The sequence below is a fragment of the Anastrepha obliqua genome, chromosome 3 (genome assembly GCF_027943255.1).
Source record: "Anastrepha obliqua isolate idAnaObli1 chromosome 3, idAnaObli1_1.0, whole genome shotgun sequence".
NCBI classification, from domain to species: domain Eukaryota; kingdom Metazoa; phylum Arthropoda; class Insecta; order Diptera; family Tephritidae; genus Anastrepha; species Anastrepha obliqua.
This window is the reverse complement of record NC_072894.1, coordinates 6,367,826-6,436,763: the sequence shown is the minus strand read 5'-3', so window position 1 is coordinate 6,436,763 and position 68,938 is coordinate 6,367,826. Positions and strand designations below refer to the sequence as shown.

At 38.8% G+C, this 68,938-nt stretch overlaps 3 protein-coding genes across 3 annotated transcripts; 1 reads left to right on the top strand and 2 right to left on the bottom strand.

Moving 5' to 3' along the window:
• Positions 1 to 10,408: 10,408 nt before the first annotated feature.
• On the bottom strand, positions 10,409 to 11,590 carry LOC129240524 (tigger transposable element-derived protein 2-like). Its single transcript, XM_054876384.1, has one exon. It carries the CDS (start codon positions 11,588 to 11,590, stop codon positions 10,409 to 10,411), a length of 1,182 nt encoding a protein of 393 aa, XP_054732359.1.
• Positions 11,591 to 12,836: 1,246 nt separating this feature from the next.
• LOC129240721 (divergent protein kinase domain 1C) lies at positions 12,837 to 22,278 on the top strand. The gene is made up of 6 exons (XM_054876691.1): positions 12,837 to 13,771; positions 13,841 to 13,987; positions 14,065 to 14,202; positions 18,567 to 18,775; positions 20,826 to 20,960; positions 21,754 to 22,278. The coding sequence occupies exons 1-6, from the start codon at positions 13,622 to 13,624 to the stop codon at positions 22,055 to 22,057; spliced, it is 1,083 nt and encodes a 360-aa protein (XP_054732666.1). The 5' UTR covers positions 12,837 to 13,621; the 3' UTR covers positions 22,058 to 22,278.
• A 262-nt stretch (positions 22,279 to 22,540) lies between these two features.
• LOC129240720 (diphosphoinositol polyphosphate phosphohydrolase 1) lies at positions 22,541 to 27,534 on the bottom strand. The gene is made up of 5 exons (XM_054876690.1): positions 26,870 to 27,534; positions 26,488 to 26,708; positions 24,581 to 24,679; positions 24,348 to 24,503; positions 22,541 to 24,273 (listed from the first exon to the last, which is right to left on the bottom strand). Exons 3-5 carry the CDS (start codon positions 24,677 to 24,679, stop codon positions 24,037 to 24,039), a joined length of 492 nt encoding a protein of 163 aa, XP_054732665.1. The 5' UTR covers positions 26,488 to 26,708; positions 26,870 to 27,534; the 3' UTR covers positions 22,541 to 24,036.
• Between the last annotated feature and the right edge of the window lie 41,404 nt (positions 27,535 to 68,938).

The window sequence follows — 68,938 nt, the reverse complement described above, 5'->3', positions numbered from 1 at the left end:
AGCTGGAGCAGCTCATAGTGGATGATTCTTTTCCAATCCCACCAAACACACAGCATAACCTTTCGAGGCGTCAATCCTGGCTTTGCGACCATTTGTTGAGCTTCACCACCCTTGCACCATGATCTTTTCCGCACATTATTGTCGTATTTGATCCACTTTTCGTCTGCTGTTACCATTCGCTTCAGAATAGGTTCGATTTTATTTCGTTTCAGCAAAGAATCGCAGGTGTTAGTTCGGTCCATTAAATTTTTCACAGACAATTCATGTGGGACCCTAACATCGAGCTTCTTTTTGTGACCAGCCTTTTTTAAATGGTTCAAAACCGTTTGATGATGAATGTTTAGTGCCTTGGCGATGTCATGGCAGCTTATGTGACGGTCCTGATCAATCTTTTCCATAATTTCATCGACTTTTTCAACGATAGGTCGACCGGAGCGAGGTGCATCTTTCACATCGAAATTTCCAGAACGGAAGCGAGCGAACCATTGTTGTGCTACACGAACTGATACAGCATCGTCTCCGTAAACTTCACAAATTTCATTTGTGGCTTGCGTGGCATTCTTCCCTTTTTTATACAAAAGTTGCAAAATTTAGCGAATTTCTTCATTATTTTCACTCATCTTTGAACAGCTATAACTTTTTTCAAATTCTCCGAATTTAATTTTTTTTTTGGTTAAATGAAGCTTAAAATGTCACCTTTCTAACACCATATGATATGACACAATGTGATTGGTAGCACTGGAGATAGATGACTCCAACGACATCCATTGACAAAATACGAAACGACTTTTTCGTCTATCAATATTAATAATTAGTCTTGCCATAAATTCGACATTGCCTGTCAAAGACCTCACAGAAATTTGGAGAGTCTCAAACAATCTTTGGTTCGAGCCGTCAACGGCGCACGAAGTTAAACTTCTTAGGCTTCGATGAACGAGCGAGAATGGAGAGTAAAATTTCAAGGCCATGCAACGTTTTGGGCATTTTCGTTCCGCGAGAGAGAAAAAAGATATAACGTAGAGGAAAAGTATAGAGAGAAAGAGCTATACCTTATATATATCATAGAAACACTTTAGACTATTTTTCCTGAGTTTTTCCTTGTGGTTGCTAATTTCTAGTTAGAAATAACACTGCCTACTTTTTGGCGCTTGTTTGTTGGTGCAAACTTGTAGGAAATATATTTTTGGTGCCTACTTTTTGGCGTTATATTTCCTTGGTGCCTACTGTTGGGACGTTTTTGGTCCCAATTTTTTTGGCGTCTTTTTGGTTTTTTTGGTGCCTACTTTTCGGTGTTTATTCTGTTTCCTGGCTAGTGCTTGTGCGTACTATAAAGTACAATCCATTCCGGCGTCGGATTTATTGGTATTGCCTTGCGGTAATTTGTGCCGTTACTGCGGTCCTGGAATCGCTGCGTTTGTGCGGGAGTAGTGCGCGTTGTTGCCATGATTTGTGCCGGGCGTTTACCTACACCGGTCGACCCTTGACCGTTTTTTGTAAATTTTGACTATTTGTATTCTCTGCAAATGTTGTAAATTTATTTGGATATATAATCTTTCTCCCCCCCTATCTCTCTCTCATTCTCTCTCGGGTCTCTCCCTCTTTCTTTGTCTGCCTTGAAAATTCGCTTCTTATGGCAGGACTAAGTACATAATTATACAGAAATATGCAAAAAATAATTACATTAGAAGAATTCGTGCACCATTTGGCCCTCGTAAAGTTTATAAATTATCAAATAATAAGCGCCTTCGATTTGCCACTTCGCTGCTCGCTACGCTTGGGCTCTGCTCGCTTGACGAACAATTTGCATTTAAAAGCAAAAACAAAGTTATCGAGTAGTACCGCTAGCGAGTATGATTATAGACCTCTTCTATTCGCCATTTCCTCGCTCGCTATCATTATGCTCGATTAACTTCAGGAAAAATTTGCATGCGAATGCAACAACATAATTATCGAGCAACATTCGCCGCTAGCGAATATGGCTATAGCTCATTAACACTGCTTTACCAAGGAAGTGGCGAATAGATGAAACAACTGGTACAAATGAACTTATGTCGGCAACGCGGGAAGAGAGCTGCCTAAAATTACATGTGTTGGTAAGGCAGTGCGGCCTACCACTGTAATGAGCTATAGCCATATTCGCTAGCAGCGAATCTTACTCGATAACTTTGTTGTTGCTTTAGCAGGCAAATTTTTCATGAAGTTAATCGAGCATAGAGGTAGTTAGTGGGGAAATGGCGAATAGGAGAGGCCTTATATTTTTACTATTTTTTAGTTTGTCAAAACAAAATAATGCAGTGTTGGCAAATTATATGCATCATTGGATTCAAGAAAAATCTTTTGTTTTATTCACTACTTAATAGGTGGGTGGTTCATGAATCGAAAGCAGTAATTGTTTCAAGCTTCATTTTGAAAAGAGAATGTGAACTGTTTTTGTGGAATAATCTTCTTTGTTAAGTGGAATAATCCTGCAAAAATATCTTTTTCTCACTTAGAAGCTATCTTCTGTTGAAATTAACGTTTTTTCTTAGGTAGATACTATAAATTAAAAAAAAATATTTTGCATGGTAAAATTCTGCTGTTATAATTTGTGTTTTTTTTTTTTTGCTAACTAAATTAAAGAAAACTTACCTGCATCGGCAATATCGCATTTCTCACTCACCGTTTTACTCCAATATAATACTAGCGTTTGAGCTGCCTAAAATCTAATCTCAGAAGAACAAAGTGCTATATTGCAGTTAAAGAAATAATGCTTTTAAATATAAATGTTGTTGTATGTATGTATGCCTCTTAGTTTTGTAACTGAGTCAAAATTAAATACAAAAAATGTATTCATATCGAACAAAAGGTCAGCTAATTTATTTTCTCCTTAAAATAAATACAATGCATGTATTAAATAAGTAAAGAATCCTTATATAAAACTGCTCTGATTCTCATTTTCTTTATTCTCTATTGTTTTTATTTCTGTCTCTCACAATATTATTTTCAAGCAACAATGCTTAGTGTCATGCAGGTTTTTACCTTTGTTGGTGCTCTGTGTGCAATTCCATTGGATTGTTCGTTGAGAGCAAACTATTACAGTTCTCTGTATTGTAGTACTATGTTAAATAAGCAAATCACTTAAAACCAGACCTGCAAGAGAATATTAATAAAAAATAGTTTAAAAAAACTAAAAAACACCCTTTTATTGCCAATCGAACTAAAAAGTATAAAATAAATTTGAATGACAAAGAGACCTATAATGAAGTAATAGCAAATCGAACGATTAGTCATAGTCAACTACCTCAGAACAGAATTATAACAAAAATTAAGATACAAATAGAATAATTCAAATTAGAGTTAAAAGCGTGGGATGCTTGATATAGTAAATATTACAATCATTCTATTGGCAACTACCTATGTACAGAAGGTTATGAAAGTGAAGCAAAATGCATCCCACGCTTTTAACTCTAATTTGAATTACTCTATTTGTATCTTAATTTTTGTTATAATTCTGTTCTGAGGTAGTTGACTATGACTGATCGTTCGATTTGCTATTACTTCATTATACATAGGTCCCTTTGTCATTAAAATTTATTTTCTACTTTTTAGTTCGATTGGCAATAAAAGGGTGTTTTTTAGTTTTTTTAAACTATTTTTTATTTTCTACTTTTTAGTTCGATTAGCAAAAAAGCGTGTTTTTTAGTTTTTTTTTTGTTTAAACTATTTTTTATTATGAATGAAAATTATTGTTATCATTGCAGTCAGTGAATTAATGATTCGATATATTCGTGTTATATTTAATTCCTTTCTTATCGACTATGAGTCTAAAGCTATGCAGTTATCGGCCGTGATAAAGAAGTAATCGGGATGAAGAACTTATTTTGTGGAGGGAGCCTGAGAAACGGCTACCCCACTCCATTGGCCAGTTTTTTTCGATTTTCGTGGTGTGGTGCACTATGAATTCCTTCCACCTGGCCAAACTGTTAATAAGAAATATTATTTAAACGTTATGCGTCGTTTACGTGAAGCAATTCATCTAAAAAAACCAGAATTATGGGCCAACAACTCTTGGTTTTTGCATCACGATAATGCACCGTCTCACACTGCACTCGTTGTTCGTGACCATTTCGCCAAAAATTCCACGCATATCGTTCCGCAACCACCGTATTCGCCTGATTTGGCTCCGTGTGACTTCTGGCCATTCCCAAAACTCAAGAGACCACTCCGGGGAACGCGTTTCGAGTCGATTGAGGAGATAAAAGCTGAATCGAAGAAAGTGCTGATGGCTATACCGGAAATGGACTATTTGGCATGTTTCGGGGATTGGAAAAATCGTTATCATAGGTGTATTTCATCGCGAGGGGATTATTTTGAAGGCGATGAAATTGATTTACAAGAATAAATAAAGATTTTTCATTTTACAACCAAATTCACCTTACTTTTTGCCCACAAGTAAAAAAAGAAAATATTAATCCTGGCAATCCCAATAAGGATAGTGGAAAACTTTTATCAAATTATTGCATTGTCATCGGTCCTTGATAGGTGTGCAAAACTCCAAGCCGATCAGATTTTTAGAAGCCAGTGAAAATTAAGCTCAAAGATTCCGTTACATACATACATACATACATACATACGTACATACATACAACCCGACCTAATAAAAGTGTGTTAAAAATGTAAAGAATGGCGTGGAAACCAACAACTTAAAATAACCAACTTGAGTTGATATAACCGCTGTGAATTAAGGAGTTAGGGGTAGTCAGAATTTGAAAAAACAATTTTTTTTGCATTTTCTTAAAGTATAATATCTTAAAAATATTGTGTGAAAATTTGAAGTGAATCCGACAAATACTTTTCGAGTTAGTCAAGAATTAACGGAGGGCGCTATGGAGCATTCGCAAAGCTTGAAATGGGTTTTTCTCAAAACTATGTTTTTTGAACTGGTGATCACTTATCATCAAGCAAATTTATACTGGATTTAAAAAACATGCCTGATCGGAGAATTTTTTTTTTTCAAAAATTTCGATTTTTTCAAACAATTAGCTGTCAGTTTTTTCTCGAAAATCTGAAATATATATTATTTGGTGAGGCCGCCATATTGTTAATTTTGAAAAAAGCTTCGATTAGCACAAAATTATCTATTAATAAAACTAATTTCTCTTGTCCGATTGATTTCAGATGAATCTCCAAAGTCTTGTGATGATCACCGCAAGGGACTTATGGCGAAATGGGTTCCACATAAACAACGATAACTTTTACAATTATTATTTTTTTTTGTTGAAAATTTGCTAAAGTCAAGTCGAAACATGATGTATTAATGTTATGTTTTTATTTTTTGTAAAATAAAGCAATTCACTAGCAAAAAAAATTATTGAAAATCATCATTTTTTCTAGGCCTCCGACTACCCCTAACCCCTTAAAAGCGCATAGCTGTATGTGATCAGATTAATTATTCTGTAAAGTAAAAAAAGAGATACTGGACTGCTGGAACGTACCTCTAAAATTTCAACCAAACATCAAACTGCTGATACCCAAATGAAACCAAGGCGCATCCATGCAAGCTGATAGCAGCAGGATTGCTGTTTTGTGTTTCTTCTTGTGATTTATCAAAATAATCTTCTTAGTGGTGGATCGCTTGTTTATTTACACTCTGATTGAAATTTCGACTCTGAAACCGACCAGCTAGCAAAAACAAAGTACGTGCAAAAATAAAATGACATGTAAATTTTGTTATTGTACCACTGCCATCACCTTGTATGGATTCGCTTTGAACAATTATGCCCAGAGCATATACGCTCGTTTCGTTTTTGTAAAACTCATAGGACTCACTCACTCACCAATGCTCACTGCTAATGCTAAGAAATGATCTTACAAAGGCAGGAATAGGCGCGTGTAGGAAAATAAAATTTTATACTCACCAGAAATTTCTATTGAATTACAAAAAATATTTCTGGCACTCCTAACTATTCGCATAGCTGCTGCCGTACCTGCTTTTATTGTGGTGCCTTTGTGTTACCAATTGACCGCAGTTGTTGTTTAGATGGAGCAGGTAGTCAACCTCAGTACATTCTACTGTTTGTTTTGTACATTCAAATATAACAACAAAAGAAAGTAGCGGAGTTGTAAAGTAGTTTTCCACATTTACCTATTTTTATCCTGGCGTCCTAATGTACAAGGCGAAAAAGGGAAACAAATAAGCTGGTCTAATGGCACTACTTTGAATAGATTTGACTCGCTCTTAATCGGTTAGCTTGCTTTCAAATAACAATATACATGAAAACACTCAAGTATACACATGAATATCCAAATTTGTTCTCTGGAAGAGATTGGCCGCCAAAAAGACAATTTTGGGCATCACTGGCCTTGAACAAAACTGAACGTCCGACTTCTGGATGCACAAATAAAATGAATCAAAATGGAGCGAATACAAGTAAATGGAAAATACGAGGGCGATTCAATAAGTACCCGTGTTTGATGACAGAGGGCGTTCCTGAGGGAAGTTGGTGCTGGCATCGTGGGGTGCCATCTATCAAACGACGGCAAAACAAATTTCAGACTGATTAAGAAGTTAGTTTGGATTTGGCAGCTTTTCGAGTAAGACGCGTTTCGTGATTTTCGCTAAGATGGAATAAGAGCAGTATCGTAGGTAATTCGTTTTTTGGGAAAAAATGAGAGGAGATAAAAGCAAAGTTGGATGCTGTCTGTGAGGACGCTTCGCCATCTATGACTACTCTCAGATATTGGCTCAATGAATTTAAACGAGAGCGAACATCCGTTTTTGATGAGGAGCAATCGGGACGCCCGGCAGATGTGATTACCGATAAAATAATTGAATAAGGCCACGTCATGAATTCTCGCTGATCGACTATCGAAAGTGCGCGAGGTCACAAAGCCCACAGTGCGTCAGAAGTGAATTTGTCAATTTCGGAAAGGACATGGCGACGATTATTTGGGATGCGAACTAGGTCATCCTCATGGACTTTTTAGAAAAAGAAAGAACGATCACTGGACTATACTACAATGAGTTATGGGACCGCTTCACAAAAAATTGAAGGAGACACGGCCGCATTTGGTGAAAAAGGAGGTGGTGTTTCACTACGATGATTCACTAGCACATTCACCCGGAGTTGTCGCCGCCAAACTGCATGAATTGCGTTATGGAAAAAAATTTGGTTCGTATTCACCCGATATGAATCCTGCGACTTTTTCTTGTTCCCTAACATGAAGAAATGGCCAGCGGGGAAAAATGTAGTTCAAACGAGGAAGTCATCGCCGATATAGAGGAGTATTTTGGAGAGTTCGTCAAATCCTATTCTTTGGAGGGGTTAAAAAACTGACCAGAGCGTTGGGAGAAGTGTATCTTTCTAAAAAGAAATAAAAAAATTTTGAAAAAATGGTGTCTTCATTTCTAACACGCGTACTTATTGAACCCCCCTCGTAGAACCGAATTCCGGTATAAACAGTTTTCAGTTCCATATCTTTCATGTTACCCAACATTCTCGGATGGTCCTTCGTAATGACATATCGATGATTTCTATGAATATAGAGGTTTGCAGTTGTATGCCCGTCTGCCTTCCTCAGTTGGAATGTAATTACGAAACCTGGATGTCGCGTATATTTCTATGGATGGATATAAATGCTGCCCTTGAAACTTAACCACCTTTTATAATATTTACTTCGGTTCAAATTCAGAAGCGAAGAAAAGAAGAGAAAGTGAAGGGCCTTTTCGGTTAGTTTTTCCAAACAGAAAATCAAATCAATGAAATAGAATTGGGGATTCCATGGGCATTCGCCTACGTCCATATCATATCAAGTCAAAAAGATTTTGTTATCATGTCCCGATACCATTAACCGCAACAGCATTACCGACATCCTTTGCAAATAAGTACGGCTCGATGACCTCGCCAGCCCAAAAGTAGGTTTTCGGTACACCAAACGGCGGCCGTCGAAGCCAAGCAGGACTGCTTGACTATCATTCGGAAGGGCGCGAGCTCGAAGCCCTGGGCTTGAGACACCAAATAATGAGAAACGTTTTTTTTCTAATAAAGGTCAATGGCAGACCTCCAAGTAAATTTCTGCGTTGAAAAATCTCCTCATAAAAAAACCATCTGGCCTTCGGAGCCGCCTTAAATCTGTAATTTACTGGAATTTATGACTGTTTAGCCCATATTGGCTTTCAGATACGCCCCCTTTTGTACGTTAATACAATTTGTGCCAAAAAAAACCTGGAAGCAAAGATTAGCTTTAAAATACGAAACAGTTTGTAGAAATCGAAGATTTTTTTAGACACAACGACCTTCGCTATGTTTGAATAACCCACAGTCAAGGATGAAAGATTTCAAGGTTTGGCCATCCGATGCCAAATCGTGAGAGTAAATTTAGCCACCTCGTCAGCGGGGACTCAACAGCAGAATTCTACCTGTACATTTCACACCTATTCACACACTCGTCCGCTGTTCAGACGACACCGAAGTAACATTCAGCTGCCGAATCCCTCATGACGTGGCAGCCGAAGTTACTCGGCTACTTTCACCGTAGCGGATGGCCAAAGCTAGCAATCTGTCATCTTTTCATTGTACCCCCAATAGTGAAGATCTCTTGTAAAATTTAGTTACGCCCATCAACTTTAGGAAATTAAGTTTGATAGACAAGCGTGTATCTAATGGCATTAATCAGCTCAAACTATCCACTATCAACGGTTTAGATGGCCTCTCTGTTATTTGATTTAAAAGCTGTTTCTCGCTGATTGTGCATTTGAAGCACATTTTTAACATGCCACTATCTGTCGGAGTTTTAGTGCATGACTTGAGAATTATAGGCCGATTTCCAAACTAGCCACCGTCTCAAACTTTGAGTGCATAGTTAAGAGTAAAATATACTTTCCCGTTGAGCTTTTGTTGTGTCCTAATCAACGTGGCTTCGTCGCTGTTAGATCTTCGCTAACTAATTTGGCAGCCTTAAGAAAGGGCTCCAAATTGATAAAATTTACACCTGTTTTTCTAAAGCTTTTGACATACCCTGGTTTTCGAAACTTGAAGATAATATACCCTGCGTCGTCCGACTTGATAATGTATCGTCTAATCCTTTTATTGCTCCTTCTCGTGTTCCTCATATTTGTGACTATTCGTAGTGATTCACCCTCTTTATTAATGATATTTACTCGTGTTTTTCTGAACGTAATTTCCTTTAATATGCGGATGAGTTGAAGATTTATTGTGACATTAAATGTCCAATAGATTCAATCATTCTATGGGGTGAGCTTTATAATTTTTGATAATTGGTGTGCGCCTCAACACCTCTAAATGCCATTATACCACTTATGCAAAAGTAATGAGTTCCTACCCTAGCGAGTATCTCTAGTCTCCCCCTAAAAACAATTAGTGAATGAAACGAGTTGGGTGTTTATTTTGCCTGCAAGCGCAACTTCTTCACTCACACAAATTGAATTGTTTCTGACCTTGATCGCTTTAATTGTTCTTCATTTCCCAAACTGTTGTACTCATCTTCAGTACGGTTCATATACCTCGTATATCTAGAGGAATATTTATATCCTATCTTAGTCTTATTGTCCTCGTTGCTTATTGATAAATGTCATGCCCTTGGAGCAACGCAGCGTGCTTTGTTGCCGACGTGCTTTGTCTTTGAAATCATTGCAGGATTTATTGATTGCCGTTACTTCCTAAATAAAACTCGTTTTAATGCTCTCGCTCGTATTTTTTTCCTTTCATATCCCTTCAAGGGTGGAGTGGGCGGTGTGCAACAATTGGCGACATGGCATGGCAAACATGCTTACGGACCGCTCGAAGTTAGATGGCTCCAAGTTGGGCGGCAGTGTTGGTGACGGGGTATTCTAGCTCGAATTTTGGCCTTTGGCCCAATGTAGTGTTTTCCAAGAGAAGACAGCCGCATTAAGGAAGCAGTGAACTGGTTACTTACTTCTATAATTACTGTAAAGGACGTAAATATCTACTCCTACAGCTAAGCGGAAATTAAGACCTTGGGCTCGTTGTTTATGCGCTCGTAATTAGTCGGGGAATGCCTGATTTCTCTGTCGATTGCGTCGGAGTACAGTACAATTCCTCTTAACCGGTCACCTCGGGACTGCATACCTGGCCGGTTGCCGTTTTGACCGGTTTATCCGAAGTGTACTTGTATAATAAATTGTATACATACATATAAAAAAATGAAGAAGTATTTTTTACATATTTATGTATTTCATATTTACATACGTTAATGTGTTACATCAATAAAATATAAGTGTAATAATTATTTTTTGAAAAAGTCTGTGATTTTCTTCTGTTTTTTAACCTTCAGTGAATTTCTGAATGCGACATCCCTCCATTTTCTAATCACCAAAACGTCTAATGCTGTTAACTCATGTTGCTGCTCAATGTATTTCAATGCAATTTGCATCACATTTTTGGCTTCTTCATGAGATTAGATTCTCAACATCTGGCCAAAGTTTTTTCCAAGCCTTAACAAACGTTGAAGAGGGCATTTCTTGAAATACTGTAGCTAACATATAGATAACGTCCTTGATATTGATCTTTTTGATGACTTCTAAGAGACCTTTGTCTTCACTCTCCGAATGTTGCAGAATTTCAGAAACAAGTTTACGCCTGTATCGTCTTTTTAAGCTTTCGATCACTCCTTGGTCCATTGGTTGCACTAAGCTTGTCACATTAGGAGGAAGATCAACTAATTTTATGTCATCTACAGCGCAGTCATGAGGATGGGTTGGAGCATTATCTAACACAAGAATTGCTTTAATAGGCAAGTTTACACTTTTTAAATGTTTTTTAACTTTTGGAACAAACTCCAAATTAAACCACTCTTTAAACAAGTCTGAATTCATCCACGCTGATTTTTGCGACTTATAATAAACCGGAAGGGAAGATGGATTCAAGTTTTTGAATGCCCGTGGTTTAGCAGACTTGCCAATAACGAAAAGAGGAATTTTATGAGTCCCTGCTGCATTCGAACAAACGGCAACTGTAATACGTTCTTTGTTCTTTTTGAAGCCAGAGGCAGACTGTTCATGACTGCCTAGAAAAGTTGTTTCTGGTAACATTTTAATGTTTAGCCCGGTCTCGTCCATATTATAGACTTGTTGTGGAGATAATTCCTCTGTTTTAACCATTTCACCAAACTTAGCCTTGAATTCTGCCGCACCAGAAGTATCAGCAGACATTTTTGCTCCACTTACATGTGCGAAATGAATTCCGTGTCGCTTCTTCCATCGATTAAGCCAACCATCACTTGCCACAAAGTCACCTCCAATATTAATCTTCTGGTGGATAGCCAAAGCTTTTTCTTTCAAAATCGGTGTACCTCTTCGACGTTCTTGAAGAAACCAGATCCACAAAGCTTCATCGATGACCTCGCAAATCGGTTTTTTTCTCGTACAACGGCTACCCAGATTTCTATCAGATTCCATTTTCGAGCAAAACTCCTCAATGGAACGCCTATCTCTTCGCCAGTCATTTACAGTGCTTTTTCCAACATTAAATTCTGCACATATTTTCGCTACGGATTCACCATTATCAATCCGCCTTAGCACTTTTAAACGTGTACCCATCGAAACCACAATTCGTTTGCGCTTTGCACTCATTGTTAAGGAAAGAACTATGTTATGTCCGTACCCATAGCAAAAACAAACCAAATTGATCAAAACGACAAACGACAAAATCCTATCTAACATCGTTTATATAATAGTTTACTTCGCCGCGATCTCCCCGTAATATCGGGGTAATCCCAGCCGCATCGTCGGTGAATTTCTTGGAAAATATTGCATTGCGCTCGGCTGTTGTAAACAGGCCGGTTAATCCGTCGACCGGTTAATACGAAGCCGGTTAAGAGGAATTATACTGTACTTCGATATTAGGCTCATTTGGGTTCCCGGTCATAGCGACATAGAGGGAAACTGCTGGGTGGATGAGCTGACTAGATAGGGGACCCTGGAGACGGTTTCATCACAAAACGAGAGGATTAGAGATTCCGACAGTTAGTTCTACGTTACCGGAACGACCCGGATTTGCTATATATCCGGCCAAGGACTATTGTCACTCCAGCAGCACTCCCCGTACATGTATGGAGAATGTTTTTGCTACTACAACAACAACATTGGGGTTTGCTTGAAAACTTTTGGTCTACTCCTGGAAAAATGCGAAACGCGTCAACTCAGCGAGCGCTTGGCTAGTGCGCAAACGTATGAAGTGGCGAGATCCTTCTGGCCACGGGTACATCGGGGGCGCTCGAGGCAATTTCTAAGGCTAACAAAGCCGTATCTCTCGAATTTGGTAGGTATCCTTATCGGGCACTTTCCGTTAGGTGTCCTTGCGGTGAGACTTGAGATTGGTTCACATCCTTTCTGCAGAAGCTGTCTGAAGGATGACTTGGAATCATCTTAGCTGCCCTGCTCTCGTCGAGATAAGATTCAGACATGTGAGCTTTCACTTTTTTGATACACCTGCGGATCTTGCTGGTCTAAATATCCCACCAGATAAATTTCATCAGCAACTTCAACCGGTTAAAATCATACAAACATAGCCAGCCACTGTTGGTCGTCACCTTCGTTATCATCTAATCCCTTTCTTTTATTTTCCACCTGTTTGGTTCTTTTCCTTCAGTTTTCCTTTTTCTTCTGTTTTCCTTTTCCTTCTGGTTTCCTTTTCCTTCTGTTTCCCCGAATCGACTGCCAAATTTGTTTACGCGTATACTTAACGTAAATAAATGTGTAAAAGTTTATGTCGAATAGTGTCGTCAAAGAAAGTGTTTATAACCGTTTTCCTTGCCATTAGCGTGGTCTTACCCCTTAAAGTACCGCTACTTCACAATTTTTGTTATTCTCGCCGTCATTTGTGAATATGAGCCGTGCAAGAAAGTTGTGATACTAAAAATGAAGTTAGGCATTGTGAAGATTTTAAGTTAATAATTTAAATTATTAAGAAAAGTTTTTGTGTTTTAAACAAAATTTATCTTTTGCGTGAGCTTTTATAAAGTGCGCCGATTGTGCTAAACCTTGAAAACTATCAAAGTCATTGGGCTCACGAGACCAAATATTGCCGCCGACAAGTGAAGTTTTCACTTTTAGAAAGTCGAATACCCCCTCTACTCCCCCTTATAACCCTTTTTTTAAAACTCATGGGGCAGGTCATGGGTATTTTCCCCAAATATTTGCGCAAGTGTTTTAGTCATGAACCTGGGACCTGTTTTTGGTGTAAAAAAAAGATTTTAAATATTTAATACCTGCGAAAAAAAAACTTCATTTTTTTAACTAAGTATTTTTCTGCTCGTTAATGTGATTTAAACTTTTAAAAGAGGAGCACATAGCGGCCTTTGGAGCTTCTGCGCATGTCCCACATATGTCAAAACATACTTACGCGTTCACCGCCAGACCCGCTGCAGCATATGCTAGCACTCTCCAGCTTTTAGTGGCGTAGTGTGTGTTGACGTTGCCAAAATATATACAAACAAAGTGGGAAAATATTTGCTTCCGTATTTCTTGCGTCAAAAACGGCGGTAAACGAAAATTGCATAAAACATTTCATAGATATGAAAGGGTAAACAAACCAGTGATTTCTGCACAAATAATATTCTTCGAAAGTGATTGCCTGAGTGTACAACAGAAAACATCTTCAGAATGCTCTTCACATCCATCAGACGTAGATTGCGGCGCATGCAATTTCCCTGCTATATGGTGCTCATAGTGTTGCTTGTGCTGGCTGGCGTCGTGTTCACTTCTCATTATTTTTGCTCTAGCGCTTTAAGGGAAAAAAGAACTAAGAAAATTGTAAGTGAAAATGCCTCGCACGCAGTTTTTGATTCAAAAATGCTACGTAGTACATTCTCTCTTCCGTAGTGTATGATGTACAAAAACGGGATGTATAACGGTTCACTGTGTGAGGAACTTTGCAAGAAATCGTCGCCTTTTGTGAACATCAAATGCAGCGCAATCTCTCCATTTCGATTCACTGCCCAGAAGAATGGAAATATCATCGAGTTCAGGGTGAGACATAACTTTAACGCAAACTTTAGAAGAAAATTTGTGACATTGAAATGCTGCATTCATCACTTTTAATTTAGCGTGCCAAAGAAATGGATAACGACCTGGCATGGAGAAGCAAATCAGGCAAGCTGAATTACCCGAAACTTGAGGACTTTCATCATATTATCAAAATGCACCTTTTGGTCAACTACAATGTAACGCTGGAAGAGAACACGGCAAGTATTTAGTAAATAATAAATGAAGCCTTTTAAATGATCTTTATTTATTTGTGCAACCGTCAAGTGGTTTCGTAAACCGTTGCACTATCCGAGGTGTTAGTTATTCCCACACAGGGATTGGTAGTGCAGCCCATTTGATTGGTAATAGCGCCAAAGAAATATTTAGCCCAGCATCCAATTAGCGCATGAAGTGATGTTTGAAACCCTTCCTCTTTGTTATATCCGTTTTGTTCATATAAAAATTATTCAGTAATTCAACTTCTTAGAGTTCGCTCTCGAAAAGAAAAATATCAAAAAAGTATACGAACGCAAAAACAGTAAACATTTGCATTAAATTGTTGGCGAGAAAAATCACAAAAATTGAAAATTTGTTCAGTTGAGGGGGGAGCCTGCTTTAGAGGCTTGAAAAAATCGATTTTTTCGTGGATTTTTTTTGGGAAGGAAAGAAATATTCGATTGAAACGATACTTTCAGGTTTTATTGTTATATATTTCAACAGTCTTCTCCAATTTTTTCATTCAAATATATGTCATATTATGCCTGATACAAGCATTTTGCCGAGGCGCCTCGAGTGTGCATGTGTCGTGCGGCGGGAAAGATGCAGGTCGCAATTTTTATCTGAAACCAAAAACCCAAAACAATTTTTATTTTAGTATAGTATAGCTTCTAGTTAAACCACGAAAATTAAGCAAAAAGTGAGAAATTCAACAATTTTTCGCTAATTAAAAAAAATTTAATTTTTTTTGGAAAAACATATTCACTTTAGATTATTTAAAAAGTGGGTTAATCATAACTTTCTTAAGGTTTTTTAGGTTCAATTAGAAGAGAATTTAATTCCGAATACAATCAATGTTATCTCGTTTCGATAGGACGTTTAACTTTTTCCCTATCTTTCCCGCCAGTTAGGAAAACTCGCAAAAATAAAAAACCGAGAAATCGCACTTCGAGCGATCCGGCCGCTCGTATACCTGCTCGACGCTTGCTCACAATTTCTTCTGTAACTCCGAAAATATTTTGAATTTGCTTCTGAAATTTGGAGAACACATTCTTGGATAGTTTGGGAAGGCATTTAAGTAAAAAAAAAATCGATTATTTGAAGCCTCTAAAGCAGGCTCCCCCCTTGAGGTACCACCTTTTGAAATAAAAAATTATAAATACTGGGTCCGGCACTAGAAGTGTAACCAATTAAAAAGGCCGTCAATTTAGTTTCGAAAATTACTTTTATTCAATTCAAAACAAAAAATGTGGGAAATTAATACAAAATTAAGAATCAACTTACTTTTGCTCGATATGACCACCTTTTGACTTGACTATGGCCTTGAGACGGTCCAGAAACGATGTGAAAGCTGCCCGAAAGTGACTGGCAGGTACTTTGGCCCACTCGCGGTCAATGGCTTTTTTCAACGCCTCGGCAAGGGTGAATCTTTTAGTTCGGATCTTGCTCTCTCAAATGGCCAAAAAAGAATAATCCATTGGATTCGCGTCTGGTGAGTTTCAGAGTCATTGCGTGGACGCTATGAAGTTCGGAACGTTGTTTTTTAGCTATTCGTGGATCCCTCGAGCTTTGTGAGACTGTGCCGAATCCTATTGAAACGTTCTTTATATTACTACGTTTTGCTTTCCACTCCTTAAATTTTTCTGAACCTATTCCATCTTAAAACTCTTGTCAATTCATTGGCTTATTATCATTAAATATCAGAAGATCCCTTTTGACGTCTCCTTTACCTCTCGACATCCTCTCGGGGATTAATTGATTTCATGTTTCATTTAGAAAAACCTTCGCAGTTTCGATACTTTTCGCTTAGGCTTATATGAAACGCTTTACAATGCTAATTCTCCAATTAATCGATCTTTGTGCGAGTCCATTTGAGAACTGTTTTGGTCCGAGTATATTTTGGCCATTGTATGAAAACGTTCACGGTACCCTTTTGCCTAAACTAGTAAACCGGATGATTTTGGTATGAAGGTCATCTAATGCTATATTGATAGACTCACAAGTGCAAGACGTTTTCGTTGACTTTAACCAAGAGTGAATGTGAAGCAGACTATTCAACTTTTACCCGCCCAAGGGTCTGGGCGATGACATCATCGTTTGAACTAATGTTTTCCCCCGCGAACCATTTCTTCATGTTAGGGAACAAGGAAAAGTCGCAGGGAGCCAGATCGGCTAGATAGGGGGTGCGGCAGCAATCCATAAGGCAATTCATGCAGCTTAGCGGCGACACTTCTGGATGAATGTACTGTTGCGTCATCGTGGTGAAGGTAAGTAGGTTGAAGTGCCAGTCTGGCATTTTGCTACCACTATGAGACCTCCAACAGGCAGATATCTACAGCCAGCTAAGGTTGTCGATATAATGGAGAAGATTGATTGAATTTAGATTGGCGCACTATCTCCGGCCGTGCTCCCCAGAATGTGCTCAACAGTCTCCTTCTTTGAAAGGTCCCCACAGCTCCTGCAATGGGGGTTAAATGGTAACCCTAGCTTTTTCACGTATGTGACGATCGTCCAGTGACCGAGTGACCGAGTGACCGAAAACATAGCATAGTTTGGAAATTGAATGACGACGATTCCAAAGGACTTTTTGAGAAATAATTTGTGCAGTTCCCCTGTAACAACTGTCGGAGGTATCTGAGGCCAATTCAGTTCCCTTTCTGGGAAGCTCATCAGCAATTTCGTTTCCCTCTACGATCCTATGTCCCCAGATCAGAGAAATGTTACCTGCACATCCAAGAGATTTGATCTCCTCCTTACAGGAGTTTTCTAGCTTCATTCTGCACCATGGCGCCGTCAGAGCATTAATCGTGGCTTGATTATCGTAGAAAATGTTAATATCTCCCTCGCTCCCGCGTTCCTTAAGCATTTTGCATGCCTGCAGGATCGCAAAGACTTCTGCTTGAAAAACATTAGGAGTATTCGGCAGTTTAAGGGAGTTAGGGAAAACCCCTGTTCCGACTCCCGATTCCATCTTGAACCGTCAGTGAAGGCAGAGGTTCTACGCTACCGGAACGACCCGGATTTATATCCGGCCAAGGGCTGTCACTTCAGCAGCATTCTCCATATATGTATGGGGAAAGTTTGTGCTGCTACAACAACAATAACAACAACAACAACAGAGGTGCAAACACGACCTTCTTTTTCACCAAATGCGTCCGTGTCTCCTTCAATTTTTTGTGAAAGCGGTCCAATAACTCATTGTAATAGTAGTCCAGTGATAGTTCTTTCTTTTTCTAAAAATTCCATGAGGATGACGCCGTTCGCATCCCAAAAAATCGTCGTCATGACCTTTCCGGCCGATGGGACTGTCTTCGCCTTCTTTGGAGCAGATTCATCGTTAGAAATCCACTGTTTTGACCGTTGCTTAGTTTCTGGTCTGTAGTGATGAATCCAGGTTTCATCAACGGTGCCAACTCGACGAAAAAATGCACTATGACAAATTCACACACTGTAGCCTTTGTTACTTCGCGCACTTTCGTTCGTCGATCAGCGAGAATCATGTCGTGAACTTTTTGAATGATTTCTCCGGTAACCACGTCTGCCGGGTGTCCTCTTCGCTCCTTATCAAAAACGGATGTTCGTCCACATTTAAATTCGTTGAGCCAATATCTAAGAATGGTCATAGATGGCGAAACATCCACATAGACAGCATCAAACTTTACTTATATCTCCCCGCATTTTTCCCATCCAAAAACAAAAAGCGAATTACCGAACGATACTTCTTTCATAGCTGCCAAATCCAAACTAACCTCATTCAGTCTGAAATTCGTTTTGTCGTCGTTGGATAGATCACAGCGCACGATGCCAACACCAACTTCCCTCAGGAACGGCCTCTGTCATCAAACACGGGCACTTATTGATCCACCCTCGTATATAACTAATTAACGAACAATTTGTATAGGGTGTTGCTCCTTGCGAAGTATTTGGCTGCTGCGTGGAGTGATGCGTCTTTTTACGCTTCAATCTTTCTTTCCACTCATTCCGATCGATCAGAGCTGAAGTCTCGCTATTAATATGTTGAGAGAGCTTGAGCAACCTCAGAGTTGTATTCCATAGGTCCAAATTGGTTTGAGCATCTGGTTATATAGCAGTACTTATATATTATTTGTGCTCCGTTTATGCATAGAGGGAGCCATCGGATTTTGTTGTAGGTAAAGTCGATATCTACCGATTTTTTTTCCTTTAGTTTTATGCGCCATCTTAATATGTTTTTGACTTCAAATTTTATCAGATGGTGCACCGAATAAGCCAAAAACATATATAGTCGACGTTTCTATAGATATAAGAAAAAATATCTCTACTATCTGCAGTTTGAAAACAACTTTACACGTTAATTAATCATTTTTCTTACAATTTTTCATGACAGCTAAGTTTTTTAATTAAGGAAGAAATCGATAGAAATAATAAGGATCAAATGCTGAATTTCTATCAGCTTTTTAAGGACCACAACTACTTGATGAGCAAATTGTTCGAAGATGAAGAACTATTTCCCACAATACTGGGCACATGCGGTCCTTATTATGCTGTGGAGGATTTGAAGACAACAGAAATGCGCAACTTTTTCACACGATATTTGTAAGTATCACTCGAATAGGTACATATCTACATACACATATAGATTTTTTACCACTTTTCCATCGAAATAAGCGGTTTTGTAAGTACAACCATAGGTGACGTAATAAGGTGGATTTTTTCTCCACCAATTTTTGAGTGAACATTTATGCTCTTAGGGATGCCTCTATAAAAGATCAACGTGATCTTTGCAGCGTTAACGTTGACAAAGTAGGCAGAGGACTTTCACAAGAATCGTTAATTAGGCACTGGCTGAAACTTGTCAATGAATGGACGTGAACTAGCAACACTTAGTCTGATTTAAAAACGGAAGTTTAGGAGTGACAGCGGTGTACAAACGGCGGTAAGTCGGTGTATTCCCCAACGAAGAAATGTCTGCTGTCAGCCCCTTGTGAAGTGGAGTTAGTCGGCTCAGGTTCAGTTAATAGGCTCAGGCTAATGGTAATGGTAATGGTTGTACGGATTAGGCTAAGACCTTTACGCACTGCGACCAAATTGATTTATTGTGCGCCCGTAATTACTTAATTAATTAGCATACCGAGGAATTGAACCAGCTCCTTAGGAAGGAGCGATTTAGGTCCTTCTCCTCTAGTAGGTACGAACCCAGGATTCTGTGTCTCCTGTGGCCTAATGCCAGATAGTTGGTTGGTAATTAAGTGTTCCATAGACTCCTCTTCATCACAGCAGAACCTGCATGATCTTGTACTAGATAATCCTATAGTGGTAAACAGTTTATTACAGGTAAAGTGACCTGTAAGTGCTCCACAGAGTAATGTGAGGCCCTTTTTATCTAGGGTTGGAGCAGTTTTTGCTCTGTTGGCATTGAAGTTCAAAAACTTTTGGAGTGATTAAGGCCGCTTGTGCCGTTCCAGTGTGCGATGATTTTTATTTGGATCCATTTTTGATTTCCTGTTTTATATTATTTTTGTTAAATCCGAAAAATGGGATTGGGCCAATAAAAAGCCCTTCTGCTCCTTTTTTGGCATAAAGCAAAAGAATTAGCACTGCCGCAATTATCACAGCTCGACTGCATCCAATAACTCTCTATCTCCATGAGTTAGTTTGATGCCAGAAATTAACAGTCACCCCTAATTAAATTTTGCTGAAATGTGCCGGGTATATAAAACTCGGAACGGACCGAATTTAACACTTCCTTACTTTTTCTATTATATTTTGTTTAAGGGGTTATATACAGTTAGAAGGCCGACAAAAGCGAATTTTCCGGAATTTTTTCTGAGAAAACTTTTAAATTTATTGACCTAAAAATTTATACATATTATGTCATATTTTAACTGTATTTTAAGACTTAATATTAGTAAAAATATTTATGTGGAAAGGAGGCACAGTTGATCTCCGAGATTTCCTCTCAAAAAAGACGTTTTGCGGTGTCCACTATATCTCTGAACTGGATCCTCTGAAATTAAAAAACTAAACATATTTCGTTAAAGTAATGTTAAATCTAGTAATTAATCGAAGTAATAAGCAAAATAAATTTTTTTGACAAAATGGTGGTTTCTCAACAAAAAAAAATAACTTTTGACCAAAATTAATTACTAAAAATTATATATAATATATATATAAAATATATTTAGAAGCTCGTGTTAAAATTTGAGACTAATCGGTTTAGCCGTTTTCGAGTAATGTTGGTTACCGACATTGAAAACACTCGTTTAAAGTTTGAAAATCACTTTCAAGCACTCTGAAACGCCTTTTCAAATTCGCGTGTAACTCCGAAAATATTCACCGGAACGATATTAAATTTTCTGTGTGTATTCTTACCTAAATATATGTACATTAAGATATAAAAAATAAAAAAATAGATAATATAGATAGAAGAAATAAAATTAAAAAAAATCGTTTTTTTGAAAATTCTAACTGTATATAACCCCTTAAATTTTCGAGAGTTAGAAACAGTAAAATAACTATGAACTTTAAACCCCCAAAAACCTTGACAGCCACCCATTGGGTGACATTCATGGATGTGAACTTATTTTTGTGAAATTTAAAAACTGTATTATAGCTTATTATCAGGCACTACTTATTTTCATTGCAGCTTGGGCGATGCGCCGCAACAAATGCTCTTCAAGAGACTCTTAGATTATATTGCGCGTTTGGATATGGTTCGGCCGGATCCTTTAAAAATCTGTAAAGTTAATTTACACCAATTTGGTTTAACTTCAAATTTAAGGTGAAGTGTTTAAGGGGTTAGGGGCAGTCAGAGGCTTTTTTTTGAAAATTAACAATATGGCGGCCTCAGGAAATATTTTTCAGATTTTCGAGAAAAAAGCGACAGTTAATTGTTTAAAAAAAAATTGGAATTAAAAAAAAAACCTTCGATCAGGCACGACTTTTTTTAGGTTTTTCGAAAGCAGTATAAATCTTATTGAAATCTACCAAGCGGTTTTTAAGTTACAGTGATCACCAGTTCGAAAAACATAGGAAAAACGCATTTAAAGTTTTGCTATCCGCTACGGAGCGCCTGAGCGCCTTTTGTTAATTGTTGAATAACTCGAAAAGTATTTGCCGGCTTCACTTCACACTTTCACACAATATTTTTAAGATATTATATCGTCCCCTTAGTATTAAAATAGCCTATAAATTTTTTGATGTTTTGAGAAAATGAATTTCAAACTTTTTGTCGAAAGTAGCTCTCACTCAAATCTCGTTATGTCTGTAAATATTTATTATTTTTTGACTGACGTTTTGACCCACTTTGTGGAACTAGAATTTGAGAAAATTTTGACCACATATAAAATCGACAATGGAGAATCCAAAAATTCAATAAAAAAAATAATAGCCTATGAGCACATAGGCTATTGTTATACTAAGGGGACGATATGTACTTTAAGAAAATGCAAACAAACCTTTTTTTTGTTTGGAAAATTCTGACTACCCCTAACCCTTAAAATATTTTTTTTGTAAATTTGTAAATTTTTTTGTAAAATTTTGTAAATTTAAAAAACCTCTTTTTTTTTAAATAGATTTAAAGCCTTAAATGCGGATTATATACAACTGGAGAGCCAAGTGAATAGACGCCTGGCGAGCGGTAAAAGTTGCTGGCGCGATAGCGATTGTGACTGGCACCAATGCCGCGGCAGTTGCGACAAACAGAAGCAAATTTGCAACGGCGCACAAACGAATGATAATTTGGAGGTTTTGTGTGATTTTGTTAGGGCCAATCTGCAACATTTCACAGAACTGAAAATGCGGCCAACGACGCATGTTTTGCGACTCTATGAAGATAGGTGTTTGCATCCAATGTCAAAGGATCGCAATAAATGGTAAAATTGGATGCGGTGATCCAAAGTGGCATAGACTTTACATTTTTATAAAAACCAATCGGTGGCATACACATATACATACGTACAAATTATATATTGCAAAAGTTTTATAAAGCTCCAAAATCGCCAATGTTACTTTATTTACATAAAAATAAAAAATTTACATGGAAATTAAATGATTGTAGAAAAACTAAAGCGTGCGTAATATTTGTATCATTTTTATTATTTCTGGCTTTACATTCACAATAAATCTTTTTGTTTTTCGTTTGCTTGTTTTTTTATTTTTATTTTTATTTTGTGTTTTTTGTTTGTTTTGAAATAACAGTAATTTTTGTCTTATAATTTATTTTTATTATTATTATAGGTATTGTTATTGTTGTTACTAATATTATTATCATTTAAGTTAATGCTATTATTATTCTTATTAATTTTATTATATTTTTATTTTGCAATATTTAAAAGATTTTTGCTTTTATTATTATTATATTTTATTATTTATAATTTACTCTTTACATTTAAATTAGAAATTACTTTTCCTTCCTTAACAATGTCAGTGACTGCGATTAGTTGATTAAATCGTGTTTTAAATACTTTAAAAAGTAAATTTCCCACGAATTTTCTATGATCTACAGTAGCAAAATAATGAAATGCAGCCGGTATGAAGTTATGTCCAACAACCAATGCCCGAATAGTATTATATTTCTTTTGTTGTAAGAATGAGACTAAAGTGTTTACGGGAAAAAGCACAAGTGGGTTGTTGTCTAATGAACGGGCGGGTATACGGCGGATACTAACATACAGGCAATCTATTCAATACGGAAGGCAACTGGTGCAGTAAATGTCAAAATGTAAACGAAAAAAAAAGAAAAAAATCTTCGGAAAATCAAATATCTACAAACAGCTCACAAATTGTATACGGAATTTCACATGTTTGAATCAACCGTTTTAGTTACGGTTACTTTCATTGTTTTCAACATTAGATACTTTTTTCTTATTTTTGTTTGTTTTTAGAATTTTGATTACATAATTTCATCAATGTCATTGCTTCCACAAAAAGCAGTTTGGCGCAACTTCAATGTACGTTACAATAGTAAGTAGTTACATATAAGCATCTTATTTCTTTTCGTTTCATTTAAATTATAAAATAGTAGAAAATCTAAGTAGAAATTTACAAAAATGTGCAATTTTTTCAAAGTTTGTAGTTAAACTTTTTTTTGAGTTGCAGAAATTTCTTCGTCAATGTAACCATTCCCTTATTTATTTTCGATTTAAATTTTATATTATATGAAAATATAATATTTCTATATAATTATGTGTTCTGCGCGAAATTTCGAGTTCCCTCTGCACCGGATATGCGTTCCAGTTAAAGTCAACAATAGAGTTTGCATTCATATGTAGTTTCGATTTCTGCACTATTTATCAGAAAATGTTCAATTAATTCTTTTCATTTCACATTTTGTTTAACTTAATCGTTACAGACTTTATTACAGCATTACAAAAGATCTTAATGTTATTAATGAACGTGGCTTATTGATGTGGAGCATAATTTTAAAAAAAGTCTATAGACGTCTGCCTATTTCGAACAAAATTTAACTTAAAATGATATTGCATATTATAATTTCACTTTACTTCATAATTAATGATGATGCCATCATGTGTGTGTGTGTATAGGTGTGCTTGAATACGTTTCCATTTGTAAAAGTAAATCTATAGTATATTGTCGTGAATGGGGTGCGAATGCGCAAAGAATTGGTACTCAAAGTGTATTATGGTGAAACAATATTTGCAGTTTGTCTAACAGCGCAATAGGTGATGCGTGCAAGCACCTTGTTATGAATGTATTTTATATCTATATATGTGTATGGGTGTGTCTGTGTGTGTGTTTGTCGCTTAAGTCTACGATCCACGTGTCGCGGCCAACGTAATCGTATGTAGTTGCACTGCATCTACGCTTGTGTGAGTGTGACAGTATCTCATTTATCCTTATGTTTCTGTGGGAGAGACTGGCGGTGTGCTCGAAGTGGTCGTATTGTACTTCGAATGCCGTAATTGCATTAAATAGTGTCGTTGTGTCGGTTTATGTAGTGCCAATTGAGTGAGCGCATCGTCAATTGAAAACCACTGACGTTTACGTCCAATGCTACGCGAATCCTCCCACTCTTCCAGCTCATTGGTGACAGTCATTACAAACACTTCGGTGCGATGCATATGCTCACGATTCTTCAAGAAAAAAATATACACACACATTTTTAAAACTGTTTCATAGTACTAATCTCAATTTGCCATATACTCACCTCAAACACACCCAAGCAGCGGCCAAGCTTACCAATAACGCCGGCCTCTTCAAGCACCTCACGCACAGCCGTTACCGAAGGTTCTTCTTCGGGTTCAACACCGCCGCCTGGCACGATCCACAATTCCGGGCGACGCGAAGAGGTTACCAGCAGCACCTACATATAGATCAAAATAAGTAAGCCATTAATATAAATGCGCTACATGCGAGCTGTTTGTAATTTGATTGTATCACCTCTGCTTCTGCATCAGAACGCACACAAATGCAAGCGGCACGACGGCGAAAGCCATCCTTATCGTAAATTCGTGTAGAATTAGGCTTCTCCTTGACCATCTGAAATTTAGAATTTTCGTAGTAATTAACAAAAATTTATGTGCAGCTCTTAGTTCAAAAAGAACTTTACTTTATTTATGTGTCACTTGTCACGGATTTTAATGATAACTTTTGAAATTACATAATTCGCTTATCACACACTGGCATTGTTGTTGTACGCAAAACATATTTATATTGCATTCGGCAGCTCAAAATTTATGGCACTAGTACATTTTAAAGACTTGGGGAATTTTTTGATAACACTGAGCAAAAATATGGTCAATCAGTATTTAATTCATTCTATATTTCATGCAAACATAGCTACATACACACATACATTTGCATGTAGATATATTTCATGCGCAAACACTTCTTGCCAAATATAAACAAGAAAATATTTACCTGCCGTAAAATGTACAAATAGCCTTTCGAGCCTGTGCCTTACAGCGCTCACATTAATTTGTACGAAAATCTGCTAATTTAACAATTTGTAAACAACCAAACAACCGGCTTCCGAAGATCAGCAAGTCATGCCCTCGAGTGCCTTCGCGTGTAAATATATAAATTTTGCTTCCACGGCGATAAGAGCTGACCTCTGCTTTTGTGTGTTTAATTAATTAATTTTGTATTGGCGCTGCAATAAAACGCACGTGACTTACAGCCCGTTGAAAAACTGTAGCACCTCCATACATTTACCACTTTTGATTACATTTTCTTTGTTTTTTTTTTTTTAAGTTTATAAAAGTCTGTTTAACAAAAACCAAATTAATCCAAATTCCTAACTTTATACCAATGAAAGTAAATAATTGACGCGTACACTTCAGTGTGGTGTTTGGCCGAGCTCCTCCTCCTATTTGCGGCGTGCGTCTCGATGTTGCTCCACAAATGGAGGGATCTACAGTTTTAAGCCGACTCCGAACCACAAATGGTGTTTATGAGTAGTTTTTTATGGCAGAAATGCAGTCGGAGGTTTGCCATTGCCTGCCGAGAGGCCACCGCTATTAGAAAAAACGTCTTCTGTTATTTGATGTTGATGCATGGAAATGCGAACCTACGCACTCCCGAATGGTATTCACGCACCAAACCATTCGGCTGTGATAGACACCGGTGCATCATTAGAATTGCACGACACATTTTCCTATGCAGCCTATTGGTAAAAAATTGCTTTGAGCTGGTATCGCTATGGAGCAAAATAGCCGCTGTGTGGCTTCAGCAGCCAATATAACCTAACTTTTTCTTTGTTATTATTTTTTTTTTGTTTTTTCTTGCGCGTATTTGTGTGTGTTTGGCCTCCTATTTGTGGCGTTAGTCTTGATGTTGTTCCACAAATCTATTGATCTTTAAAATTTTAATAGAATAAAGTGCAAGTTTGACGTTGCTAAAAGATCCCGTTGGGTTTTATAACTTTTTAAGCTCACTTTCTCTGCACTTACTTCAAGTAAAAACTTATTTTGCAGACATAATACTAAACATAACACCATCAACTAAAAAAAAAATCGAATTGTGATGAAAGCTTTTGGAATTTTTCCAATTTTTATGTAAAGTTTTAAATTTGGAATTAAATGTTTCTTTTTTTCTTGTTTTTTGAAAGACTTGCACTCAAATTAACAAAAGAAAACTAGTCAAAACGGGTCTAAATGTTGCGGTGCTATCGTTTCGTCGCAGACTGTACCTCCCTCCGCTACCCTATTTGTGCATACATACATGCATATGCACGGAGTATTTAATAATTTTCGCTTTCTGATATGCTGATATTTATAACATTTTTTTTCTCAAAGTGGCACTGTATTGTTGTTGGATTGCTGTTGTTGGAAAAATTATTTGCATACCTTTAACTAAATTGTATCCTTGATTCGGCTAAAAAAATTAAATCCGCAAACTCGTAGTTGTAGAAGCTGTCGAAAAACGCGTGGCAGTACTGAGAAAATTCGCAGGTACCAAACTTGAAGATAGTTGTGAAAAAGAATGTTCCAAAATAGTTATTTATTATTCTTAAAAGCGAATATCTTGCCACAGCGTGAATGTATTAGTATTCGCCAAGTAATCGCAACTGCAAGAAATAAACGAAAGTGGTCATTAACGAATGCGAGCACGCAAAAATATTAAATCCAAAATATAAACAAAGTAAGCAAATTGTGGAAACAGTTGATAGCGCCCCCAATGGGTGGGCGTTGCACTCGTCATGCTCGTTTTTCACTGATTGATACTTACGTAGGTCGACCGCTTGGTTGGTCGATAGGTGGTATGCCGTACTCAGTTGACGGTAAGCTGAGTGCAATTAGAAGAGGCACAGGAAGTATTAAAAAACGACGTATGAAAGTTTTAAATAATGCAAAAAGTGGCAAAGTGGTATTTAGCTTTGCAATATGAGCATTCTTGTGTATTTTTTGCTGTTTTGCATGTATGCCTTTTGCAGGCTGGTTGACTTTGCTAAACTGCTGCTATTGTAGGTGTTGTTCTTGTTGTTATTTGTATGTCGACGTCGTCGCCGTTGTCGTCGTCGTCACAGCTCTGCTGTCGGCTGTCTACTTGGCGAGTGATATTTTCCCTCACGGGTGTAGTTGCTTATGTTATTATTGTTGCCTTTCCTTTGTCTGCGTCGTTAAGCAAAAATTTTGCTTCCAGACGTTGCTTATCTACTTATTCTTGGACACCTGCTTCCCATCTTTCTCACTGGCATACGATTGCGGGTGCTGCGTCGCTAACGGCGGCTGCACTCTTATTCGTATTATTAGTTAATCTTGCAAATTTTCTGCTCGTTGACGACGCAGAAAATTAATTCTCCACTTTAATCACAATTTCTTCCGACAAATAATTTTCACACGGCAATTGCAAAGAGTACATAAAGAAATTCCACTAAATTTGACAACCTTAGACAACCCATTTAGCTTGGAAGCATTGGAATCTGTCAAAATAACTTTACCGGTTCGTTGCTTGGACAAATGTCACAAAAATCCACTGAAATTGCCGCTGTAATTATTGAGGAATTCCTCACTGTCATTTAGAGCAACTTTAAACGCACGTCTACACCAGCAATGAACCATCGCATACCATTAATAGAAAAATGCCTACTACATCAAATGACTGTTAAATATAAAGTTTTTCGAAATTATTATTAAATTATTAAAAATATTACCAAAATTATTTAACATAAACTAATTTTTAACTTCTTGCGGAAATAAAAGCCATAAAAATTTAATTTAATTTTAATTTTTAAATACATAAAACACGGCTTGCATTATTTTTAACTTCTTGCGGAAATAAGAACCCTAAAAATTTAATCTAATTTTCATTTTAAAATACATAAAACGCGGCTTGCATTATATTTAACTTCTTGCGGAAGTAAAAGCCATAAAAAATTAAGTTAATTTTAATTTTAAAATACATAAAACGCGGCTTGCATTATTTTTAAATTCTTGCGAAAATAAAAGCCATTAATTTTTTATATTTGTGGTTCAAATTGTTTTCCAATTAAAAAAAAGTTTGAAATATTGCCCAGCGACACTTTTGTTCCATTGTGAATCTTGCTAGTGTTGATGTCGAATATCGGATAAATCTAGGTTTTATAGAATACAGAAATGCCAGACAGAAGAGTCATTAATTATGACTTGTCATAATTGTAGATGAGATGTGTGGGCAAACAGAGAAAATAATAAAACAAAACCGCCGTAGCGGAATGAGTTGGTACGACACTACCATTCGGAATTCGGAGTACGTAGGTTCGAATCGCCGTGAAACACCAAAATGAAGAATACGTTTTTTCCAATAGTATCAAGTTTTATTAAAATATATTAATATTTTTTCGAGTTGTTGAACACGAACGAAGGGAGGGATAGACATGGCTAAATTGACTCCTCTCATAATATTGAGAATTTTGGTAAATATGCAACCGTTATGTGCACAAGTGCGCGTGGGCAAAGATGCTAGATTACAAGGTTTGGTTATTCGAAGCAAAATTGTGAGAGTACCTTTAACTGCCACGTCCTCGCATACTTTTGGCCGCTCATTTCACACACTCGTCCAATCAGTCGCTGTTCAAAAGGCAACGAAGTAAAATAAAAGGAGACTGTGTTGATTTTTTCATACATATATCCCCAATACAATCTCAGTGCTTTCGTAAACAAACCGCTGTCGCAATCCCCAAATGACGATGGACTCGGCAGCAGTTTTTTCACCATAAACATCGGGAACTCAGTAGCAGAATTCTGCTGTTTTTTTACACGTATTCACATACTCAGTCGTCCAATCAGTCGTATTCAGACAGCAACAAAGTAAAATGGGAAAGAGTTGTGTTAATTTTCTCGTATATCACCAACACTATCTCAGCTTTTTCGTCAAGAAGCGCTTTCACGACCCATGTCAGCTAATCGCATGATTCTTACAAATCTGCTGAGAGCCGGTTAACGGTCAGATCTTGACCACACCTCTAAAAATCGTTTCACTATGATAACCTCGGTTACGGCAGCCAATCAGCTGGCTCTTTCAAATTCGCTGAGAGCGCAGCTATGAAAATGTGAGCAAAACTATATAAGCAGCGATGCAACGATGTACATAGGTAACTTTTTGTATTCTCTCAAACACGCATTAGAGCTAGATATTTTACAAGTACGGGAATGTGCAGAATGTGCACGAAAACAAGTAATTAATCCAATAGAAGTCAATGATTGCATATCATACATGTGGAAGTGAAAGAAGATAAATTAAATATATAATTTTTAGTTCCCTGAAATTGAAATGTGTATCTGAAAACGTAAGCGAGCAGATCAAAATCTTATGTTCTTGTTAAAATTTTTAAAATACTTCTTCTTGCCTTATGAGGTTTCTCAAAAAAATTCGTAAAATTACTTTTGCTCCTTGTATATATGCCGATTATATACCGAAATCCCTGAAAATGCATTTACAATATTTGACTGCGGATGAAAAAAAATGGAACCTTTCATTCAATATTAATGTTTAGCCATTGCTTATACTTAGGAAAAATACCCTAAATTAATTTATGGCAGTGTGGAATTTGATGGCAAGCATTTCCCAGCGTGACCACTTATTTCGAAGCTTAAGTGTTGCCTACATTTAGGCACAACCTTCAACCAGAGTATGCGAATGAAATGTGATATTTCCCACATTAGAGTTTTTTTGGCGAATTGTGATATGCTTGCTATAGCAAATGCGAGCAGCTGCACATGTACACTAAAGTGCAAAAAAAAAGATGATAGCTTATATAGTAAATTAACACGTTGAGTGCCACCATACAACAAAAAAAAATGGGGTTCGTCCGGCCACGATTTTTTTTTTACATAATACAATAGAATATTGTTCAACAAAATGTAGGCCATATGATGCCACATTGGTCTCATACCCATAGCCCAAAGCAGCATAAACAATGCAATGGCTCTAGTATGGCGTGAATACACTACTACTAATAGCCTCTATGAAGCAGCTGCATCAGCACAAACCGAAATCTCACACATTATACCGTGAGACCAAGTGTCACCACGAGGCCTGAAAGTCTCTTCGCACTGTGAGACCAACCTGGACTCACATGGCACTCAACGTGTTAAAAAAATTCAATAGGCAGCATAATTAAACATCTTAGGTATGGGATTCTTCAAATAGTAAACAAAAAATGCACGAAATAATAAAGCCATTAAGCATTTTCAGCGAATTGTAATATTTTTGCTGTGGCAGGTGCGCGCAGCAAACACACATCAACATATGCTTTGTATATACTCCCAGGTAAGAATGATCGATTACAAGGTTCAACCATCCTATGTAAAATTGTGAGAGTAAAATACCCCATAGATGACTGGATGCGAAACTCTTTCATTTTATGTGAGAGCGCACCGAGGAACTCGTTTGAGGACTTGGCAGCGCTACCAACCTAACAGTTAATTTTGAGGGTAATGCTCAGGTATACATATTTTGCAGGAATTTATATTCAAATAATAGAGAAAAGTAAAAATGAAGAATGTGAATATTCAATTTCGTGCAAGGTTGAAGGTTTAACCCACTGTCCATCGCGCTACTTTTTACTACCATTATCCATCTCTTCGGGTCCTTTACGACCCCAAATTTATATTAATTGCATTTAAAATATTTTAGATTTTATTATTAACTTTTTTTGATACAAATTTTATTTACATATATTTTAATTTTGTTCTTATTTAAAGTAAGGTTACAAAAGAGTCCATAAATTTTGTATGTGACATCTTTGATTGTTTTAGTAAACTATATAAAAAGTCCAGCGGTACCAAATTCATATAATATATATTTTATTTTTAAAAATTCAATTTTCAAAACTAAAAGAGGTATTAAAGACAAAAACATTGGAAAAGCAGCAACAAGCATTAAAATTCCATAGCCAAAATTGGCCATTTTTACGCTACACGTTTGAGGAAAATTGTTTGGCAGTGACTTGGGAAAACAATTTTTTTGCAATGAGCTCATGTTTTTGTATATTTTCTGTCTAAATTCGCAGAACAGAATTCACGACTACGCTCTTTCCTTCCTGCTCTGTGATATTTTCTTGTTTGCGAGAGTATTGCGTAAACGCTGAATGAGAAACCGCAACTCCCGAGACGAAAAAAAAAAAAAAAAAAATGAAGTGGTCAGCTGGAGCAAGAGCGCACGGTGAAAAGATGTTTAGAGGCATGTTCGGCTCTGAGCGAATTTGGCACCTGGAATGTATGTGTTTACAAAAAAACTGAGATTGTGTAAGTGAAATCAAGATAAAAATCAACCAATGGGGGGACATCGTTGCCCGTCTTAAGAGCGACTAATTGGACGAGTGTGCGAAATTATTGTGCAAATTTCGGTGGCCGATAAGATTGTGTTAGTGTTAAACGGAAAAAATCAACACAAACTTCGCTCACACTGCTTCGTTGCTAACTGAGCATCGGCTGAATCTCCTAATTGACGTGGCAGCCGAAGTACCCCTTACAATTTTCTTTTTCACCATAGCTAAATAGCAAACCTGGTAAAACTATCAACCTTAGCAAGAGCAGGCTACTGAATAGTTAGATTTCGGTCTATCGATGCCGTCAAAACAACCTTTAGTGCGATTGTGAAATTCAATAATTTCTGGAAGCTTTTTATGCGTTGATACGGGAAAAAAAGGTTATTACGTAATGTTGCTACTGTCACTGCCACTTTCTACGGACAAAATTATGAAACACCTTCAATAATTTATCATTTTCCATAACATTATCACCATTGATGCCGTCAATTATTTTGCCATCGTTTTCCTCTTACAACCACCGCAAAATGCGAGCTTCTTGTTGCCAAAACAACAGCCGGTAACGAAGGAACGATGTAATATAAACCGTCGCGTGGGGCGAAAAAATATCCTATGAAACTTAAAACGACTGTCTTTTATAATAGCGACGCAATAACTGAGCGAAAACACACAGAATATGTGGGTTAAGCATAACATAACGAGAAACGATCGACTAGCCTGTAAGGTAATTCATAAAATAAGATGCAATATAAAATTTTTTGAAAATGATTTCGCTTCCCGCGACGGATGGCGGGTTAAGGGGACAGATACCTGTAAACGGCCATATTTTCTCTGAATTTCATTAAAATTATTTAAGATGAAGAAGTAAATATATTTTTTTCAAAATTGGCATACAGTTTATTTATATGTACATTAAAATAATACAATAATACAATTCTTTCAGGAAGGTCGCAGCGGTGCTTCTCAATCGGCGGGCGTGGTTGCATCGGCGTCAGTGAGCTGAATACAAAAAACCAAACATTTTTTTGTTTATTAATGTCATAATTTCTATATGAATTGTCAATAAATAAAAAAAAATTCGCGGAATAAAATGTTTCAAAAAAAAAAAAAAATGAATTTTGTGGCGATTTTTAATATCATTTCTGCTTCGAAAAAATTATTTTTTCGAACAATTTTTGAAAACTTGAAACACATAGAAAGTAATATCATAAAAAAGATGTGTGCCAGTGCTCGAAGGCAAAGAATAGAGTCTATAAGAAATACTTAAATTTACGTTCTTTTTTGATATATTCTTAAAGGATTATATTAACATTTTAAGAATTAACACAATCTTATCGGCCACCGAAATTTGCGGAATCATTTCGCTTACTCCCCCAATTAGTCGCTCTTAAGACGGGCAACGATGTCCCATTGGTTGATATTTGTGTTGACATTACGTACACGATCTCATTTTTTTTTTTTTTTTGTAAACACATCTCAAGTGCTAAATTCGCTCAGCGCCGAATAACGGCCCGCTAAAGAGCACACCTCTAAAAATCTTTTCACCATGCGCTCTTGCTCCAGGTGGCCACTTTACATGATGGAAAGAATAATGAGATTGCGCCTATCGTAGTACTGTTACTTTGCTCTCAGCGAATTTGACAATGAACATCAGCACGGCCAGATTACCATTTTCGTAACTTGACTTAGCGTTTTTTTTTTTGTTATTTAGTCACGGAGTTTTAGTTCTTTATTCACGACATCTTTCTAGCCTGTTCTAATTAAAATGTAATGTTTATAATTTTGTAAAATATACATTTTTTTAAAATTAGTTCAATAATTCACTCAGCTTCATTTAGCTTTACTTCTTTTAACATCTGGTCGCATTGCCCGCAATTGCAGTTGTTGTTGGTGTTCTTCTTCTTCTTGTTTTCGAAATTTTACATGTATCCGCTCAAAATCTATTACCTATAAGTTTATCGCCTTTATATTAAAATTCGCAAAACTTCAAATAAAATAAAATAATGAAAATAATTCACTGAATTTGAGGCTGCCTTGTGATTAATAATGAGAAAGCAATGCTATTATTTTTTTTCGTATTATCGATACTCCATTAAAATTGGCCCAATTAACCAACCACCTTTCCCACTGCCCACATATTTTTGCTGGCATTTGTAGCCCGGCGGAAAGCAAACCACATTCCCAGGCCGTAAATCGAATGCGATAAAGCAAAAAAAAAAAAAATTAAAATAAAATCAATACAAATCTTTTTTCTTTAGCTCATAAATGACCAACAGTAGTGTCAATATTTCCGGCCAACCAAATAAATAACAAATAACTTAGACTTGCGGCAAAGTGACAAATATTGTTACTGTTGTTGTTGTTGTTGTATTAAAAATATCAAAGTGTAAGAAAAAGCAGCCATTTGCGCCAAAGATTGCTGCTGCTGTTGGCGATGCTGTTGGAGCGGCGGCTAATGTGCATTTTGTTGTTGCCATGGCTTTGGCAATAAAGTGCACTATAAAGTCTTATTGGTAAATATCATTTGTGCACATGCCCGTACATACACGTGCACATGCACACTCACATACGAGCACTCCATTCCACAAGTGCCGTGATTTCGCTTACATAATTAAGTAATTCAAATAATTTACTGTAGATGCAATGGACAGCGGCGTTACATACAGTTGTTACATATACATACATACATACACACACACATGCATGCGTGGATACATACATATATTCGTATTCGTATAAAGGCATGATTTTGTCTTACAATGGACAGCAGCGTTGGTGACCACATTCTGGGCTGGCAGCGGCAGAGACACTTGCATATGTATGCATGTATACGTGTGTGTGCTGCAGTTGGCGGTGTCCATACTCAGCATTTGACACCTTGCGCGCGCATTCACTTCAAATCTAAATTTACTGATATCAATAAAGAAAATAGCAACGACAACTACAACATCAACATCGACGACGCGTGCAGCTGAGAACGCAGTTGCCACGTTGCACGATATTACCGCAGTTCCATACATACATATGCATGTATATGCAACAATAACAACAACAGCATTATAGCCAGCTAGTCAGCGAGCCAATGGGCCAGCGATTTGGCGATCTAGCGCGCCAGCGAGTAACGAACGACCTCAAAGGTAATGAACATAAATTACGCCATTGCGCGCCGCGAGTTGCAAGTTGCAAGTGTTGGCTGCATTGCGCTGTGCAGCAAGGAATGGCCCGTACACACGATAAGCAAGCCTCCCACCCGCCACAACTGTGCAGACGACAGACAATGGGCAGCCGGCGTTGGACGGACGGGCGGACAGACGGACGGATACGCTATGCGTACTTAATACCTCGTTCGATCTACAATTGAGACCATGTCGGCAATAATAACAACAACAGAGTGCCAGTGAGTATTGTTGTTGCAAGTGTTTGTTGCACGTTGCGCCTAACTCGATACTTGGCCATCTACTTGGGAAAAATTTGAATATTGAACACTTGATATCGCTAAAAGTGTCTTGGTCATGTTTGCCACAGATTAGATTTGGATGGCAGTCAACAAAATGCGGCATATGGCATGCGGTAACACACCGGACAATGCGCCGTGCCGCGCATGCAATGGGTGTGCGTATGTGTGCAGTGCTGCGGCATGTGGCAAGTGCTCCTTTCGATTGTCAGTTGCATTGTTGTTGCTTTTGTGCTTTTCTGCATAACACTGCTCATGTGGGAGGACAATTGAACAATTGCGATAGCCACATTTCTGTTTTTTATTGTTGTTGTGTGTGTGAAGTTTAGTCTTTGCTGTCGCTGGTTGATACTTGTTTTTGCTGCTTGTGCAACAACATTATGTGCTTTGTGTGTGCAACATTTACGTGTGCACGAGTGTGTTCCACATTCATGGGAAAAACTTGCAACGCGTGCGAAGCTCATTTCATTTGCCTTAAATGTGTTGCAGAGCAAAGTTTGAAGCTTAACAGCGCTCGAGTTGGGATATTTCGTGCATGCAACGCATTGACGCCGGTGCTGATGTGTCCGGGCATTGCTTTATGTTGGCGTTGTTGACACGATTATTGACATTCCAACACTTGTTTGACGATAGCCACAGCTCGATATGGGAATTTGAGTCATGAATGTGGCTGCAGTTTGATTTTCATATCTCTATCGAATTTGGTGTTGCGCTTGAAGACGTTGTTCGATATTTTCGGATCAGTTTTGCTTCTTGCTTTCCAGGCAGACTAAGTATAAAGGCGCAATCTTGCAGAATAAAACTCTGTTTAAAAGCTTACGACAGTTAAAGAAGTGCTGAAAAATGGGCCCTTAGAACTCAATTAAAAAATTTATATCCAGCCAACTTGCGCTTTAATGCTTGTATAAGTTTTACGGTTCGATAAGAGAGGGCGTTGCTACCAGCTTAAATTGTCTGTTGTTATGTTGGTGCATTCTTCATATATAGGTAGATACCTATGAAATGATCAATTTCAAACGTTTATTAACAAAAAATGGTTACAAATTTAATCTTCAAATAATAACCATCGCTAGCGACACATTTTTCCCATCTCTCAGGCAAATTTGTGGATGCCACGCCAAAAAAATTGGCCGTCTTTGGCCGTAAACCAATCATCGAGCCATTTTTTGGCTTCTTCGTGAGAATTGAAGCCCTGCTCGCGAAAGTGCGTGTCCCATTGATGTAAACAAATGATAATCGAAAGGCGTCAAGTCTGGTGAGTAAGCCATATACACCAGCGGTTCCCAATCGTACGTCTCCACCAATTCCCAGGTCGCTCTTGTTCGATGTGGCGGTGCATTGTCATCAAGAAAAATTATTTTGTGACGCCGATCGACATATTCTGGGCGCTTTCGGTGTATAGCGAGCGCTGTTCAAATCGGTCAATTGTCGCTGGTAGTGTGCACCGTCAACTGTTTCACCTGGTTTTAATAGCTCATCCCAAATCATACCACGCTGATCCCAGAAAACACACAGCATTGCCTTGCGGCCGAAGCGATTTGGTTTGGCCGTTTGTTTTTGGGCCATACGATTGTTTACGCTTGGAGAAATACACCCATTTTTAATCACCCGTAACGATTCGATGCAAAAAAGACTTCCTTTTGAACCGGGAGAGCAGCATTTCACAAGTGGTTTTTCAATGTCCGCAAATCGTAGTTTGAAGGCACGAAAATCGACATTTTTAAGAGCGACAAAAATGCATTGTTGTATGAAACGTAACCAACAATGAACTGAATATGTTATCTATGCTGAATATTGTTGACAGATGACAGACAAAATAAACAAGAAATTTGGATAGGTTTAAAAATACTCCTAGCGACATCTATGGACTAATAGCTGAAAGTCTCATTTCATAGGTATATATATTACATTAGGGTGGTTCGAATTCCAACAAATTTTTCAAATCAAATTCTAATAGTGCGGAAAAGTTGCTATGGAGTAACACAAGTATTTTGGTAAAAAAAAAAAATTGAAATCGGTCAATATCTTCTGTTCGCGCAACTCATTTAAAGTTTTGAAAATTTTGTCGAAAAATGCATATTTCCTAATTTTTTTAGAATTATGTTTTAAATGTCGTTTTCCAAAGTTTTACTTATTATTATGTTTAAATTTAATTATTTATAAGTATTAGTTTGTATTTAAACAGTTTATTCATGCATTCTATAAGGCTTTTCACGCTTAGCTTTCCCCAGGATCAACGACGAGGACGTGGTGAAAAATCTGATCCCACGTTTTTTTTTGTTTTTTTTTTATATTTTATAATTTTTTTTTTTTTTTTTAATATTTTATGTTATTTTTTGTTTTTTTTATATTTTATAATTTTTTTTTGTTTTTTTTTAATATTTTATGTTTTTTTTGTTTTTTTAAATATTTTTTTTTTGTTTTTTAAATTTTTTGTTTGCTGCTATCATTAAAAAAATTTACGATCGTGAAGATTTGTACAGTGAACTCTCTTTATGCGTTAATTACAAACTGAGATTTGTGATCAAATTTAGGCAAACTAGAACGAGAAAATAAAGTTGACCGTATGTGACCATCCCTATTTTGATAACCACATATCTTGTTCGACGCTTCAGTGACAAACTTAACAGTTCGCTCTACCGCTTGAGTGTGGCATGGAAAGCTTGACAAGTTCCATTGAGAGATAGATGGTTGGTTATCAATGGAAGATAACAGATCTGCATTTAAGACATTTCTTAGTACTGGAGGAGGTGATAGTATTGTAGAAGACCAGTCGATAATTTCATAGCAATTAGTGGCATTAAAGTTCAGTTTTGGCAAAATGAATGAGCGCACTGAATTCTTCGCAGTAGAAGTTGTCTCTCTGGCTTTTAAAATCCTTTGTACCCCAATCTTACGTACATTCCGATTTTCATCTGTGACCATAGATAAAAGCAAATTTTCAGGATGCGCGAAATAAGCATTGTGTTGTATCACAGGATCAACTACTCTCAGAAGATGTTCTGGTAAGTACCGAGAATTTTTAATCATAGTGAAAACATGTCTCGCACCATCTGCAATTGAATCGTTCAGTTTTATTTGAAACCACATAGGTAAATACACTTTCATTATAAATGTAACTATGTGAACTAAGTTTTCAGAAGGGTCTTCACTTGATATGTATAATCTCAACGTTCTGTTTCCTAGAGTGAGCCAACGCGCGTGGGAGAGTTTTCCTGGATCTCGCAGAGACAGATCAGATGAACAATTACCTAAATGAATAGCTTGCCCAATGTCGTAAAGATATTTTTGATCTTTACTCAAATTGTCTCTGCATGTGACTTGTACTAAATCACACTCAATTTTATTGAAATTAACAACAGGCAAGTGTTCAACGCCCTGAAGTTGTTTTCCGATTGTACCTGGAAATGAATTCGGTCCACTTGTTTTTCCATCAAAATGTTGAAATACGTGTCGCAAAGGTAATTCATTTGCATGAAGCAAGCATATATTCCACTGAATTGGTCTGTTCAAGTATAATTCAATACGCCTAATAATACCACCTCTCCAGCCTGTATTAGTTGCTGTGCCATCACTACCAACTAGGAGAAGTTCACTAAAATCAAATTCCATTTCATTTAAGTGAGATATCATACTTTCAGTGATACCTTTGCTTGTACCAGAAATAGGCGTTACATGAGTTATATACTGAGAACCAGGTTCCATTATAATAGAGACATGTTCTTCCTTGCGTGTTTTGCGATAACGCTTGGAGCCTACTTCCTCCTGGTATAAGGTCTCATCTTTTCTCCCATCAAAATAAAGGGATGTAAGGGCTTCGGACATAGTTTTAGGTTCCTGTTGCAAGGCTTTTCTGATTTTAGATTTCTCCCTTCTGATTTTATTTTTATCTATAACAAAAGTCAAGTCTGTATCAGTAACGATTTGTAGGTCTTTCAGAACTGACGTCGCAATTGCAGCGGTTGCTCTTTCCGAAACACCAAATCGGTCACTAATTACTGCAGTTTCAGGAAGATTAATGCGCATTTGTGAGGTAGAAGGCTTTTGAAGGTATGATGTTGATGGGCTGAGAGCGAATGTTGGATCTTTGACATGTTCTTGTACTTCAGGCGAACGATTCTCAACGAACTCTTCAATGTTGTCATCCAAATCATCTGAAAAACTTTTGGCATTGTCAACAGAAGAAGTGTAAGTACTAGAGGATGTCATTTTATGTTTCGTTTTTTCATTTCTTTCAGCTCGACGAGTAAGTTTTGCAGTTTCAAGTACATCTATAGAACCAATCTTTCCGACTCTGGCAGTTCTTTGATCGAAAAGAAATTTACGTTCTATGACAGGAATTTTACGATCTTTTTCACATCCACAGTCAATAGAAATAGGGTTTGGACAAATACATAATGACAAAGGTTTACCGCACTTACAGTCATTTGACATTTGACATTTGCATGAAGAAATGTCAAAAATTTTCTCTGCTTCGGTCTTGAATATTTCATGAGCTTTCTGAAACTTAGGATTTTCTTTATCTCTTTTGTAAGACTTTCTTTTTTTCCAATATTTTGCATGATATGCAGTGATCATTTGTTCAACCCTGGTTTGAGAAACTGTAGGGATAGATGCTATCATATAAAGCATCTTAATTTTCTGAGCTACCACATTCGCTATTTCTGAAAAAGCAATTTTCTGTGAAGGTAATTCTGTTGATGATGACATTACGTATCTTTGTTCAAAACAACAAAGAATAACGTCAGCATAAGAGGGCAGATTTCTTAAAGAAAAATCCTTAGGAGTGCCAAATATTGGACAAACATGATCTTTCCGAGAAATATGAAACCGGGTTTTTTTTGTTTTTTCACTCATTTTAAGCAAAAGTAAATATACTACAACTACTGAATAACAATTAAAGAAAGTGATATAGCTTGGTAATAATTCGTAAAAAGTGCCAGTAAAAGTCAATATTATTTGACTTTTGAATATCGCGTACAAGAGTCACAGTCTCACTCTTTCACCTCCACTGGATCTTAAAAAATAATTGTCTCAAACAACATAAAGTTAATTATTATGAAAAAACTAACAATCTGACAGCATAAGTAACAAAATATTAATAAAAAATAACAATTAAATCTTACTTTCAAAAAGTTCAGAAAATGCACTATTTTCGACAAAATTTTCAAAACTTTAAGTGAGTTGCGCGAACAGAAGATATTAACCGATTTCAATTTTTTTTTTACCAAAATACTTGTGTTACTCTATAGCAACTTTTCCGCACTATTAGAATTTGATTTGAAAAATTTGTTGGAATTCGAACCACCCTAATATACATATTAAAAGCAAAGGAAATTTATGAACGGATGTTCAAGGTGTATAAGAGCATTTCGCCATCAATTAGTAGATTAGAAGGATGGCTTGCTGAACTTAAACGTGGTCGTACAAGCCTTGAAGACAACCCACATCAAGGACGTCAAGAACGCCAACAACACCAGAAATCGTAGAAAGGTCAGGAAATCGTATTGGAAAATCGTCGAGTGACTGAAAGAGATTTAGTAGAAGCCCTGGGCATCTCATTGGGTAGCGTAAGCAATATTTTGACTGGTTTTCAGAAAGCTGTGTGCGCAATCGGTGCCGCATTCGCTAACAATGGAACAAAACACATTCGAATGCGACTTTCTCAGTAATATTTAGAGCGAAAGGAATAAGTGAATTTTGTGCGTCGATTCATCACTATGGATGAGTCTTGAATATATCCCTATGACCCCAAATCAAAACAAGAGCTAAAAAAAGGTGTGAATCTTGTTCTTCGGCCCCTAGACGAGTTCGTGTCCAGATATCCGCCAAGAAGGTTTTGGCATCAGTTTTTTGGGATGCGAAAGGAATTTAGTTTGTGGACTACTTGTAAACTGATAAAACAATAGATTCTGAATATTTTTATAACCTTTTAGAACAGCTGGAGGAAAAAATTCGTGGAAAAATATTTACCCACTTTAGAAAAGAACAAAATTCGTTTTCATAAGGTCAATGCACCGTGTCACAAGCGCATTTTGGCAAGGTCTAAAACCCATGAAACTTTGAATTAAAGCTAGAGTTTTTGCAACATTCACCGCATCCACCGTATTCAACAGATTTGGCCCAGCCTTCAGCTTGGGATCAAAGAGAAGTCGCACGGGGCCATATCAGGTGAATACGGTGCTTGCACGATGGTTTTGACTTGGTGATTGGTCAAATAATACAGCACAATTTGGGCTCGGGCGATGGCGCGTTATCATCATGCAAATTCCAAGAATTATTTGCTCATGTTTCCGGCCGGCCAGGTAGACACTAATCTTCCGATAACGCTAAAAAGTGATAGATGTGTGTCTTACAGTCCTACCAACATAAGAAAAAAAAAATATGGGATGGTTTCCACGTGCGGGGTTCCTTTAAGTTAAACATTCCCGGTACTTTCTGATCATAGAGTATGTGGAAAGCGTTTTCATCAAATGATGAGGTCATAACAGCTGTGGGAGCGAGTTAAAACGCTTCCCTTCAGGGAGACTACACTGAATAATAAAGTGAATTTTAAATCATAAAGTTGTTTTTCTTAAGGAACTGCGAAACTTAATGAAGAACCTAGTACATAGTTGGCGTTTACACCTCTTTGGGTATTTGGCCTGTGGTATGCGTTTTGATGTTCTTCCACAAATGGATAGTTTCCACAAATTCCACACATACCCGACTAGAATCACAGTGAGGCATGCGAAAGAATCAGTTAGGCCCGAATTAGGCAGGCCTTACTGAGGCAAGCCTCACTATTACCTTACCAGGCCCACGTTAGGCAAGGCAAAGATTGGCATGCCAGAACAATACCAAATTTGGTTGTGGTCACGAAAATCTGTGGCAGTGTCTCACTTAGGCATAAATTGGAATCCCTAACTGATTTGTAAAAGGGCATCCGGAGTATTACCGAAGTTCGGTTTTTCGAACCTGCGCCTAATGAGGCAGATGTGTGGCGATAACTTTCGGGGATTGGGCCTAGTTTGGCTGCCTTATGAGGCGCAAATTTGGAATGCGGTCTGCTTTATTTGCGCCTAATCATCGCCTTACCAAAATTTCTATCGGGTAGATATAGTTTTAAGCCGACTCCGAACGGCAGATATTTTTTATGAGAAGATTTTTCATGCCAGAAATACACTTGGACGTTTGCCATTGCCTGCCAAGTGGCGCCAGCTATTAGAAGAAACGTTTTCTTTCAGTTATTGATACATGTCCGGAGATTCGAGCCTGGGCACTTGCAAATCGTAATCACGCACCAACCCATTCGGCTATGGCGGCCGCCTTATAAGTATATACACAAAAAATATCAGAAGAAATCGGGTTAGCAGTGATCAGGGTAAGTACATTTTCTCTATAAGTAAAAAAATATGTCATATAAAGTTAGACGAAATCCGTTGAATAATTTTCCAATTATGACTATGGTCAATTAAAAAAAAGGGTTTTTCGAGAAAAACTCCTTTAAATGTTAAAATATGAGAGGGCGCATCCCAACCACCTGACTTATTGCATGTTGTAATTTTCTAACGAATGCAAGTTTTTTGACGTATCGAGGTCGCCCCTCTTATAAGAAAGTATTATTTCCTCGATATTGAAGGCTCACCTATTATGACAGCTCGAAAGCAAACCTCTAGAATGACAAGGTCCCATATTTAGTCATGTCGCCAATTAGTGCTCCGGGCTCTGTAGTTTTCTATTTCAAATTTGACTAGACAGAATAAATTTCATTCAGTTGGGCCCCAGTACATAAGAATATAAATGGAAACCTCTTGGTTTGCTTCAGTCTAGCTTGAAAGCGAGATACGACTAAGCTTATGGAATTAAGCTTTAGGCAAGATAGTGAAAGATGGATTAAAAATACAGGAGTCTTAAGGCAAAAATTATTGGAATGGGCGTGGAAACAGAGGTGAAAACGGCGGATGTTCCTATTGTGAAAACATATTTCGTCAAAGGGACATACATACAGGAAGGGTGGGCATGGTCAGGAGACGAAATTTATTTAACGAGGGGACTAAAAATACCAAGCGCTTTCACAAGGGACCGACAAATTTGGTTTACGTATATCGCTGGCGGTCGACGTAGCTGAATGGGTTGGTGCGTGAATGCCATTCGGAAGTGCGTAGTTTCGAATCTCCATGCATGAAACACTAAAACGATAGAACAATTATATTTATAAATATTATATAATATATGTCGCCCAGTATTTAGCGTCAGCCACTAGAACTTAGACACTGCTCCATTTCACATAGAACAAGAAGCCCTCAAGCCGCTTTAGTTCGTCGTGATCAACATCGTCGAAAACAAAATTGAGCTATCGCAAATCGCTTAGAGTAATCGCAAAACAGTTCGCTTTTGATCCGGTGCGCTGAAATGTTCCAGCTGAAGAGAAAGGTTAGTGGTACTTCGGTATCACTCTCACTGATCTAAAGGAAGTTGGGTAAGCCGCTCTTCTTCGGTTATGCGTGGACAGAGAGGAAGCGTGCCTACAACACAGCCAAACTTATGTAGCTGCAGTGGAACAAAAGAAAATCACAAGAGCTACTCTGAAAATACAAATGAAATATACCAAGTCATGATTCGACTTTCTGCTCTTATTAGGATAAACTTAGAACGGCTGGTAGTTCGCCACAACGTCAAGGAAAAACTAAAAATTCACAAGCATTTACTGTTTGACTACTCTGTACTGCGTAGGGAGGTTAAAACGCTTGAGGTTCTTTTTGTCAACTGATCTTCTTTTTCTTCTTGATTGGCGCGATAACCGCTTACCCCATTTTAGTCGAGTTTAAGAAAGCGCGCCAGTCGTTTCTTTCTCGTGCTAACTGGCGTCAGTTGGAAACACCAAATGAAGCTAAGTTCTTCTCCACCTGATCTTTCCAACGCAGAGGAGGCCTCCTTCTTGCTCTGCTATCACCAGCTAGTACCGCATCGAAAACTTTCAAAGCCGCAGCGTTTGTATCCATTCGGACGACATGACCCAGCCAACGTAGCTTTTGGATCTTTATTCGCTGCGCTATGTCTATGTTGTCGTAAAGCCCATACAGCTCATCGTTCCATCGCCTGCGATATACGCCGTTGTCCACGTGCAAAAGTTCAAAAATCTTGCGCACAATCTTTCTCTCGAATACTCTAAGTGTCGCTTCATCTGATGTTGTTATCGTCCACGCTTCTGCGCCATACGTTAGAAGGGCATGATGAGAGGCTTTTAGAGTTAGTTTTGTTCGTCGAGAGAGAATTTTACTACTCAAGTAGGCACTTAGTCCAAAGTAGGACGGTAAGCTCCGTTGGAGTATAGTCACTAAAAGATACATAAAAGCTTTTCTGTGTTCTATCTAATTTTAGTTTTAATTGGAGTTGCAGAAATTGGCAATATACCTGGCATCAGTATACATGCCACAGGATAAACCGGCGCCGTCAGACGAAGTGGCTCGGATCCTATAAACACTAAACTACAGAGACAAGCTGTTGATGGGCTGCGACGTAAACACCAGAAACGAGCTCTGGAGCAGTTCGGAGACGAATGAAAGAGGTGAGCCACTTATTAAATTCTTATTAAATATCAACCTCGACATATGTAATGTAGGTACCACCCCAACCTTTACTTTTCCGAGCTCGGAAAATTTTCCAGACTGGGAAGAGGTCTTAGACGTCACTTTATGCACAAACAATAACTCTCAAATAGCCACAAATTGGAGGGTATCCGACAAGAAATCCTTTTCGGACCATAGTTGGATTCCCTTCGATATCAATCTCAAGTTTGAGAAACCGATCCCATATAGAAACCCTAGAAGAACAAACTGGCACACATTCCGTAGAGTAACCCAGCCTAAACTTCAACATATAGGTAAGCTCTTATCTAAAGAACACTCCTGCCCTTCCTTCTTGAGGAAAGAGAACGGAGAAAGGACAAAATCCTCGGCCGATACACTAGAGTATCTTATAAATACACATTTCCCAAGATAGAGCTCTATGGGCGATGAAAAACTTTGAGCCATACAAAGCAGCCGGCCCAAATGGGTCGAGAAACGACGATTCCGTGGCTGGAGGTCCTTTTCAAAAAAAGCCTTAGGTTAGGTTAGGTCGGTATGGTTGCCCAGGGAATGAGTACACTTCGACGAAGAAAGATTTGTCCTTTGTGATATCATTATGAAGGAGGTGAGGTGAAAGAGAAAGGCCGATGGGATGCAGGGAGAGGGTGGGCAGAGGTGGTGCTGGGATGGTTAGGAGCGTGCGGATTACGAACGATAACTATATTTGCGTCAGCCGCTTTGTGCTGCTGATGAAATTCATCAGATTTTTAATGTCAGCGCCAGCTATATCAGCTGGCGTGGCAAAGAAGTAAGATCCAAGATGCCTTGATTTTAGCCCCGCCAGGGCAGGGCAGCTAAGGAGAAGGTGCTGAGATGATTCCACCTCATCTTCCATACATCCAGCGCAAAAATGACTCGAGGTGATTCCAAGACTCACAGCATGCATTCCTAGCGCATTGTGACCTGTGAGAAAACACACGAAATTAGAGAGCTGTTATTTTGTCAAGCTCAGAAGCTCGCCCGAACGCCCCCGGTCCACACGTGGCTAGAAGGATTTCGCGACCTTACAAGTTTGTGTACTTGCCCAACACTCGCTAAGTTGGCGCGATGCCCATCTTTCCAGGAGCAGACCGCAGGTAGGCAGGGGGATCCCAATTCTCTCCCTTCGCGAGGAAATCACCTCCCATGTCCCTTGTCTGACCAGCTCATCTGCCTCACAGTTTCCCACAATGTCGCTGTGACCAGGAACCCAGATGAGGCTGATGTCAAAGAATTCGGACGCAGTCGAAAGTGAGGTCAAGCATTCCCTGACCAATTACGAATGCACCGTCATAGACCCGAGGGCCCTTAATGCCGCTTGGCTGTCGGAGTAAATATTTACTTTCTTGACTGTTAGTACGCATTTGACCAGCCAATCAGCTGCCTCCTTGATTGCGGCTACCTCTGCCTGAAACACACTGCAGTGGTACGGTAACCTGAATTTGAATATGATGGGGAGCTCCTCGCAAAAGACTCCTCCGCCAACCTTTCCTTCCAACTTCGATCCATCCGTGAATAAGTTCACCAGGCCCTGCCCCCAAGTGTAGCCCACCGTCCACTCTTCCCTTCACGGAATATGAGTGGAGAAGGTTCCGGTTGGACTGAACGAGGGTATACACTGATCCGTTGACATAGGGATGAACTCGAAGTTTCTAAGGATGAGTGCCCATAAGTGAGGTTGAGCTTATAGCCCCGGCCCCTCAGTCTGATTGCGGTACATGTAGTGGCAATTCTGGCTGCGATGTCTACGGGTACCACATTTAACATTGCGTTGAGCGCCAGAGCAGGAGTCCTTCGAAGCGTCCCACTGATTCCAATGAGTGCCGAAAGCCTTACGCTAGGGCATATCCTAAAGCAAAAAGCTGGAGGAGGGTTAAGGTGATTTTTATCTCCAAAGCTGGTAGACGCGGTCATGATACAGGACTTGTTGGCAAGAGAGGGTCTACGTTGGGTTTCAAGGCAGGAATGGTTATCAGTGTTAATGAAGGATCCAAAATGAACGAAGTCTCTTACAACCTTGAAATCATAACTGTCAACAGTGACGTGGGTGCCGACCGGCGAGTGTGCCGACTGTTTGAACTACTATGAACTTAACAGACTAGTTTAAGGAGCCTGGGAAAAGGTGGTTTACGACGCAAATCCCAAGAACTATAAATAACCTAATAAATTAAGACTGTAAATATTTAATACGATTTGCCCGGAAACCCCGTGTGGTCATTCCTTTCAATACTTCGATGCAATAAAATACGCCGCTAAGTGAAGGGAAGGCGAAATTATATAATGACCTTACATTCAGCCGTCGAGTTGAGGCTTCTGGATTTATTTTATATTTTCATACCACATTTTTTTCCATTTATTTCACTCAATATTCAATTTTACTCCTTCCATGTACTTCCATCCATTTTCTAATTCAATATCCTTCAAAGAAGCACAAGAAAATAAAACTCAAACATTTCGCATTTAAAGTCAATCCATTTAAATTGTAATTTTCAAACCCCTCTATGCGAGCTGGCATCACATTGCACTCACACACACACACACACACAGGCGCACATGCATGCCGTGGAAAAAAGCGTTAAATTGCTTAACACTTTGGTTGTGGCGAAAACGTCGCCTTTCGCACAAAAGAAATTATTTCATAATTCATTTGAGCGCCAATGCGAAAGCGTTGTCATTTATGGCACATGTGTGTGTGTGTCTATGTGTGTACATCACTAGCTCTTCCTTCCAAGATGCTGCTGTAAGAAACGATAACTTCCTTACAAATAAGGCTGCTTACCGAAAAAGTGAACTGAATTATATTAAGAGCTGATTCCAGTTTCTTGCCGCAGAGTGAAAAAGCCGGCCAGCGGCTGGATGAGAGGCAGGAGGAATGCCGAAAAACGTATCAAAAACGAAATCGAAAATGTGGCGCGACATTGGCGAAGAAGTTGTCTGGAAACGCCATAGCGATTGCATAAATTCGAAATACCAAATGCAATACCAACAACAACAATACAACCAAGAAGAAAATACTCTCGTAAAAACTAAACAAGAGAAGAGCAAGAAATAAGCTGTGCCGTAGAAAAGAGCAAAAAAAAAAAAGTTCCCGAAATTCTTAATGGAAAGCAAGGTTTGGTGTCTGAAGTGTTGCAGCGGAGGACCAAGGACAACCGTATTAAGTAGTTGCATTAAATTTACGCCACAACCACAGCTACATTCACTGTTGACTGCTGGCTGTTGACTGCCGATTGCTGCTTACAGCTCCTGCTGCCGTTCGCCCATGGCTCGCCGCTGACACACTAACTGGGATTGTCACTGTTGTTCCTACCGCTGTTGCTGTTCTTCTTTTTGTTTTTGTTGTCGCATTTGTTCCCTTCCGATCCCATATTTCCAAGCGTTTGTTTGCTTTCTTTTGCGTTGCGCCTGCGAGTGGCGAGGGAATGAGTGATACAACGAAAATGCTGAATTAAAATTTGGAACAATACCAACAGCATTAGCTGCAACAACAACAATAACAACAACAAATGCTTTATTGAAAAAGGGAAAAAACAAGAAATTGAATGAATGAATACATGAATGAATGAAATTTGTTGCAAGCACAGATACAATTTTTGTAAATATGTATCATAATTTCTTAGCTCAATGCCAGCGGCAAGGAATACGAAAATAAATTTTCTTTCTGAACCATACAAGAAATATCATTTACTTGCCTTACTTGAACATTTTATTGCCATTTTTCCTGTTGCCGCGTTCCTGATTGCTGCATGTTGCACGAATATGTCAAAATCGTAAATCATGAAATTCACATTTCTCTTTTAACTTGTCTCGAATCCACATTTAAGTGCATTTGTATTGCAGATAATTCATTGCTGGAGCGTCTTTGTGTGTATGTGTATGTGTGTGGGCATTTGTGCCGTCTTCGAGATTCTATGTAAGATTTCGACTCAAATAAAAGTCTAAATGGTCATTAAGATATTTCTATAAGACTCGATATGAGCTTCGAAAGCTCTCAATTATTTTCAAATGAAGTGACTTAGGGCGAATTAAAGCTGTAAACTTGCAGTGAATTGCATTAATTTTTCAAGTTTCAAAGAAATTACAGCCACGAGTTTCAATCTGAAAAATAGTGTGAAAAATCTAAATTAAATGGTGGTTAAATTTCAAGGGCCGATGTTGAATGTGAACCACACCTAAACGTCAACGACACTGTTGGACTTCTTTCTTTGAGGTTATTTGAAAGAAAAGGTGTACGTCGATAAGCCAGCAACAATTCAAGAGCTAAAGGATGAGATAATTTGGCACATTAACGGCATAGAAGCTCAATTATGCCTTAGCGTCATCGAAAATTTCGACCATCGGATAGAGGAGTGCCGCCGAGGCCGCGACGGCCATTTGGCCGATATTTTATTCCACACGTAATTGAGCCATACCAATATTATCATAATAAAGAGAAATGACAATAAGTTCCTAAAAAAAATTGTATATTATTTAAAATCAATACCGGCCCTTAAAACTTAACCACCTTTTAGAGCACAAAAATCGCACTCCCACTCATGCACCAGATTTTTAGCTCAGATCGAAGTAGGGTTGAGGTTGAGGGTTCCAATGCCAGTTAAAGGTTGTAAATAAAATTCGTTGCACCCATAACGCATATCATTAAAACTTCTTCTTCTTGATTTGCGCGCTAATCGCTTAAGCGATTTTGGCCAATTTTAACAAAGCTCTCCAGACTTTCCTTTCTCGTGCTAACCGCCGTTCTCATTACAACTTACCTACCTTAGAAGAAGAAAACTTTCTTTAAAAAAATATTGAATCAACTTCGAAAAGCAATAGGTTCTCCATGAATGTGCGCAAAAACAAAAAACAAATCACACATAAGCAAACGTAGCTGTACTGCTCCGCAGCCTTTGAAAATATATTCGCAGCGCATTAACACAGCGCTGACTTTTTCGCCTTACCGAAGGGGACTCACAGTTAAAGAAATTACGCTCTCACACAACTCATTCCTATAACTGTTCAACTCATTCAATTGCCAATTGTGAGCAAATGGAAGCAAAGTTCTGCGGAACTTTTTTTATGTTTTCTTAAGAGTGTAAGTTTCTGCATATTGGATTCAGATTGGATTCTCACGAGTGATCGGGTGTTAAGTTAAGCACAAGTGTAAGGCTAAGCTGTTGACCTATTAATTATAACGAATTTGTAATCAAAAGTTTAACAAATTTACAAATTTTGGTGAATTTCCGTGCACTTTTAAAGTACGGTTTCTCATTTCGCACCCGACTTCACAGCTTTGTGCATCATAACTGCAAAATAAAATTAATGCTTATTTATATTAAAAAACTCAGAATATTTTCGATGTTTTTTTCTTATTGATTTTCAGTAACAAGAATTGGCATACGAACCAGGAATTATGAAACAAGTCGGCCACAACTAAAATTTCCAAAGCCAACCGTTTATGTACTTGAAAGATATCACACATTCTGTCAAAAAAAATATGAGGAATTGTTCATTTAAAAAGGGCGCGTTACACATATCGCACTTGTTACGTTAAAGCGTAACAACTCAAAATCTGAACATTTTCAGTAGAGACGAAAAACTGTTTCCGTAAATATTAATAATATATTACAAGGAAAAAAAGATGTATCTGCACGAAAATATCACTAAAAACAATATATCGATTGTTTCATTCTTATTTGTTTAGTAGTTGCGCTAAAAGAACAAATTTTTGAGTTGTTACTCTTTTCCTGAAATTTTTGTATACACTTAGTGGTGCTATTTTGAGTTGTCTCTGTTTAACTGAAAAAATAGCACGTAACTTAAACAAACTTAAACAAACCGTTTGGTTGTAAACAGGCACAATTCAAAATGTTACACTTTATGTCACACAAATTTGTTCAAACAGTTGGAGACAACTAAAAATGTAAATCTTTAGTTGAGACAAAAGAAGTCATTCTGAAAACAAAGAGAGAGTCATAACGGTTTTTTTAACGAAAGACTAGACAAATCACTGAACGATTTTTACAGTGAGTAGAGATGACCTCTGTACATTGTTTTCTTGCAAAAAACTAAAATTTGGAAATTTTGAGTTGTTACGCTTTAACGTAACAAGTGCGATATGTCAAACATTTTTTTGCCGTAATGTTGGTACAACTGGTCTCTTTAGTGTCGCAGAGTTTACACGTGAAATGGCAATTAGCTTGTTTTTACCATTTAAGTCAATATATCAGCCGACCGCAGGTTAGCTTTGCGATTTTCAATATGGATAAAAGTATCGAACAAGGAATTGGTCTTAAATTTTGTGTTTTGAACGGCATTTCGTGTGCCGAATCATTAAAAATGTAGCAAAAAGCCTAGGGCGCGTGTGCTTTATCAAAAACACGGATCTACGGGTGGTATAAGGTTTTTGCATAGAGCTGAGAAGTCGTGAAAGATTAGCCCCGATTTGGTCGCCCATCAACGGATGAAAACGTCGACAAAGTCAAGGATCAATCAATCATTTAAGTTTGAGGAAGGTGGCTCGTGACCTTAGAGTGTCTCACGAATCAATTCGCAACATTTTACACCATGATTTGGGCATGAGACGCGTGGCTGCTCGACTCGTTCCAAGAGAGTTGAATTTGTTTCAAAAAATTCACCGGAAGAAGGTGGCTGAAGACATGCTAAAGCAAGTGAATTCGGACCCAAGGTTTATCCAGCGCATCATAACAGGTGATGAGACGTGGGTATATGAATTTGACATGCAAACCATTCAACAGGCGATTGAATGGCGCTAGCCAAATGAGCCGAAACCCGAAAAACCACGTCGAAGACGGTCAAAAGTGAAAGTAATGCTACTCGTTTTCTTTGATTATCATGATGTTGTGCACTCGAAATTCGTTCCAAATGGTTCTACGGTAAACTGTAAATAAAGAATATTAATATTGAAGTTTTGCGACGTTGGAGAGAGAATTTGCGTAGAAAACGGCCCAATTTGTCGAAAGAAAACTCATGGATCTACTACCGTCTCACAAGGCTCATTTTCTGAACACTGTTTTGGCCAAAAACTCGACAAATATGATCGAACAACCAGTGCATTCACTGGATTTAGCCCCCTGTGACTTTTTCCTTTTCCCAAAACTTAAATTGCCACTACGCGGACGCCGCTTTGAGTCGATAGAGGCCATTAAGGAGAATTCGCTGAATAAGCTGAAGAAGATCTCTTCAAATGCTTTTAAAACATGTTTTGATGATTAGACTAATCGCGCTACAGGCAGCGTACCTATTTTAATGGTCATATTTGCATGTGAGTTTTATATAGTCTATGATAAAAGTTCCTTACAGACTAATAACAAAATTATCTTAGTTACTAGTTAATAACAGCAAACGGCTAGAAAATGGAATGAGTACAACCTCCGGCGATGCCCCTTAAAGATACAGCAGGAATCAATAAAAGTAATGTGTAGACTCCATAAATATGGTTTCTGGCACGAAGCCGGAACTTCGGGACACAGAGAAATCTTTAAGATGCTATCTGAGCAGTATCCACTGTTTTTGGCATCTAAGTAAAATCGTATGTCCATAGCTTCAATTGGACGGAAATTTGATGTCAAATGCAGTAATCCAGAGTGCATTCAAAAAGATTTCACGGATATTTTCTTTACCGATGGGTTGAAGAATCAAATATCCTAATGGAGCTGGAGCCAAATGGCACTTAAGCGACATTAATAACTTTCATTGCGCTATAGGAGGAATGGTAACTGTTTTCCAAACGGAAATTTTTGCCTTTCCAAAAATAGTAGAATGAATAATTGAGAGGAGATAGAGCGGAAAACAGATTCGAGTCTTTAGTGGCAGTCAGGCTACTGAAGGTCCTGGAGAACACAAAGCAAACATCAAAGATTGTTTAAGAATATAAAAAAGTATGTTGCTAGACGGAATAAGCTTGCACTTATATGGGTTCCTGTACACCGCGGTTTTCCAGGAAAAGAAATTGCCGATAAATTAGCCAACTGCGGATTAGCGGTTACCTCATAAGGACGAGAGCCAATAATCGGAAGCGGTCTTACAAGAATCATGAATCGGATCAGCGATTATGTAGGCAATTTACATAAAGAGGTCCAGTTTATGCTGCAGAATTGCAAAGTGTTTTGTGACGAGCCCCAACAGAAAACTGCCGAACTTTTTCCCAAGAACTTCGAAGAAAAGATGCTCGATTGATGGTCGGCATTATTACAGGATACAACCCATGGGGTCAATATATGAACACCCTTGGAATCATTGAGGACCCAATTTTTCTGTCTTGCTCAGAGGAACCGGATAGTGCTGAACATTTTCTCTGTGAGTGTTCTGCCTTTGCTAGAGTAAGGCTACAAATTTTGGGTTCCAATGTCATGAGAATGAGTAAATTCGTTCTCTCAAACTAGAGGACATTTTCAGATATGCCAAAGAATCTGGACTCGCATGACTAGCTATCTCTGTCTCTGTCTCAGTCTCAGTCTCTGTCTCTATCTCTGTTTCAGTCTCTGCCTCTGTCTCTGTCTCTGTCTCTGTCTCTGTCTCTGTCTCTGTCTCTGTCTCTGTCTCTGTCTCTGTCTCTGTCTCTGTCTCTGTCTCTGTCTCTGTCTCTGTCTCTGTCTCTGTCTCTGTCTCTGTCTCTGTCTCTGTCTCAGTCTCTGTCTCTGTCTCTGTCTCTGGCTCTATTCTATCCTGTCTCTGTCTCTGCCTTTGCCTCTGTCTCTATTCTATACTGTCTCTGCTTCTGTCTCTGTCTCTATTCTATTCTATTCTGTCTCTGTCTCTGTCTCTGTCTCTGTCTCTATTCTATCCTGTCTCTGTCTCTGTCTTCTTTTCCATTCTAACTTATCTCTTTCTCTCCGCCACTTTTCTCCTTTCTTCCTTGACTATCTACCCTTTTACTTTTGAGAGCCTTGAATACAATAAGCCTTATAGCCTGAGTGTTTTAGGAGTTACCATTCTCTCGGTGCCTCAAATTTCAATTGGGGGGATTAGAAGAAGCAGAAAATACCATAGGTTTCGGTTAAGAATAATGAAATTGAAATGAAATTTGAAAATGTCGAGCCAAAGAGCACCAGGAGATTTGGGGCTCCTAAAATACTCAGGCTAAAAAGCCCATTGTATTTGAAGCTCTGGAGGGGAATAATAAAATTGTTGAATTTTTACTCAAATTAAAAAAGTCATGTCCCAAGGTGAGTCCCGAAAGAATCCTATGTTCCCGGAATCACCTTAAAAGTATTCCGAAATCCTAATAATATATATCTATATGTACATACATACACATATACAAGTGCGTGCCCATATACATACCAATATGTGCGCGTGTGAATTCTATCATCGCCCGGAAGCAAGGAAGTGTGGTATCTTGTTGTGAACTACATAAATAAAAAAATAAAATGCCACAAAATGAATAAAATGGAATGCATTCACATTTACTGCACAATAAAATCGTTTTGAATGCAAGAGGGAATTTTAAAATTTTTCTTAAAGAATACCAAAGTGCAAATAAATCATCGCCGATGACAATAAATCGCTCACAATTATGACAAGCAAAAGTTTGAAGCGCACACTCTTGAACGCCAGTGGCACTCGTTGAACACCAGTAGGGAGATTCGTAGAGGGCAACCGGAGTGGGCCGTGATTTAGTTACCTGCAGCGCAACGAATATTACCTGCGATGCAACAAAAATAATGTGAATCTGTAACAAGTGGAGCAAATGCAATCGAGGGATGTTAACGCACCTTTTATGGGGTTGCACAGCAGTAGCGACAACGAGCGCGCCACTGCCGCCACGAATGCAACAGTTGCCTCGCAAGCTGGCCGTGCGTATGTTGCACGCGCACAACCGATCGCTCGTATTCTGTATGCGGCATGCGTTCGCTGAAGCGCAACGCAAATAAATCACCGACACTCAATGATGAAATTATTATTACGATTATTATTTATGTACCTTTGCTCCAGTTAACTTCATAACTTTGTGGTTGAACGCCTGAACAGCCAAATGTGGCTACCAGCCGCATACCGCAACATCCCCCTACCCAGAAGCATCGACACTCTGGCGCAATGAAAGCGCCAAGTGGCAGGTAGTGGCTGCTCAGTGCCACAGTGGCTGCTGCGGAAGTTGACGGCGGCCGCAAGGTAGTGGCTAACTGCAATATAACTGTGCTCCCCGCACCGCGCAAACTCTATGTGCCACACACTTTTCATGGTTGGCCTTTTATCATTTTTGCAACCTCTGTGGAGCCGCCAGCTGCTGCGGCTGCTGCTTCGTTGCCTTTATCGATGACAACGATGATGACCACAATAACGACAACAACAGCAACAGCAACACAAAAAGTAAATTTTAATAAAAGTACAAATAGTAGCAGAAGAAAAAAGAAGGAGCTGCATACGTAGTTTGCCGCCAATCCAGGCTTATTGAGACGTTTTGTGGGGAAGCGTTAAAATGCGAACACGAAATATTGAAACAAACTCGAATTGAATTGACTGTTATGCGCCAGTGAATGGTGCGTGTGCTGTGCTACCATCGTTTTTTTTTCGTTTTTGTCTCTTTTTCGACTGCCGACTTTTTGTGCTCGGAGGTGGTTTGGGGGGAGGCGCCACTTGTTCGCTTGGCGCTTTGTTCGTTGCATGCAATCGGCCATGTCATATTGGTCGCAATCGCGGCATTTAGCGATTCCTGTGGCGTTGCACTCATTCGCATCGAGAAATTAATAAATTATGAGTATTTATGTGCTGTCACAGTAGTGACAGCTGGACAGTCGGACAGACATGCAACAAAAGTGATAAAATTAGCATAAAATCTTGTAGGCAAGTGTTTGTTGTGCCACAATTCACAGGCCTGATTGGAAGTTGGGCTTTTTATGTGATATTCTATTGTATTATGCGGTGAAGGGAGGCATGCATACATATCTACATGCACTGGTTTTACAACTTGGTTTCCTTAATACGAAATTGTGCAAGGAATCCAACAGCGCCTGTTCACTAGGCCTAGCTAGGCTAGATCTGTAGGAATGGCTTTTTGTTTTTTAAATAAGATCACCTGCTTTGTCTACTTTCAGCGGCTGGATGGCTTAACAATTTAGTCCATAGGCCTCTACCTTTTATTTGATGATTGTTAACTTAACCAAAATTAGGTACTCAAAATACTTTTAATACATTTGGCAAGCTATTAATCACGCATGAAGCGATACCCCGGATTAACGCAGCTGATCATTTGGGATTGCTAAAAATTGTTCGCTTTTGTCATTTCTGTTCCTCAGACTATTTTTTTTTAACCATTGGTAGCCGTAGCTGGACTACAAATGCCTACTTTCCAGGCCAACCATACCAGCCCTCGACAGGAGGTGGACTGTCTACGAATTCACGACAAATCAGAGACGCTCAAGCCAAGTGGTCACGTCGGTATAAGACGGTATATAATTATCGCAACATCATCCTATGTTGCTGTTTTGTTGCAGATGCAAAAGAATCTATCGATAGGGATAACCTTCATACGCCCATGTGAGAGGAGCCTGGGAGCATGCTGAAGCAGACGAATCAATACCATGAAGCTCGCTACAAATATAGTGTATATATACCCAGACGATGGTGAATAGTATTGCAATGTAATGCAAAAAGTAGTCAAGGGAGTCTACCCAGAAGACCAAGAGGGATTGTTTTAGTGGCTACACCATTCGACGCCGCACACTGGGGATTTTGCGGAAAAAAGTCAAATTTCCAACATACCACCTACGCAATGTTTAATGGTATTTCTAAATTCCAGAATAGAACCAACAATAAAATCAAAAAGAATTACTAAATTCCGACTTACAGTTTTTTTTTCTAGATATGTGAAAAGTATAATTGTTTTATAGTATTGAACTGACTAAGAAAAAACTTCAAAGCCCAAGGTGTTTTTTTTTCCTTTTGCTTGAGCCGACTTCGAATTTTTTATTTTTCATTTAGGGTACGATATTTTTATATATTTTAGCCGGAAGAACAAAGGCTGTGAAGCATTTGATTATCTATTTATAATTAATTTTACAAAAACAAAAAAAAAAATCATATTCCTTCATATTCTTGGATCTGCAAGTTGAGCTACATTTACCTACGGTCAGAAACTAGTATCAACGTGTTCCTTAATAGCGTCTCTTTCAGTTTTAATCAATTGCAGGTGCCACCAGGCGCCACTGCCTTTTTTTTGGCAAAGATAACACAGGGCAACAAAAAAAAAAAAAAAATCTGCGGCAATAATTTTGTTAATGGTTTTCATTAGCACTATGAATAAAATTGAAGAAGTTCAATCCAGGCCCGTAAATGAAGAAGCACTGAAATTCGGCATGTCACCTCTCCATGCTCGTATCAAGCTGATGGAGTGTCTTCTGCATGTAGCCTATAATATGGAATTTAAACGAGGACGAGTCGACTCACATACTCGCCCAATAAAAAAAGCCAGAAAACAATTGATAAAACGAGAGCTAAAAGATAAAATTGGGATACAGGTTGATACTGTCAAGCAAGGATCCGGCACAACAAATTCCGGAAACACGTCACGAAGATTCTTTGCCAATCCAACCTTAGTTTCTGAAATAACAGGTTTGGACGAAGATTTAATTAAAAGATTTGCTGTTATTCTTGAAGCCATAACCATACGTGAGCCAGTGAACCCAACAAAATTTGGAGATTTTTGTATAGAGACAGCAAAAAAGTTTGTTACTTTGTATGAATGGTACAATATGCCAACTACTCTCCATAAAATTCTCATACACGGTAAGGATATAATGGAAAATTGTATTTTATTTTTTTTGTTTTATATGAATATGTAATGTGTATAATTTGTGTATGTATGACATCATTAAAAATAAATATTTGTTCATTATTTATTCACTTGTCGGCAGTCCATATAAAAATTTTCATATTTTTACAAATAACGCAGTAGTATATATTTCTATATGGAAAAAACATTGATCTTCAACATTTTTTTAAAACAGTTTTTAGACATTGTTTTAAATCATGTTCTTTCCATATATTTTTAAAAATAAAATTTATGAATTTTAAAAAACATTATTTTTTAAAATTTTTTTAAAAATTTTTTTTAAAAAATAGTTTTAAAAAATAATGTTTTTAAACATGTTCTTTTCATACACAAATATATACAACTTCGTTAGTAGTAAAAATGTAAATATTTTTTGGTATGTATACTTTTTTCCGCATCTCAGTACAAAAATCCCCAGTGTGCGCCGTTGACGACGATAGCTGTAAGTGCTAAGGCATTTTGAACCCTACCTCACAAAAAAAAAAAATATCATCATCGCGCAAGAGATCTGTGATCTGCAGTGTAAGCACTAAATATCACCACTATTGATATGATATTCTATGATTGAAGCGATTTCAGAGCTGTCTGACTTAATCGTAGAGTTTCGAACCGTGGGTAAGTATACCAACTCCATTTCCATAAAATACTAAACCATTTTCCCAATCCTCTCTAGATGGAAATTTGATGTTATAGGGTCTGTCCAGGTGGAAATTCACCGAGTCTCAGAAATCGGTGCTAACCGGAATGCAAGGAAACATACGGACATACGCGAACGCTCCTTGTTATTCGTTTTAAGCGTAGGTGATTCTTTTAATCTTAGTGCCGCTTTGACGGCTGATTGATTACAAAACAGGTCAATCGTCAATAAATGCAACATGACATTTAACATGACGCTGATGCCATCGCCTTGCGCCATTAATTATTAAGGAAAGCGAAACAAAATTAATTAGGACTTGGGTCCTCTGTTCGCTAACGAGCTTTGGAACGGCTTTGTTTGGGTCATAACGCACTAAACGCAAATGCCTCGCACAATGCCCTTTTAAGAGATATGTATTTATTTATTTATTAAGATTCCAGAAAATATTGCGAGAGAGCAGATTAAACTATTTTAATACCCTTTAAGTAGGACCGTTGGCAGTGTAATTAGTACTGACTTCTGCGAATGAAAAATTGTCGTAATTCCTTAGTCTCCTTTGCGGGATGTTAAAATAATGCGTTCTAGCAAGAATACAGAGCCAGTAGCATCGAAAATAAAATTAAGCTGGAGTAAAATTAAATAATAAAGGTAAAATTAAGGGATGCCATCAACTCCTTCATTTGGCTCTACTTCGAAATTAGAGCGGAAAAAATCTGCAAATAGATTAATTGCTTCTAACGAAGAATGGGCTTGCATGCCATTATAGAAGAGAGTAGATGGAATGTTTGAGCTCGATTTTTTTTTATTTGATATATCCTCAAGAAGACTTGGGGTTTGATTTCATGTCTCACTCAAATGTTCGACCATTTTTTCTCCGACATCTTTCGAGTACCGCAAATATTCTTCACCATGGAGGGAGGCATTTGATATTTGGAATATTTTTAGGCATTTATGCCAATTTATCAAGATTTAATCTCGACTGTGACTTTAAGATGTAAGGGATCGGGCGGCCACCGTAGCCCAATGGGTTGGTGCGTGACTACCATTCGGAATTCATAAAGAGAACGTAGGTTCGAGTCTCGGTGAAACATCAAAATTAAGAAAAACATTTTTCTAAAAGCGGTCACCCCCCGGCAGGCAATGGCAAATCTCCGAGTGTATTTCTGCCATGAAAAAGCTCTTTATAAATATATCTGCCGTTCGGAGTCGGCTTGAAACTGTAGGTCTCTCCATTTGTGGAACAACATCAAGACGCACGCCACAAATAGGAGGAGAAGCTCAGTCAAACGCGCCAATTATATATATAAAGGGTGGTTAAATTTTAAGGGCCGATGTTGAATGTAAACCACACCTAAACGTCAAGTTTTTTCTGCATTTCATTTGACATTTTTCAATTTCAGGCTAACTGAATTTGAATCATGGAAAGAAACACAGTCGAGCAACGCGTTAAAGTTATTCAGGCTTATTATGAAAACGGGCGTTCAAATCAAAATGCATATCGCGCACTTCATCTTCAGTGATGAGGCACATTTTCACCTCAGTGGATTCGTCAATAAGCAAAATTGACGCATTTGGGCGAATGATAATCCTACAATGATTGCCGAAAAACCAATGCACCCACAAAGAGTGACTGTTTGGTGCGGTTTATGGGCCGGCGGCATCATTGGGCCGTATTTATGTCCAAAATGAGGCCGGTCAGGCAGTTACTGTGAATAGTGTTCGCCATCGTGAGATGTTAACGAACTTTTTATGGCCCGAATTGGAAGATAATGATGTGGACGATATGTGATTTCAACAGGACGGTGCCACTTGTCACACAGCTAACGAAACAATGGCTCTTTTGCGCGAAAAATTTGATGGCCGAATAATCACGTCGCGTCGATGTCAATTGGCCGCCAAGATCATGAATGATCATGATTTGACACCGTTGGACTTCTTTCTTTGGGGTTATTTGAAAGAAAAGGTGTACGTCGATAAACCAGCAACAATGCAAGAGCTAAAGGATGAGATAATTCGCCACATTAACGGCATAGAACCTCAACTATGCCTCAGCGTCATCGAAAATTGGGGCTATCGGATGGAGGTGTGCCACCGAGGCCGCGGAGGTCATTTGGCCGATATTTGGCTCCATGCGTAATTGAACCATATTATTATTATCATAATTATGAGAAATGATAATAATTCCTAAAATATATTGTATTTTATTCTAAATCAACACCAGCCCTTGAAACTTAACCACCTTTTATAATCTCGACTGTGAAATCTTATAATCAAGTAGGAAACGATTTTGTGTCTTACCGTTGCTTCCAAACGGGTTATAATATTTTAAAATTTATTTCTGCTACAATTTTGCCTTCGCTTCTTAAAAAGCATTTCATCAATTATTCCCTTTCCAAATCTCTCAATAGCTTCGTAGCATTTCGTAGTGCACATCAATTTGGGGCAACATAGAAAACTTAATCGAAACAAACAACTGAAATGGTCACATGTTGCAAGTTAAGTTCGACAACTGCCAGCCTAGTTAGTTAGTGACAGCCTTTGGCACGTCATACATACAAAATATACCTAATAATTCATTTGACACGTACAATTTGAAACTTTAGTTGGATAAAAACATCGAACAGCACAAAATAAACTCTGAAAAAAATTAAAAAAAAAAGAAAATTAGAAAAAAAGAAAAATGCCAGAGAATGGCATATTAAAAAGGCGAAGGAAATGCAATGAAAGTGGCAGCGGCAACACGGTAACTGCCAACGAGGTCGTCACTTGCGGCACACAATCAACCACCAACAGCAGCAGAGCCAAGCAAAAAGCTACAACAAATATTATACTATGTGTAAGTATACACACACACACTCACACACGTGCAACTCCCAGTAAATCGCATGCAACTCGTTGAGCTAAGTCGCGTAATATGCATGAATATTTTATAAGAATCTCTGGTCGCAATTTTTCTTGCCGAAATTTTCATCTGTGACGTGCTGCGCACCCAGTGCTGCCCTTCTTGCGTTTCGCCTCAGTTTTTGCCATACACTGACAACTGTTCTTGTTGCTATTGTTAGTTGTGTAGCGCAAAAAAAATATCCACTCGCTTGGACAGTCTTTTAAGTTTGTCTGTCCGTTAACCCATCGTTAGTAGCAGCCGCAATATGCCATTTGGGAGGCACGGCACTTGCCACTTGCCACATTCACCATATGCAGCAAAAAGTCAAAGCAGCCTTACAACGAGTCTTACGTTGCTCTGTGGCACGTTGCGCGCTTCAATTTCTGTTACGAATATATCTACATATCTGTGTGTCAATGTGTGTGTACGTATGTATATGTATGTATGTAGTTAATTTTTTTGTTGCGGTTATCCTTTGTGTGCATCCTTAGCACTGCTCGCCGACCTGCGACGATGGCGTTCGACGTGAGGCACATGGCTTACGGCGTGCGGCTGATGTAACACGTGCAACACACTCGTTTGTATAGAGTTGAGTGTACTGTGCCTTTGCCACTGGGCGGCTGAACTGTAGGTGAACTGCAACTAAACCGGTGACTTCGTAAACCACTTTAAGTGAATATTTGAATTGTTGGCTTTGGTTTTTCGAAGCACTTTTGGGGTTTCCACCTCGAGTCCTTGGTGGCGTCGTTAGTGACGTCGCCTACATTGGTATACCCTAGACGGATTTTTATAAAATATATAACAAAAATGATACAAGCTTAAGAGTGATGTAAGCGAAAACTTCGAGCTTCGAGCATATGTTAGGAGAAACTGATAGAAAAATCGAAGTTTCTAGAAACCTCGAGTAGGCAAACGAGTGGAGAGGACGCCTGCACCTAAATAATGAGATTCCTTCGTTTATTCGTAGACACCCGCCATTTTCGTTGGGCAGCTGTCAGAGCCAGCTATGATTTTTGAGCTATCTATTTGGTTAGCAAAGACTGTTCGTAGCTCAGCTGCTACAATAAAATCTTCAAATTTTTACTTTGGAACTATGACCGACGAATATGGAGGCTAAAGTTTGCAATATGTATGAAATACCGAATGAGAAACCCATCCTATGGCAAATCAAATGCAGACAGTGGTCAAATAGCATCACAAGAATGGCACTGGACTGGAACTCGGAAGAGATCAGAGGCCGCGGTCGGACAAAGAATACTTGGAAATGGTCGATGTTGCGCGAGCTTGCAGATACCGACATCACATGGGACGACGCATAAAGGGTCAGATAACATCACGAGCATGTCACTGGACTGGAACCTGCAAGAGAGCAGAGGTCGCTATCAGCCATAGAATACTTGGAGAAGGTCGATGTTGCGCGAGATTTCAGATGCCGACACCACACGGGACGGCGCTCTATGCTCCCGAACAGAGTGGACAAGGAAAAAAAAATATAACAATTGGGATTCCTACTGTTGTCTCGATATGAGAAACTATTTTGTTAGAGTACTCTTTGTACTCGAGTTCATCATACAAATACCCAAGTGGGTATCGAGAATGCGACAAGATTATTTATTTGCTTTTGCTTAAAGATTTTTTTTTGAAATTGCGATGTATTGGTTTGTCAATACTTGTACAACGAAGCTGGAAAAAAACAATTGGGCCAAGTAGAGCTCCATAGAGCCATTGTTACACCTACAACTTTGGATCGTAAATTAGAACGCCTTCGCTTCATCGACTTCGTTGCTTACTCAAAGGCTGTGCAAAATATTAGACAACTTTTTACATAACTGATGTCTTCACACATTTACGAGGTATATAGATACACCAATTCCGGTTCTAAGGAGCAACCCGACAGAAGAATGGGAAGGCCTTAAAAGCATGTTTTGACCCCCTTATAAATCAGCAAAAAGGTTGCTCTGAGTGAATTTCAGAACGAGTCCAATACCAATGAGTAACGAGAATTTCTATCAGATTCTTTCGTGGTATCAATACCCTTCTTCGATACATTCTTTCACAAAGTTTGACCGTTGAGAAGAGCTGTTGAGTTGTGCAGAAGGTTAAGTTAGGTTAACCATTTAACCGGCTGCCCTTGCTAGTGGCCCGCTTGGACAAAATTTAAAATTTATTCATCGTGAGACCATACAGGGGGAGGGGAAGGGAAAAGGAGAAGGAAAGGAACCCGACAGGTGGAAGAAAAAGTAAGTAGGGGTTTGAATTAGAGGATGACGATCACAGGGGCGATTTACGTTATTATTAACCGCTTCAGGCTATTGACGAATGTGTGATATTTAAAACCGCAATACCCGTTGGTGTAGCGAAAAAGTAAGAGCCCAGATGGTACCGAGATGATTCCACTTCATCCTCCAGACAACTTCTGCAGAAAGGACTTGAGGCAATCCCAAGCCTTACGGTATGGATACCTAACGGACAATGCCCGGTAAAGACACCTACCAAATCCGATAGCTGCGGCTATGTTAGTCTTAGGAATTCTCTCGAGTAGCCCCGATCTGCTCGTGGTTCTCTCTACTTTGCACGTTTGGGCACTAGCCCAGCGGTCGTTGACGCGAGGTCCATCTTTCCAGTACCAGACCAGAGGTTCTCAAGGGAACTCCAACCCTCTCATGCTGCGATGAAGCCGTCTCCAGGGTATCCTGTTTGGCCCAGCAGTTTCCCTCTATGCCGCTGTGATCGAGAACCCAAATGAGCCTAATATCGAAGTATTCCGATGCAATCGAGAACCCAAACGAACCCAAGACCCTAACTGCCGCTGTCGGAGTTGATATTTACTGCCTTTACAGTAATTACAGAGGCGATCAAACAATTCACTGCTTCCTTAATTGCGGCTACTTCCGCTTGGAGAACACTACAGTGATCCGAAAGCCTAAATTTGAGCTTGCTGGGGAGAATCTCATAAGGCGTCCAAAGAATTGTCATTAATGTCCATTGAGTCCTTCCGGCAGAAATGCGCGATGCAGCACACAGCGAATACGCAGAATTAGAATTTGCGGTAGAAGTGAAGAATTGAAGAGTGAAGATTGGCCAACCTGCTAACCTATTTAACCAGAAGGTTTTACACTTTTCCACTGTCAGGTGTGCAGAGTGCGTCGCCACGTGAAGGGTATAAGACATTTCGTACAGCAAATCTCCTTCCATTGTTCTTAGTTCTGCTCTTGGCACAATGTGCCATTTGGCGACGGCGGTGCTGGTGGATCTCAACGGATTCAACGCCAACGTACAAATGACTACAACGGTCTTAACGGCCCCACCAACTGCGCCATATACAACTAAAAATTGTTAGTTTAACCACATTGCGTTTGGTTGGCGTTTGTTGATGGCGGCGGCGGTGGCACTGCGTCACTACGTGGTTACGAAATTTATTATGGAAGCGGAAGCAACATCCTTGGCGGCATACCAGCAATTCGCTCATTTCCTAGTCGTCTCTGTACACTTCTCTACGGTTATTTGTTCTTGCAAAAAAAAAACAAAACTCAAATAAAAAAATCTGCAAATCGCTGACCGAAAAAAACACTGCAAGAATAAATAAATAAACACAGAACTAACAGGAGGTGAAATTGCGAATTGTCCTTTTCACTTGTTTCCCGCATTCTTCTTTGGTGTTCTCCCAAACGAATTTCTGCTATCATCCTTTGTCTTCATGCCGCGCCACACATCACTGTCTCCGAAACTGCCACTGATTTGTCCAACAACGCTGCGAACGGTAGCGTCACTGCCCTACCCCAACAATGGAGCCTGCTCCGTCGTAAATCGCATAAATTGTATAATTTTGACTGCATGTGGTTGTCGCAATTGTCGTTGATTGCTGTTGTTGTGCTGTTGTTTTTTATTCCTACCATTGCTGTTGCAAATTTGTTGGCAATGCTGCGAGAAAATTTCGTAGGTGCCATGCCGTTTGCCAAAGTCGTCACCTCCACCGCCGCCAGCGCCGCCGCCACAGTCGGCACGGCTACTACGCTGCCACTACTGCATCTGTATTTCCGCTTGCATAAACTTGAACGTGCCGCATACCGCATACCGCATGCCACACACACTCACACGCATGTTGGCCGTCTAGCAATCTAGTCATTCCGTAGTCCAGCATTGTCCTACGAGTTGTCTGTGTTGGAGCTCGTATTTCTTTGAGGCGAAAACTCTGGCGAAGATGTGCCTGTAGCCGCGCTGGCTCATCTCGATGGCAGTAGGAGCAAGACTTATTTCATTTTCATTTTCGTGTTGTCTTGTTTGTTTTGTTTTTGCTGTAACTGCCGCTGGTGGCAGTGTAAACCGGAAGCGAAACAATATGTCGCACATATGAATACATGCAACATATTGTGTCGCATGCAAGCATCCATGTATGTGTGTGTATGTATGTGCGGTAAGCATTGAAACAATTTATTTCCTGCAGCGCCGCAATGTCATGGGTGGGAGTGCTTGCGCCGAGGGGGGGAGAACATGTGGGGCGTGAGCATAAATTCGATTGTGGTTTACTGCATTCATTTCGTTTTAGAGTTCTGAGTGTGTCGATTTGTGTTTTTTCTGCTTTCAGTTTTTTCTTGGTCAGTTGGCTGCTCGAGGTCTCAAGCAGAAGGTGTTGGCGCAAAGTCGTTCATCTTTGGCTTTAGTGCTTCATGCAACAGTGGCAGGTAAATTGCATGAAATTTGCGTTGTTGCACGTGCCATTTGAGTACATAAATTAAAATGAGTTCTAAATGAGTTTTCGAACTGTGGAAACTTCGAGGAACTTTTCCGTGTGAAGGATATATTAGGCAATATTACCTAAATTTATGGATTGTGCATTTGGAGTTCCCAAGTAGCAGTGGTGTTGTTTTCTTTTTTGCCATTTCGGTAGTTCTACAAGGCCAGAGACAGATGGAAAGCTATATCGTTCGCATATGCGGAAGCCCAAACTCTTAGAAGGAATCTTTACTTCTTCTTCTTCTTCTTGCCTTTTATTATAGGCTTCTTGTCGGTTTCTCTTCACGCAATATGAACTACATTTAATTACACGCGTAAAAATAAAATTCCTTTAAATCACAGTTCCAATGTAATAAAGAAAAATAAAAAGAATTCTGTGTTTCTTCAATTGGCGTAGATACCCAACTCTCCTTCCATTGTTTTGAAGGCCTTTCCAGTACACGTCTTCCATTTGGCTTAGCATCTCTAGCAATCTTTATTATTCGAATACTGGGTGCCCTTGTTATATGGCCACTTCAAGCTCGTCTTCTAGTCCGTACAGGTTTAATCATCTCAGTAACTTTCGTTTCCTCCCTTATTGCTTCATTTCCTACGCCGTCTAGACGAAGTTTTCCTGCGATGGATCATCAAATTTACATTTCTGTAGTGCGCAGCATTTGTTTTGTTTTTGCATTTTCAGCTCGCTCCTATGCACCATACGTTAGAATGGATCTTATCACAGATGCGTATATTCGGGTTTTACCTTTTTATAATACAACTAGAAAATACCCGACATGCCTTATCCAGTCTCTGAGGCCAGGTATATAAAGGGTGATCTACTTAGAGGTATCGTATTTTAAATTGACAAAAAAGAACAAAAATTTAACTTGACTGGGCAATCTTTATTATTTTTTTGTAGAGCCATTCACGATATTTATTTTTTAAAGATAATCTATTTGACTACACTGTAATTCGGCCATCCATAAACCGCAATTTTGAATAACTCACTGGAGGACTTCGGCCGGTATATCGTGAATACCTTCAGCAATGTTGGCTTTCAATGCCTCAATCGAAGCTGGTTTATCCACAAAGCATTTAGACTTTACGTAACTACACAAATAAAAGGTGGGATATCACACGATCTTGGTGGCCAATCCACTGGTCCGAGACGAGAGATAAATTGCTCACTGAAACTATGACACAGTTAGGTTAGGTTGGTATGCTTGCCCAGGGAATGAGCACACTTAGACGAAGAAAGATTCGTCCTTTGTGATACCATTATGAAGGAGGTGAAGTAAAAAAAAGGCCGATGGGATGCAGGGAGAGGTTGGGGAGAGGTGGTGCTGGGATGGTTAAGAGAGTGCGGATTACGAACTATGACTACGTTTGCGTCAACCGCTTTGTGCTGCTGATGAAATTCATCAGATTTTTAATGTCAGCGCCAGCTATATCAGCAGGCTCGGCAAAGAAGTACGAGCCAAGATGTCTAGATCTTAGGGCAGCTAAGGAGAAGATGCTGAGATGATTCCACCTCATCCTCCATACATCCAGCGCAAAAGGGACTCGAGGTGATTCCAAGTCTCACAGCATGCATTCCTCGCGCATTGTGTCCTGTGAGAGAACCCACGAGATTAGAGAGCTGATATTTTGTCAGCCTCCGAAGCTCGCCCGAGCGTCTCCGGTCCACACGTGGCCAGAAGGATTTCCCGACCTTACACGTTTGTGTACTTGCTCAGCGCTCGCTGAGTTGACGCGATGCCCATCTTTCCAGGAGCAGACCGCAGATAGTCAGGGGGATCCCAATTCGCTCCCTTCGCGGGGAAATCACCTCACATGTCCCTTGTCAGTCACAGTAAATCTATTGTTTCACGGGCTGTATGACAAGTAGCGTCACCTTGTTGGAAACAAATGTTGTGGAGCAAGGACTTCAATTTCCGGCATCAAAAAGTTAATTATCATGGCCCGATAGTGTTCGCCATTCACAATGTTGCCAGCCTCATCTTTGAAGAAATGCACCTAATGGTTGTTTTCAATGGAAGTAATGGCTGTACTTGAATGGCTTCGGATTGCTCTTCAGCCCAAATATGGCGATTTGCTTTGACTTAGCTATTAAGCTAAAAATAGGCCTCATCGCTGAACAAAATTCGGGTCGCAAAAAGTGGATCTTCGGCGAGTTTTTCAAGAACCCAACGTCTGAAATTATGACACTTTGGAAGATCGACCGGCTTCAAATCTTGGACTGGCCGTATTTTATATGCTTTCAAACCCAGACTTTGGCGTAAAATCGCCCAAGTAGTGCCATAAGATAGGCCAAGTTGTTGAGATCGGCGCCGAATCGTTTCTTCCGGGTCTTAGGCAAAACTCTAATTTATAGTCGCAAATTCTCTTCATTAGGGGCTGTTTCTGGTGTAATCGGTGGAGTATCATCCAATAATATAAAACTACTCTGAATTTTGCTAATGGTTTGCCGAAAAGTACGTTCGGTAGCGCAGTTAGGTACACCATAAGTTGGCCTGAGCGTGCGATGAACTCTTTTCACAGAGCGTCGACTTTCGTAATATATTTGGACGATTTGTAAACTTTTTTGAGGAGTAAGTCATTCCATGATGAAATTTCAATGAATACTGAAAAAACTTATATATTTAGTTTGACAGTGTCGGCACGCGTGATCTGTCAAAATACCCTATTGGAAAAGGTACCTCTAATTTGGTCATCCGTTAGGCACGCCTTCTTTGCAATTTCATGCAGTTTATGTGGAAAAAGACCTTAAAGGCGGGGCGATCTTCAAAATGCAAGCAACCTGCTGCATATCGGCGCATTCTGTGCGTAGTTATTAGCATACATACAAACATATTTTCGGCCTTTGTTTTATAAAATGTAGAGTTTTGTAGGACCTACCGAATGGTGGCATAAATATACGTGGCTAAAACTATCGGCTCAGGAAGTTAATTCGCAATATTCTCGGACTTCGTTTAAGCGTCAGCAGTTCGCTATTACACCAGCCTTAACACCGATAATAGAATCTCTCTTGCCCACAAGCGCTACTTTGAACTAAGTAGGCAATTGAGTAGTAAAGTCCTCTCTCGACGAACAAAACTAACACTCTACACGACTCTCATCATGCCCGTCCTAACTCATGGCGCAGAAGCTTGAACGATGACAGCATCCGATGAAGCGACGCTTGGAGTGTTCGAGAGAAAGATTCTGCGTAAGATTTTTGGACTTTTGCACATTGGCAACCGGGAATATCGCATCCGATGGAACGATGAGCTGTATGAACTTTAAGACAACATAAACATAGCGCAGCGAATAAAGATCCAGCGGCTACGCATGTCCTCGGAATGGATACAGACGCTCCGCCTCTGAAAGTATTCGATGCGGTACCAGCTGGAGGTAGCAGAGGAAGAGGAAGCCCTCCTCTGGGCTGGAAAGATTAGGTGGAGAAGGACTTGGCTTCCCTTGGTGGGTCCAACAGGCGTCGGTCAGCACGAGAAAGA

What these genes read in the sequence shown, in the direction of transcription:
- LOC129240524 (XM_054876384.1), bottom strand. Translation starts at nt 11,590, where the DNA reads ATGAGTGCAAAGCGCAAACGAATTGTGGTTTCGATGGGTACACGTTTA.
- LOC129240721 (XM_054876691.1), top strand. Translation starts at nt 13,622, where the DNA reads ATGCTCTTCACATCCATCAGACGTAGATTGCGGCGCATGCAATTTCCC. An exon ending in TAACGCTGGAAGAGAACACG is followed by an intron (nt 14,203 to 18,566) that starts GCAAGTATTTAG and finishes TTTTCATGACAG; the next exon opens with CTAAGTTTTTTAATTAAGGA. An exon ending in AACTTTTTCACACGATATTT is followed by an intron (nt 18,776 to 20,825) that starts GTAAGTATCACT and finishes TTTTCATTGCAG; the next exon opens with CTTGGGCGATGCGCCGCAAC.
- LOC129240720 (XM_054876690.1), bottom strand. Translation starts at nt 24,679, where the DNA reads ATGGTCAAGGAGAAGCCTAATTCTACACGAATTTACGATAAGGATGGC. An exon ending in GTTCTGATGCAGAAGCAGAG is followed by an intron (nt 24,504 to 24,580) that starts GTGATACAATCA and finishes ATCTATATGTAG; the next exon opens with GTGCTGCTGGTAACCTCTTC. An exon ending in GCTGCTTGGGTGTGTTTGAG is followed by an intron (nt 24,274 to 24,347) that starts GTGAGTATATGG and finishes TTTTTCTTGAAG; the next exon opens with AATCGTGAGCATATGCATCG.